General features: G+C 40.8%; 2 protein-coding genes across 5 annotated transcripts in view; both read right to left on the bottom strand.

Annotated features, from left to right (window-relative positions):
• Nucleotides 1-4,935, bottom strand: part of ASMTL (acetylserotonin O-methyltransferase like) — a 31,983-nt gene extending 27,048 nt beyond the window's left edge. For both annotated transcript variants that reach the window (XM_026054971.1, XM_026054970.1), the window contains exons 1-4: nucleotides 4,774-4,935; nucleotides 2,883-3,014; nucleotides 1,020-1,067; nucleotides 372-436 (exon numbers count right to left, since the gene is read on the bottom strand). In XM_026054971.1, coding sequence (XP_025910756.1) covers nucleotides 372-436; nucleotides 1,020-1,067; nucleotides 2,883-3,014; nucleotides 4,774-4,866 — 338 coding nt within the window. In that variant the 5' untranslated portion in view covers nucleotides 4,867-4,935. The remainder of the gene's footprint in view (nucleotides 1-371; nucleotides 437-1,019; nucleotides 1,068-2,882; nucleotides 3,015-4,773) is intronic.
• Nucleotides 4,936-16,351: 11,416 nt separating this feature from the next.
• Nucleotides 16,352-51,719, bottom strand: P2RY8 (P2Y receptor family member 8). 3 transcript variants are annotated; one of them, XM_026054973.1, is made up of 2 exons: nucleotides 51,652-51,719; nucleotides 16,352-21,129 (listed from the first exon to the last, which is right to left on the bottom strand). In XM_026054973.1, the coding sequence occupies exon 2, from the start codon at nucleotides 21,058-21,060 to the stop codon at nucleotides 19,987-19,989; it is 1,074 nt and encodes a 357-aa protein (XP_025910758.1). In that variant the 5' UTR covers nucleotides 21,061-21,129; nucleotides 51,652-51,719; the 3' UTR covers nucleotides 16,352-19,986. The 3 variants fall into 3 exon arrangements, with proteins under 3 accessions (XP_025910758.1, XP_025910759.1, XP_025910760.1); XM_026054974.1 differs by lacking the exon at nucleotides 51,652-51,719 and adding an exon at nucleotides 38,292-38,482; XM_026054975.1 differs by lacking the exon at nucleotides 51,652-51,719 and adding an exon at nucleotides 33,724-33,859.
• Between the last annotated feature and the right edge of the window lie 20,370 nt (nucleotides 51,720-72,089).

Below are 72,089 nucleotides of genomic sequence, written 5' to 3'. Positions count from 1 at the left end.
TCTGCCCCATCTCCCCTCCCYGTCCCTTTCTTATACAACCTGATGCATATAGGTAGTCTTGTGGTAAGATGACTCTGGAAACTAATCTGAGTGAAGATTTTCCCCAGCAAAACCAAAAGATTTGTTTTAACAAAATAAAATAAAAATTTGTTTTAATCAGCTCCCTAAGGTTCAGGAACAAGAACCATCAGCCAGGGGCAAGATAAAAGCAGGTCTAACTTTTTCCARTGGCAGAATTGGCTTGTACTGTTTAGGAAAAAAGAATGAAAAATTTGTGGCCATGGAGTTCTTCATATATTACAAGGAATCCATACAGCTCCTGCTACAACAGCTTAAGTTATACATTCGGAATCTTATTTAAAACTACAGACCTTGACAGCATCCTATATGCATCTTGCTTATCAACTGGTTTCTCCAGGATCTGCTCATCCACAGTCTAAAACAGAAAGACAAAGATATTCTATTATTATTTCTTACTTTTCTGAAACTGAGGTAGGACACAAGACTTTGAAACCATAATTTTAGCCAAGCCTTCCAACATGCGTCTACTGAGTAGAGTAAGAACCACAGGTACTTGAGCAGATAATTTACTGACAAGYGCATAATGAGCGTAACCCTATATGCCACCCTCCCCTGTCAGGAGCTTCCATAAACAAGAGGGTGATTCAACTTCTGTCATTCACTGTTCACTCTCTCTGTGGAGACCGCAGTATAAGCAATGTCTGCTAAGAAACAGTATTAGACAGTTTACATGCTCTAAACTTCTTGATGGTCAACAGCTGCCCAGTAAAAGAATATCACATACTAGTGGATCTAAGGCACTACTTATTTAATACTGGTGTCTCTGGAAGAGACATAACACTCAATTTTTGTGACAAATCTCTATTTTGACATAAAACTGGCAGGTACTGCAGGGATGACTTCAGTGAAAAGTTTTCCAACTTTAGCTTTAGACTCAAAGATACAAGTATTTTATGTACTGGTCATATATTAAAGCTAAAATACATAAGACTTCTTACCACAATAGTGTCTGCTCCTATAACAATATCAGGAGTTCTAAGGTGTTTCTGCAAAGGTAGAGAGAAAGAATATTTCTCAAAAAGCGGTAAAAAAAAACCCAAAAAACAAAACAAACAAGCAAGCAAAGAACATTTTAAAAACCAAGGTAACAAAACAAATTCACTGTTTTACATTTACAGCTCTATGCTGACTTGAAAACAAACACATTCTATTTCTCCTTTTGTCCTGTTTACAAAATGGTAACTATTTATACCACTGTAAAAGTGCTGAAATCAGGAGGTTTGGGCAGACCCTTCTCAGGTCACAATTTTGTCTAAATAAGTTACTGATGAACAAATACATATAGGAAAGAACCAGTTTCCTTCTCAACTTGATCTTCAAAGTGGCAGCTAGAATTCCTTTAAAGCTAGTGTCTTATGTATGGAAATCAGAGATAAAAATATTACCAGAGGGCTTTAACTCTGTTTGCTTAGTCAAGTCTTGCCAAAGAACATTTCTTTAACTACTTTTTCAAGAAACAGAGATATCGAAAGGGAACACACAGTCCATTTGGGGGAAACTGAGAAATAGAGGTATACAAGAGTTCCTTTTAGCCCTTTCTTTCTCGGCTTTAAACTGTAACCTGTCCTTATTGCTCAGTTTTGATCTGTGTGTTATGAGCTGCACAACTATTATTTAACAATGCATGGGAGAAAAGTACTTTTCTCTGTAACTGTGATCATTACATAAAAAAGTTTGTAGAGAGGTGACTCTTATGTTGATGTGCTTAAAACAGTAAGGCTAGTTCCACAATCATTTCTCTAAATCTAGTATAGAGAAGTGCTTTGAAATCATTATCACCAGCATAATGTTTTGCAATTAAAGTCCAGTATATGTTAATTAGCTAGGTTTGGGTTTAAAATCCACTCTGCTAATGTCACACCACTCTCTGAAAAGAAGTTGACATAAACCTGGATAACAACTTAGATCAAAGATTATGCAGTATTTGCTTCAAGGAATGGTGACATCTGACAATACTGGTGGTTTAAAGTGTTCAACATTCCTTTTCTRGCACCAGTATAGGTTTGACAAATATACTCCGCTTTCAGAAATGTATCATTAAGAAATTATTAGCAGCTTATGGCTTATTTTATGGGATCTCATCATGTGGACTTCTGAATAGGTCCTTGTATAGGACAGCCTGATATGCTGATACACAGTGATTAAGGGTAAGGGCAGAAGTCAAACATCACATTGATAGTACGAGTTGCATCACTGGCTTCTGATATTTAGGAAATGCAACAGTTGCTTTGACTACAGTCATATTAGTTTCTCCCTTCTTAAAAAGGATTTCCTAATTTTTTCCAGAGTGCTTTATAATAGACAAATTTTTGTCTCATCTTTCAGCATTCCTCTAGCACCGTTATATTCATGAATCCTCTTTTGTTACAACTACTGGTCAATGACAACTACAGCAAAGCACTGGATTCACATCTGTGTATTTTGTATAGAATCTGCCCTCACAGTCAACAAATACCTGGAAAGGACAACCATCGAGATAAGAACTAGTCACTCTGGATACAAGTCTCATACCTGACTGTTGGAAGGAACTGGCAATTATATGTCTCAAGTCAGAGTAGGTGTGCTGCTGACAAGAGATACAGGCCACTTCCACTTGTGGAAATCCACAGTTCAGGTATCAGATCTCCTTTTGATAAGGCGAGTTAATTTCAGTAGCTATCTTTCACAAATGACAGAAAATTTCCATTTGCTTTTACTGGGAAAACACACTCAGAGACCAACTAAGAAGTACATACAAATTAAATCACAATAACATGCACGGAAAAGACAATATCTAACTGCTGGAATAGCTGGTAACTTACTACATGCATTCTGTTTGCTACTTCAAGAGCTTTCTGTTTTGCTGTTTCTATGGCATACTCRTAAGGAGCTGCAAAAGATGACTTTTCAAGAGTCTCCTTAAACCAGGATGGAACAACCTCAAATCGCAGACCCTGCAACAAAGAAAGGAAAGCCATAGAGTCAACCTAATATCTTGGGAGCAATCTGTAAAGCTAGATATTAAACAAGTGATACAAATTTGATTATAGCTCCTTCTAAAACTTAGTTTCCCCTTCATATAAGGGGGAGGGGGGGGAACAGGGAGAGGGAAATGTCCTTCAATTATACTGTTTTGTGTATACATACCCTGCACAAGCAGCCCAAAACAAAAAGCACCCTAATCAGAAAGAACTTTTATAATGGCATGCTTACATCATTTTACCCTTATTATTTATTAGAACTAATCATGTAATTTCACTGTTCTCCTATAAATAGGAAACAGTATAGTACTTATGCGCTTCACAAGTAGGCTATACCACTACTGGAGGTTTTTATTGAGTTCATCCTTAGCACTTTACTTGTCCTATACTAGTACACATTTTTATAGAAGTTTTACTACCCATAATTTATGTTTTATTATACATATGGTTATAGGGAAACCAAGATGAGCCAGTATCTGCATGTAGTTCTGTCACTAGAAACCTTGTTCTTCCTACTTCCCGCCTGAAGATTATATCYGTAAATTCACTGCACCCAGCAGACAGGGTATGTTTCTAATAACAATTCAGTGCATGTTTCTGCCTCTGTGCTATCCTCCTTCTCTTTGCATTTTGTAAGGAATATAATTTCTCCGATACAACACTGAGCAACCTAAACTACATGCATTATAATACACATACTCGAGTACCATTCAAAATCCACCTGCAACCTTTCCAGTGTGGTCTGCATGTTTCTTCACACAGACTGACTGTTCTGAATCTGGGTTTATGATTCCTCTGCATTCTATACATACTACAAGTGCTTAACAAAAGGCAGGGGGGAAAAGTTACCTTATTCCCCTCCACCACATAATCCCCCGAAATACATTTCAGGAGCCTAAGTCAAGTTTTCAGTAGTCTAAGCATTAAGTTTGTATAATTATATTAATGATAACAAAAGCACATCTTTAATTACTTATGAAGTTTGTGTTAAGACCTCCCAAACTTTTCTGTTATGTGCCAGAAGTAATTATGCTGGCACGGCATTGACCAGTCTGAGCAAGTCCTTCATTTGCTCTATTACATAACCTTCCCTTCAATGAAATACTTTAATCCATTCATACATTAATCCAAGTATAAAGAGAYTGAGGCACATGCATTTGTTTACAGAGAAAACCTGGCTAAGAGGGAAAAAGAGCTGGAATAAGAACAAAGTGTTTCATGTCTTCACATGCAAGCAGACATGCACCTCTGAAAACTGAAACAGTATTGCTCTTGGCCTGCCTTGCAGTTTTTAAGCTTAAAGCTTCTCCAGGTTTCTAAACTGTTGTACAGATTACCAGGTGTGCAGCGGCATACAGTAAAGCTCAGCACGGAAGTTTTCAAGACTAGCAATCCCCCATGTCTCCCCAGAAAGAAAGAAGAAAAATCAGTTGCTGTAACAGCTACGGCTCGCAGTTTTACGCCCCCTTCCTCCCGCACAAAGGGCAGACCAGACGCGAGAGGCTAACACCAGCCCCGCACTGGGGCTACGCAGCCGTTTAACGGCTGCTGCGGCGGCGGCGCGCGCATGGCGCGCGCATGGCGCCTGCGCACGCCGCGCCTCCCGCCGCCGCCGTGGCGCCTCCCGCCCGCAGCGCCTGGCGGGTTCCGGAGCGGCGGTCCCGGGAGGGGGAGAGGGGAGCACGGCGGCGCCTTTCCCCTGCTCCGGGGAGACGGGCCGCGGCGCACTCACCGCGTTGGTGAGGATCTCCTGCCGGCGCGGGGAGGCGCTGGCCAGCACCACCCGCTTGCTAACCAGCTTCCCCAGCACCGGCTTCAACGCCATGGTCGTGGGGACAGGCGGCGGCCGGGGACGGACCCGCGCCTCCCGTCCCGTCCCGTCCCGTCCCGTCCCGTCCCGTCCCGTCCCGTCCCGCTCCGCTCCGCCGTGCCGTGCGGCTCCGCGGTGGGGGCGTCGCCCTTATAGGGCGTTGCGGCGGGGCGGAGCGGGGCGGCCGCGGCGGGCCGGGCCCTCCCCAGCGAGCCGGGAGGAGGCACCCGAGCAGGCGGCGGGGCGCCCTGGCGGGGGCGGGCCGCCAGCGCCAGCCGACCTCGCGGATCAGAAACGCGCCCTTAAAAGCGGCCGCTGTGAGGGGCAGAGCCGCTTCGTGAGATTGCAGCTTCTCCGGTAATCGGTTGGAAGCCACTTAAAGGCAGACCTAGAGCTAAACCTCACAGGCAGGTTTCTCTTCTTACGAGCCGGGTTTGACACCACCATCCTCCCTAARTCTTGAAGGAAGCGGGTATTTGGCAAAGAAGTGATGTCATCCGTTTCTATGATCAGAAGAAACCATTATCACCACCTAATTTGTTGCCAATTTTAGCAGATAGGATATCCCCTATTTAGCCTTTTAAGGCAGTAAAACAGTTATACATAAAAGCTCAGCTTTATCCTCAAAAATTGCAAATAGTGGTGCTAGGGGATTTCTTAACTAGCTATCAAGAAACTGAAATAAGTGCTCTAGTGTTAAAAAGCAAAATAATCTCCAGCTGTTAAAATAACAGTTTGTATTGAATAATCAGGTCTCTATACATACGTCTGATGGACTGTATCTGTTTCACGGGTTGTGTTAGGGGTTGCCAAATTTGACAGCCCAATAGAGGCAACTCTGACAGAGCTCCGAGCCCCCAGCTCCAGCCAGTAGTGAGGCTGAGCATGTATTCCCATGTACACAACATGTATATACACACAGCTACACAGATGAACGCAGACAGAAAGCACAGCACTCACCAAGCACAGACAGCACCAACAGCTTCATCCTGTTCCCTCTCTGGCTGCTCAAGAGAGAGGTCCGTTCGTGGGAAATACATGTACATATGTGCAATGTGGATCCCTCCAGTAGATGGCCTTACACAACCACTCTACCCAGTAGCTACCCTCGCTCCCCAGTCTCCCCATTTGCTAGCATCTGGACACACAAGCCCCTGAGGCCGCAGCGCCGCTGCAGCTGCAGATAGAGACCCCTCACACACACGCACGGAAATGCACAAACACGTCTCAGTGGACCTCAGACTCCATGGTCACTCTGGCACTTGGCTGGGACCCCCCAGTCCCTGCAGTAGCCAACTCCTCCAGGTGCCTCACTCCCAGAGACACACGCACATACTTGGCTCCAGCCTCTTGCCCCGCTCCCCGGCCAGCCCAGCTCAACGTCCGCTGGCGACCACATGCCGATGGTGGCCACGCAGCGCACACACGCTCCGGTCGCTCCTAGCTCCCAACCAGCGAGCACAGTGCCCGCACACAGACGAGAGCCCCTTGCCCAGGAAAATGGTCAGAAATGGGGTTAGTGAGCAGATGGGACAGACGTGCTGATTGGGCACAGGTCATGGCCAAGCCAGCGTACCACCAGGCCATCCCCTTTTCCCTCTATTTTTGCACGCTTGTTCCTCTCAGGCCACCTGACTCCTCCCTTTTCCACCTGTGGTCTCCCCGACACATCCCTTGAGGCGCCTCGCACAGCCCCGATGTCCCCCCGGGGCCGCGCACCCGCCAGCGGCGCCCCCGTCCGTGCGGCGCCCCCGTCCGTGYGGCGCCCGGGGAGCCTCTTCCGTGGCCGGCGCAGGGCAGGGGGTCTCCCCCGGCCCCGGAGCTGGGGGCTCCTGGGACGCGCCGGGGGGCAGGGGCTCCGCTGGCTCCTATGGGGGTTCGGGGGCTCCCCACCTGCCCTCGGCCCCCCTGCCCCATCACCGCCCAAGGAGGGAGTCTCTCCTCACACAGCCTAACAGGTCATACAATCATTCTAAGTACTAGAATTTAGATTTTGAAACAAGATTTTTTTTTATGGGTAGCTGTGACTTGAGAGCAAAATCAAAAATTTGTCTTTAAAGATATTTTTGCTCAAGTAATTTTAAAATACTAAGAAACTAGGGAAATTATACTAAAATGAGAAAGGCAATAAAATGCTTGGATTAAATACAACTGTGAATGTAGACAGCTGTTCTTAAAAGCAAGGAGACCTAAGTAGATATTCATGTCTTTGATAAATCCATAATACTGAAAATAGTTCTGGGATATTGGGCAGCTGGAGAATCAATGAAGAAATGTGAAACAGAAAGGGGAAATAGTTTACACTTGTCATAGAGTTTGTCAGAACAAAATCACTGCTCTTTTTTCAAGACTGTGAAGTATGACACTGCTCCTTGCAAACAAGCAGGTTTAGAAGATACTACAGAAATGAAATCCAAAGTATCTTGTATCATATTATTATAATTTTTGACTGAAAAAAGCACAAGAATCTTCTCAAGTAACAGAAATGCATTTCCTGGCATGCACAGGTCAAGGATGTTGTGGAGTTACTCCTTTTGAAAAAGAATTATATCCCTATCCCTAGTGTCTGAAAGTTTAACATGAGCCTAAATGCTGATATGTGTACGTTTTCACTGTGACTGCAACATTAGCCAAAGAAAATGAAATCACAGTTCTAACAATTGTATGGAAGCTCCTAGGATTTGGGACATGCTTCTCATCCCATGTCATCATTTTATACTACACCTTGCTGTGTGGGGTGTATAAGCAAGCTCTATAAACTAAATTCTGACACTCCAGAGAAGTAAGATGATAACACAAAGTTTTCTGTCTCAGAACAATGGGCCTGATTTACTTCTGCTGTTTTCTCATTTTATTCTGTCTTCTGTCGTGAAGTGTAGTTTCGCTGGCATAAAAGAGAAGTAGAAAAGTGGTGACTCCAACCCCGTATATATAAAGAACAATCTTGGCAGAAAGAAGGTCTTCTGTTCGTTCCAGTTTGTTCTGACAGACAATAATGGAATGGTGCTACAGAACTGTCTAATCCTTTACAGAGCCTATAAAGATGTTTGTCACATAACTCATCTTTCTTACATGTTTAGTCCCATTGATGGAGGAATAAGACATGACTTTCCTGTCTAGATTCTGCTTTTGCATTGTTTCTCTCATTTGCAGAGAGATTTTTCTGAGGTAAAATTAAAAAGCACAAAAGAAATAGGTAGAATTTATATAGAGTCATTTCCATGAAAATTCAGACATCCAAAAATGGAGATTGCTGCAAGAATTTTTATGTGAAAATAATGAGATGTGGCTTTTGATTATTATTTTTAAAGACTGGTGATTTCTAAATATGTTATTCTGATAGACTTGCAGGACAAAGTGAATTAGTTTATTTGGAAGGCAAAACCATGAAGCTGTTAAAATACATGTTTTCATCAACCTTTATGTTATTTATGCAGGTCTGAATGTGCAGTGTTCAAAGGATCCTATGTGCACAAGATAAACAACATCAGATAAGCTAACACCGCTAGCAGAGATTTGACAAGTAATCTTTATTAACTATGCTATAGCAGCTTTGCGAGAGTCAGACAGAACAAGTGTGAGACTGCAGTGAGCTGACCGAGATGAAGATCAATGACACCAGCAGTTATGAGGAAAGTTTCTGTCTTGGCCAACTATGCTAGTCAAAGATTAGCTTGTCCAAGGTTGGTTACGAAACGGTTGACTTTTTCAAATACCTGCTGCATTTAAAAAAAAGCAAAGTAAGTGTTAGAGCTCTGAATTGCAGAGACATTGCCTTGATATTTTTGTTCTGGACCTCTGCTTTTCTGCCTACATATTTACACTATGACCAACACAGTGATATTTGCAAGCATGTAAAGAATACTGCGATGATCAAATTTTTGCATCTACATTTATGTATATTGCAAATAAGTGTATGTATATATATGTTCCTGGATGTGTTATTTGGATGCGTCATCTCTACAAGCAATAAAATTAACTTGTTTGGGGAAAAAATGCATTTCCATTGCAAAGAAGCGAAAGAATGCTAGGGAAGTTGCTATGAAGGAAATGACCATTTCATCTTCCACAAGGCTTGGCTTTTCTAGGATAACCTCATTAATTACAAGAACTCAGGCTTTTGTTTTTCAGGAGCCTCTTCCTGACACTGGAATCCTTGCCATATGTCAATGTGTCTACACAGTTCATGAAATAATATTCCCTGTTTATATCACTATAGGGAAAAGAACATTAGGGATTTAAAGATGGATTCTATTTCATCAAATAATCATCAGCTTTAGGGACTCTCTTCTGTTTAAAAATAACATCATCTCATCATTCAATATTACCTTCATGTTCCTGGTTTTTTTYCCCCCCCTAACATAAACTGGTATTTAGCTAGTATTTCTTCTGAACTGTGTAATTTTAAAGAACTACTACCCAGCTAATATAATAACATTGTATATCCTTGAACTGTTAAGATTAGTTAACATGTTCAGCTAAATCTATGGATTCTGAAGAGGTGTTCTAGATTTTTTAATATTTTCACATTCTTGCAAGATATATAAAACAAAAGTACATGCTGGCTCTCAAATTCTTTTTTCATTGCTTCTTGCAGAGAACTGCTGAAGTTTTTTTTGAAAGTCATAAGACTTTCAGCAGCCATTTTACCAGACTCATGGCGTGCTTTTAGAGTGAGTATCCTAGACTTCTTTCACCAGTCTTATTGTGTAGCTCTGTGTTCATTTTTTAAGAACCCATATCAATTCAGTTTTCTTCAGCTCTGTTTTAAATGCTTTTTCCCCTTCTTTTAGCAAACCTGGAGGTCCTGCAGTAGCTCAGTGTGTCCACATGATCATTTCCCATAATTCCCTTTCTGTTTGAAATAGAGTGGTGGTGGTGTTACGGGCATGTAGACGTATTTTGCAGAAACCATGGGAAGTCATATTACAGAAGATTTTTAAATTAAGCTTTAAGTTAAATATGTGGACTGTATATTATGTGATGCCCCCGTAAAAGTTTTTACATATACTTTATTTTAAGAAGTTTTTATCCCACATAGTTATAAAATGGCATTATACCTTGCCTATGAGGAAACTTCACAATAGCTTTTGTCCTCCACCGCAGAGAAGGTACCTGCAAGCTGGAAAAGCCTAGAGCCTTGAAAAGGTCTCACCGGGAACACAACTAAATCCTAGTAAGAAGAGCACAGAATGATGGCTTTTGTATCTGTGTTGTCCCAGAGGGCAAACAGGTATGCAGGTACGCAGCAGGAAAACAGAAGAAAGGAATACTTCCTTCCTACTAGTTTCCACCTGATACCAACTGTGAGCTATAGCCCCTTCTGGGAAAAAATCTGTGCAGCAATCTCATCCCAATTTACATGATGCAGAAGCAGCATCATAGTTACCCCTGCTTCCAGTGTTGTCTTTCCCAGGTACTACCACAGCCCAGTGTCTGCCACTGAAAGGAATTCCCTGTTAGGCAGCTTGCTTTCTCCTGTTAGTTTGGGGCCAACAATCAGCCTCAGCAGAGAGACAGAGTAGTGCCTAATAATCCTGGGACAGGTGAGTAAGTGTTTGCTGACAACATTGCTAGTTATTTGTGCATCTGTGGGGCAGCAGATTATTTCAAATCCCTCAGTCTCTCTTTCAGAGTCACATGGGTTGCTTGTGCTGCACTGGTAGTTCTGCATCTAAGCGCAGTGTTGCCCCAGTCTGATACCTGTTTCCATCTAAATAATCTCTAGTGAAAAAATACATAGTATATCAGACTATAAAGACCATGGTTCCTAAACTGTTCATATGAAAAAAATACAAAAATAGTTCATAAAATATTTTCAAAAACTGTGTGTGTATACATAATATATATATTTATATATACAAAGTATACACACTATAAATCTATGTGTATATATATAAAACATTCACACATGTATATAAAACACAATATACAAATATATTTATATTTGTGTAAGTATGAAAAACAGGTTGTTTTTCTTAAGTGTTCCTCGTCTTCTACTTGGCACAATATAATGGTTACTGGAAGRACAACAGTGTAAGGTTAGGAAAAATGGGGATAAGATGCAGATGATGGAGGCTTTATTGGCTCAGCTGGAATCCCAGCTCTTCCAGAAAATGACCAAGCACCGATCATAGTCAAAGCCCTAGTTCTAAGCATAAGAACAACTTAATATAACTGTATTTGTGTATGTGTGTACTTATAGGTACAATCAGAGCTAGCATTGAAGTCAAGGCCTAGTAATATCTTAAAAGTTAGTGTGAAAACATCAAGATTGGAGCTATACAGAGAGGCATTTATTAGCAGACTAATAGGTGCTGACATGTTTGTAACAGGGAATAAGGTCCCTTCAACACATTTGCACGATTGTAAGAACAGGAGTAATTCCACCCTGTGACCCAAATACCTTTACCAAATATGAAAATTGAAGTGTATTATACCAAAACTTACAGCAAATACTGTTAGTTATAGGCATTATTTTTGTCTTCTGTCTTCTCAATCATTAAAGAAAGTTTGTCTGCTGTATTGCATTATATTTTTATATTTCTTTGAAGGCTTGGTTTTAGCAGCAATATGTAGGAGTGTTTGCCTCATCACAAAAGCTCAAATATATTGTCATTTTATGTAAAAGTGTACTGAGGGGTTTGCATTATTTATTCATCAGAATGGGGTGAGAATGCAGGGATGCTGATGCATTCTGCATGTACTGTGGAAAGCAGCATGAAATATGGAAAGGAAAAATGTTGATCTGTGGACAATGATGTAGAAACTGGGGGAATAGAATCATCAGCGCCCCATTGCTGAAAATCTTTGAAGAAGAAAAAGCCATTGAATCTCACTGACTGAAGACAGGAAGATTTCTAACTGAGAAGGTGATACAGACTCTCTGTAGAGACAAATGATGGGAAGAAGCTTCTAGTCATTTAAATGAGACATTTGTCCTCATTTACTGAAGCCACATGGGTCAGGGGAGGTGAGAAAGACCTGTAGCCTACTTAAGCATTTGCTGAGGTCACCAGGAATATTAGTTTCCTAGGTTATGAGCTGACATGACTTTTCATCAGGTGAACAAGCTCCTGTTACAAGCATGAAGATAGCAAAATTACAAGACAGATGTCAAAAGGCAGAAGGTGACAGGTCTTGGATATCAACGTTGCTGTTGTGGTATGGATCCATGGTAATTTGGAGGTATATGTAGGTCTATCAGCATCTGTATGTCTGAATGCAACCAACAGCCAAAGCAGCTGTCATGTAGCTTTTGGAAATGGAGGGGACAATCAACACAAATTGCTGCCGAGTATCAAGACATCCAAAGCAACACTTAATACTTACTTTTGATCAGACGAGTGGCACATTTTGTGCCTGGTAAGCCCACATTTCCAGAAATCTGAGCTCCTCTGTTTGCTCTGTATCTAGGTAGTGGTTTGTTTGTCTGTTAATCACATTCCTTTCCTTACAGCAGGAATCTGGAGATTTGCTGCTGCCTCCTCCTTTTGCACTGAAAAGGCTCCATGTTTCTAAAATGAAACTAGCTGTTTATGAAGAAAACTATGTACAGACTTTCTTTAATTTCAGATGGACTCTTGCAGAGAATAATTTTCTGGACATTTTTCCAAACTCTCGCATACTGTATTTCTCCCTGCAGCTGCCACAGAAATTATTCCTTCAGCCCTTCTCCCATCTCTTTCTTGAACCTGTTTATACCTCCCTGAGGTCTGTTGTCCTCTCTCCTTTGACAAGTCTGCTAAGTTATATAGCATAGGAGCCAGGCACTGAGGCTTCCTCAGATCTAAAGCACTTAAAAAAACGTACCCATTTTTCTGGTACCTTACTTGTAATCCAACAACAGCAGTTTAGAGTGTGTGGAGGGTATTGGAAAAAGCTTAAAAGTACAATTAGCCTTGGCAGCTCCCAGCATTACAACATGTGCACTTTCTGCATTTGGATAGTTCTGGCATGCCAGAGGCACTGTCCTGCAGTCAGTCTTCATCAGGAGCCAAGACAGTCAAGCAGGGGGCTGAAGTACTAGGATGATATTCTGGCTGGCAGCTCTGAACTTGTTGTTTTATAATTGAAGAGACCTGAGGGAGTGCCCTCATCCAATAGCGTATCTCTAACTGTTGGGGCTTTAAGGAAAAATCATAAGACTTGCAACAGAATTGTGAAAGATCAGGAGTTCAGCAGGAACCCAGTCTTCAGATAGGTAGGTTTTTTGACAGTTAAGCCATTTTTTTGTTATTGACAAGATATTTCCACTAAGCATTATGTTCTACTGAATATCACCCATATCCTCTATAATTATACTTTATGGGTTTGACAACAGAACAATTATTTGTAAAAATTTAACCCAGAATGCATGGAATCCAGACAAATATATCAAAATGAATAGTATGAGTCAATTTCTGCTCTCAGTAACTCCATTTACGACTATGAACTACAGAATACATGAGGAGAGACAGTACAAAATTTATTCCAATAACAAATTCCTCTTTTGTTCTGGACAGATTTGATTAATGAGTTCAATAACCAAGACTTATATCCTGGTTGACTTGCAGGATTCATTAAGTATTGGAATTTTCATTTGGGGCACTTAAAAGATTGAAGCTTTAGCTACATCTAAAATTTTTGTCTATAAAATTCTCCTAATGGACTTTACACAGACAAGATACTGTCAGAATATCTTAAACCAGCTTCTTTAGGAACTTTTTAGGTCATTGGAAGACTAGTTCACATGCTATTTCAGCAAAGGGACACTAGAGGTCTTGCCAGAATATCTGTAACAATCCAGGCAAGAGAATCACACTCTTTAACTCTGCCAGCTTTTAAGAGGAGACTAGGCTGCTGCCTGACAAGTTGAAAGAGTCAGCAATTGTGAATGTCACTGCCACAAGAGGACAACAAGAGCTGCTGTTAATCAGCTCCAGTGACACCAGCCTTTGAGAGAGGCGGGAGAAGGAAAAAAATGAGAAAAGGTGTTAGAAATGGAATTAATAATGTTATGCTTTGAAGCAAAACCAGCTGTTTGTTGAAGGGAGATTTCAGCGTTCATCTTTGCCTGAACGTGAGGCACTTGTCTACAGTGCTAAGTGAAAGAGGGCCAAGGAGAAAGCTCGTGCCCCAGACTCCCCATTGGGACACTCTTACCTCCCTTCCTGGCTCTGGGGTAGACTCCTCAAAGACAGTAGCAGGCAGCACCCACAGCAGGCAGTGTGGAAGAGGTCGTGCTCACAGCTAGATGGTGCTCCAGGACGTTTCTGGCAGGCCTTGCAAGGGAGCTTAAGAGTGACTGGAGTGGGGCAGGCCAAGGGTCTGCCTATCTTACTCCATTCTCCCTCAAACACTGGCCACAATTGCCTTTCTCAGAAAGGCTAAGAACAGAGCAATCACATAATGTCATTTCCCCTTTACACTCCTCCAACCTCTGACCATTCTAAGTTTAGGAGTTTTCCTGAGCCTGCTGAGGTTTGCCTATTTAGTAACCTGAAACGGATCTCTTTTCCAGGTACTTTTCCAGTCTCTCTGTGAAGTCATCTACTATGTGCATCTACAACACCTTTGGCAAGGCATTCTCCATTTCTACTATGTGTTGTAGGAAGAGATACTTCCTTTTGTTGGTTTTGAGCCCGGATCCCATTAGCTTAATATGTTGTTCCCCAGTTCTTGCATGGAGAAATGCAGTGAAACTCATCCCTGTCTGTCTTCTCCACACGACTCAGGATTTTGTAGACCTCTTTCCTACCTACCTTACGTCAGCTCTTTTCCACGCTGATGAGTCCTAAACTAYTCAACTTAGGAAGCTTCAGTTTCATACCTTAGATCATCCTTGCTGCCTTTCTCTGGACCTTTTCCAGTTCTTACAGATCCTATATGAGATGAAGGGGCCAGAAGTATGCAAAGTAAACAAGGTAGGGGTGAACCATGCATTTTTACAATGACACTGTCAGGGCCCTGAGGCACTAATAGGCTTTAAAAGCCCTGACCAGCCTCACCTGGACCTCYCACCAACACCCACTGCCCAAGGGCCCAGGGACTCCATTTAAGTGCAGATCTGGGCCCTTATTCCTTGTCTGACCTGTGCTGTATGTAGACCTGTCTGCTGCTGTCCTGACTTGCTGAGTTGACCTTACAGCTATGTCATGACCTTGCCTTATCTGATGATCACTGGATAGTCAACTGAGCCTGTAGCTGGCTCTACTAGGGTGCTGTGAGTCTGCTCCCTGTTGGTGAGGACACTGCTGGGGTCATCCTCAGCTCCTGGCTTGTCTTCCCTGTGGAGTGTGCCCACTCTTGCTGCTCCCTGGCAGGCATTATAGTGTGTGTGGTTTTGTTTTGGTTTGTTTTTTTTCCTCCTCCTTATTCCCTGATTCCTAGCAATCCTTAATGTTAGATTTGCTTTCTTCCTATTGCAGCTAATGTTTGAAGCTACATATTATGATACCTAAAGGTAGTGGTCATTGCAGAGCCCATCATTTTATATGTGAAGCTATGACTGGTTTTCCCCATGTGCATTACTTCACACTTATTTCACCCTCAAATGTTCATGCTTTACACATCTTCCACAGGTAGGTGTGCAGGTTACTCTCTTCATTGCAACAGCTCTGTAACTTCCTTGATTGTATGGTAAACTGCTTCATCTCTCTAACCTGGCAGAAAAACTTTTTTTTTTCCCCCCTGGAGAGGGGGGAGTTCATTTTTTTTGCTGGTTTAGCAAGTTGAATCAGCTTGCTCAGCTGATTGAGATCCAGCACTAAGTGAGCTTTCCCCCTCCCTAGCAAAAAAAAGTGAAAATCTGTATGTTCACACAAACCTGTGAGTTAGCGCAAAGGCAGAGATGTGAACATCCGGTAGTAAGCATGAGAAGGAGGAACAAGATCTTCCTTTTTTTTTTAGTGGCAGGGAACTGCTAGATTCTCTGGGCTATACCATGTGATTGCACCCTTCAAAGCACTGGGTTTTGTTCTTAAGCATCTTCTAGGGGTTGAGACTGAATCTGGGTCTGACTGCTTGCTATAAAGCTGTTTTGCATGAGATATAGTAAATAATGTGAATATAATGTGAATTTAATATATGTGGTCAAATGAGATTAAAAAACACCGAAACCCACAGATGCTAAGAATTTATATTTCATTGTGAAATGTATTTTAATTAAGGAAAAAACATCCTGAGTGCACTTATGGGACAAGGAGAGGGATTTCAAGCTGGCTAACATCTCATTCTAGTATTACTGCATTTCAGCCTGCTTTTCAAATTTGGCTGTGTAAAGTGGGTATGCCAATGCCAGCTTCTGCAATATAAAAAAGGAAAAAGTGAACAGATATACCCAAAAGAATCAGTCTCCAAAATGCTTGGAAAAAAGAGACTGAAAAAGACAGAAAAAACTAAAAGTATACTAGCAATGGAAAACAAATTTGTTTTACTTCATAACTTGGATTCCTAGTCCAGTTCTAAGCTTGGAAGTAACTCATGTATGGCAGATAAAAACAAAGGAAACAATCTTAAATCATGCCTTTTTTATGTTTGTTTATTATATACAAAAAAATTCCAAACACATTCATAGAGATTAAATTGTTACACAATAAAAAACAGAAAAAAACAGAAACCCATACAGTCATGTCTCCTCTTCAGTACAGGCAAACAAGGAAAAATGTCACTCAGAACCCACGTTCCCCAAAGTGAAGGAGGTATAGACATGAACTTCTTGATAACTCCTCAAATGGTATGCACATATATCTGTATATACATATATCAACACACACCCACTGAATAAGGAGGGTAGCAGTCCTGTCACCTTAAGGTGTCCCACAAGGACACGTTTCCAGTGTCAACAGTATGGTGGGCTACTTCTGAAAATAATTTCTTCTTCTGTTCTCTTAAAAAAAAATTTTTCACAGTATATACTGTCAGACTCAAAAGATTGCTCTCATTAGGATCATTTCCAAGTTCTTTGCTCAACGAACAGTCCCACTGACTTGCACAGGATTTTTGCTTAATGTGAGCTAACTACAGGCTAGCTAGTGAGATGACATGAAGAGGTACCTGAGTGAGGCATCCTTCCTATTCCCTTTCAGGCAGCGTCAGAAGAGGGATGGAGTGCTATGAAGGGCTGTGTGAGGTTGGAGACAAGAACATTTTCAGTCAGTTGTGACTATCTTTTCTGTCTTGCAAACGGAGCAATTCAATGTTTTTGAAAATATGGAGTTTCTGCCCTTGCAGCTCCATTTGATGTCAGTTATAACTGAGGCATGTTTCAGCACCTTTCAGGAGGCACTAAGCACTTCAGGATTAGGGTCAAAATATATGAGAGTGAAAATCAGCATTAGAGCCAGGGCAAATGACTGTTTTCATTCTAAAAGTATTTGTACATTAAAAAAAAAAAGGATTTTATTATATCCTCCAAAGCAAAGTTACTGCCACAGTAAAATGCTGAAAACAGTTTTGCTAGTGAGAAATATGGAATTCTGTGAAAGTGGATGGTTAAAGGGACTTGAACAGCGGGGTGAGCTATGCACTGCTAAATTCATAAGAAGGTTTGCAAAACGTGAGTAAACTGAGTTTCTGCCCTATAGATGTGGAACAGGTTAGAAAGAACATAGTTTGTGAATGTTTTTAGACAGTGTAGGTAAACAGAGGCACATATCCAAACTCCTCAGATTTATATAATGTTTTTGAGAGTACTGTGCTATAGCAGATAACTATAAATGACATGTTCAAAGAGAATGTAATCAGATGAGCTGGCCTTAGACAATACAGTCCCCAGCAAGCAAGCATCATTTTAAAGTTTCTCTTTAAAAAGGCAGAATTGTCTGCTCTGTTTTTACCTCTTCCTCCATTCCTGGGCTTAGCTAATAAGTAAACGTCACTCTTTCATCTCACAGCTTCACCTTCAAGCTTATGGTCTCTTCCTCCTCAAACCCTCTGCTTATGTTTCCTGCACAGAAGCATAGATTTGGGCACAAGCAGACATTTTGGAGCATGTGCTAGAGCTGATACAGGAACTTGGACCTGAGCCCCAACTCATACAGGAACAACTTCAGGGGGCTCTTCTCTTTCAGAATACAGAAGGTGATTTAGAGTTGCAAACCCATCTCACCATACATATACACTTGGCACACAGGCAGCTAGTGAGGGTAGCTTTCACACAGTAACTTGATGGGAAGGTGTGGATTGACTGTTTGTTGCTAAGGTTGGCCTTGCAGACAGAAAATACACAGATCACTTGCAATTAACACTGTGAAATGACACAAAACACTTCACATGACTTTTGAAAGGTATCACTAGGTCTACTGACTTTTATCCTGCTCTAATAACTAATGATACTTTGACACAGGTAGAACATACAAATATCTCTCAGTCTATTTTGTAGTTATTCAACCACTATAGCAAAGACCATGGTAAAATTTGGGGTGGCAACAAAGTTAAAGTACAGAGCAAATTGCACCTTGATCAGAGGTGGAAAATTGGATTTTAATCATGTTGTATAAAAAGAAAAGACATAAATTGTAGCAGCCTTGGCCTGATGCCTTTTACTCAGACGCATAACCTACTATACTCAGAAATTGGTATAACTGGCAGCCACTGCTCTGTGCAGACCTGGCATTTGGTGTCTGAACCATCTATGTGTGATGTTAAAGAGAGCCTCCTACTCAGTTAGATGAAGTCACAGCATAGCAAAGGGATATGGGGTAGCTTTGTCCCACTTGTGAGGGAAAACTTGTCTGGCTCTGTCAGGCAGTTTTGGCCCTTCACTGTCATGAGAGCCAAAAGTAGATGTACAACTGTAAATACTGCAGGAAAAATATAGTTCTGAGTCATCCTGCCTTCATCTGTCCCCCAGGACATATCCTGTAGCTGTTGTCTTTCTAAGCACACAGGCAATTGCTGAGGTGTGAGAAGAACATGACACAATATATGCAGCAGGCTGGAGCGGGTTATTTCAGAGAGAAGTCCCAGACACAGGACTGCACAATCAACCTGCTTATATTCACAACCTACTTCTAGGCTATTTGGTAGCTCTCCCATTCTCAAGACTTGCTTTCTTTTTTTTTTTTCCTTCTTTCTGTTTACCTGCTTGAAATAAGTACATTCTGACATCTGGTCACACAGGCAGGTTTTCAGCTGGTTTCTGATGGGAGAGAATCACTCCAATTTGCTGTTGAATTCTTATATATTTAGCTGAAAATATGGTTAACAACCTACACCACCTCCATAAGGAAGATAAACTCATCATCCTCATGCAATATAAAGCAAAATTCTGTGCTGAGAGTGATGATTCTTCAACATGGCCTATAGAGAATTGGTGAAAATGACTTGTTGATACCAGTCGTAAACCAGCAGCAGCATTATTACTGTAGTAGGTCACTGTGAGAAAACTGTTTTCTTAAACCAACTGCTCTCCACTTTCCTGAGAAATTAATAACTTCAAGAAATGATATCAGCTCAGCAGCTGAGGTGGTCTCAGACACTGTTAGTTTTAGCTTTTCTTTCATTTATAAGATATTTTGCTATACAAATTTGAAATAAATAATGTGAGTCAACCTAACCTTTTCAAAGGTTAGTGTGGTTTGGTACAGATACTGGGTGAGTGTTGTGGTGAATTCACAGTGGCTATACATAATGCATCAATGGTAAAATGACAAACTATTTTTGTTCATTCTTTTATAGAAATACAACATGAGAGGAAGCGATACATCAAAAAAATACCACATTGTTTAGAAAAATAACTCCCCTCCCCTAAACCCCACTTCAGTGTATGCTTTAATTCATATACAGTAATATTTCACATTCTCTGAGAATCAAAAGCCTTTGGCTAATCACTGAGATTAGAGAACCTGAAAGTAATTTTGGTTCTAAACTTATCCTTTGATTTCATGCAGTAGAACTCATTCCAGGCTGACCCTTAATGATCAATGTTGTTTTGGCTTCACTGGCTCCTTGAATAAGCTTAATACCTTTTATTCTTCCATTCTTCCCAGGAAACAGTGGCTTACTAAAGTATCATGTGAGATATTCTCTCGTGAGTATAGTTGAACTTCTGTCACTGCAGCGAGTTATTTTGAAGGTAGCCATTCTAAAAAAAATGCCTTCTTTCTCTACTCCTGGAACTCACAGGTGCCTTTCTGCTTGGGAAGTCTAAGGCTAAAAAACACTTTCCTGCCTTTGCAAATAGACTTTTACTCCCTCTAACCCATCCATAGGTCCACTTGACATAGATCTGGCTGACATGGTCCTGCCAGAGAATAAGCTTTCCCTTCTGTTTTCCAAGCTGTCACTGAGCAGTGCCTTAGGATGAAATACTTGCATGAATTTCTGGTAAAATTCTTTGGATGCAAAGTAGTAAATGAAGGGATCAATACAATTGTTGAGGCAACTGAGGCACAAGGTGAGCTTGTAGGCAGGGTACAAACTTTTGTCATAAAATAGGCGGCTGATCATATGCACAAGTAGGATAAAGTTATTGGGGGCGAAGCAGGTGATGAATACCAAAAGGACTATCATTGCCAGGTATATGGATCTAGTCTTCTGCTTGTTACCATATCTGTTAGATGTCTGAATAAGCTTCCGAATGGTGCCAATATAGCATCCCACTGTTACAATGAAAGGGATCAGAAAGAGCACCATAAATAACGTAAGGAGAAAGGCTACCCAGGCTGCAAAGTTGGGCAGCATATCCCATTTGAGGACATCAAAACAGGTTACAATCCCTAGTTCTTTCACTTCATAGGTCAGATCTGTGCTTTCTAGTGGGTAGAGAGCTAATAGCAAGAGAATCCACATTCCCAGGCAGGCAGCTAGGGCATACCTTTTTCTTCTCCACTTTATTAACTTCATGGGATATACCACCCCCATGTACCGCTCGATGCTGATACAAGTCATGGTCAATATTGAAGAATACATGTTGGAATAGAACATCACGGTTACGAGGCTGCAGAGAGTCTTGCCAAAGGTCCAATGATTGCTTTGGATGTGATAGGTAATCTGGAAGGGAAAGCAGCAGGCCAGCATGAGATCCGTGATGCTCAGGTTGATCATGAAGATAACAGAAGGTGTTTTGGGTTTGATATGCCAGCAGAGGACCCAAAGGGAGAACAGGTTGCCAGGGATACTGATGAAAGCCACCAGTGTATACACCACCGGGAGGGTGATGGAGATAGCTTTATTCTGGAGCATTGCCAGTGTTTCATTGTCCAGGTGGGATCCGTTTTTAACCATTATTCACAAGGAGGTTGTTGATACCCTATAAGCTAGCTGGATCATATCACGAGCACTYGGCTTAGCAACCTAGAAGACAAATGACAAGAGAGAACGAAGCAATATGTCATAACAGAAATTAAGATCACATTTCTTCTATTAATTAACTTTTTAAAAAGCCATAAATATGTAAAAAGCCACAATTCATTTCTGAATAAACTGGATCCATCAAAAGTATCTCCTGAAAACTGGCTTCTCCTTCTAAATTGTGTTAGTGTTTTGCCAGTCTCACTTTTTCTTCCTAGTTTTGAACAGCTAAATGCAAGGGTGAAAAACCTTTTCCTTGTTGAATGGCTTTCTGATACTATTTGCAGACCATATATTATCACACCTTTTATTGTTATGTTATTGCAATACAAATAAAATCACATAGGCTCAAACTGTGAAATGAATTCAATGCCTGCATGTGAACACTATGCTGTAGGATCCCCATGAGTTAAATCCATCCTATCTGCTCTGGATGTCATGAGATTGCTCTCTTCAGATACACAATATTTTCTGGTTTGGGTTTTGTTTTTTTGTTTTTGCTTTTTTTTGTCCGGTAAACAGTGGTCTGTTTCAAGTAAGTGCTGAAGATCTTTTTATATGGGAAAAGAGAACATGCAAGCAATTATTTTTAGTATATCCATGCTATAAACAGAGGACAAGAAATAAAAAAAACATGTATAATCAAAAGTCAAAGGTAGATTGTAGTTGCTCAGACAGATTTACAGGCTGAAGGGACCAGGCTAAAGAAGTAACAAGTCATCTTCTAACAAAAAGAAAAGCTATAGAGTTTCCATTCTCCAAGATGTAAGTTCTTGGAAAATGTTCTGTTTTCAACTGTCTCACTGGTGTCACCTCTAATTCTGCAAAATGAGTTTCAGTTTTGCAGTCTGCGAAGCAAAACCATGTTTCACTGTTTGGCCTATACAGAAGATCTTCCTTGGCAGACACAATAGCTTATGGTTTTAGCTTATTTATTTCATACAGTGTGGTAACGTCTAAGAGCTGCAAATAGGAACCTATACCTCAGCATGCTACATGCTTGCATACTTATTTTCATTAAATTGTAAGTACAGGGATGCAATTTTAAAAAAAGTAGAGAGTCAAAAAAGTGAAGAAATGGCAATAGTGTTGAGAAATGCAGATGATAGATCAACAGTAAGTTCTATGAATACTAGGAATAAAGGCCTGAATAGGTGTCCAGGCCAAGCCAGCTATAACCCTGGGTACATCTATGTTGTTAAATAGAAGAGGACCAGAGAGTGAGTACAAACACTGGATCCTGATCATCTGCACTGTTTAATCCAAGTATTTCTTTCCAAAACAAACCTGCCATAAGAGAGACAAGTTCTAGAAAATGTAGGTACAAGTCATTTGGTGTCAGTTAACCTCAGACCTAGTTAAATTACACCCTCTTATTTAACTGCATAGACATGATCAGTGAACAGTGCAACAGGTCACTCTCTCAGAGAGGTGGCCAGCCTTGGGGGTCACCTAAATATAGCTGGCAATAACTGTTCTGACAAAATCTGTTATTTCTCACAGAAGCTATTACCAAATAACTTGCTAGCCTTTTCACACACACACACACTCAAAAAAAAAAAAAAAAAAGATTCCCAACAAGGTCTCTACCGCAGACCTTGGTGCAGTGTAGATATTCAACTCTAACTTTAAAAATAAACTGGCTGCATATCCAGAAAAAACACAGCTACAGCAGCAAAATGCTTAGTGTGGGCTTACTGCTGTCATTTCTTGGCCAGATCAATTTAACGTAGTGCTTCAAATGTCAGCTAAAAAGATTCAGAGCTAATGAGAGTCATATCAAACAAGCGGTGTTAACTAATGTTTCTGATCTTTTAGGAGTTTTTAGCTGAGCTGTTGGAAGCCCAGAAAAAAAGCCACAAGAAAATAGAAATTGCAAAAAACCCAACCAGATGTGTTTCTAATATATTATGCATAAGACAGAACAAACATGTTCCAAGAAATAAGTACATCATGTGATCACAACTGCAAAAAGCTCTTTGAGCCAAATCCATTTCACATGAAATTCTGCTCTTATTTGTAGAGTTATATCAAGCAGGAAACTTCCTCTTGAATTTTCGGGGGAACTTGAAAAGGCACTTACTGACACAAGACTTGAAAAAAAATTAATATCATCTATTTCATCCCTTCTCTCTATGACTTACCATAGTAAACATCTATTTATGGACTCTTTACTGCCTCAGATACCCTTCTCAAGTGACACCTTTTTGTGCCTAAAATCCCTAAACTCCTCAAAACCAACAGGAAAGTTTTATTCATATCAAAGTGTTTACTGAGCTCTGATAATAAGCCTTTGCAAGTGAAGGATCTTTATTCCCRGAGACTGAGGGGTCTCACCCCTAGATAATATTCCTCTAAAAAATATATGTATTTGGAAGGTGGGAGAATAGGTAAAAATTCCCATTAAATCCATCACACCAATGTTCCTATCATAAAGCTATTGAATACTTTGTATACTGCGTTTTGTGTTAGTGCCTATCATGAAGGTGTTTTCTGAGAGCAGCTTCTAGACTTGGGTTTTCTGAGGGCATGTGTTGATGAGAAGGAGATAAAAAAATCACATAAATGCTGAAACTCATAAACGATGAAATATGTGAAGTAGCACCAGGATTAGCAGCTTAGCTAAAGGCAGATTTTATGCACTTATGGAACACTACTGTTAGTAAAACACAAGTGCCTCTTGAATATGGGTTATAAGGCTCCAGACTTTGTGGTTAGATGCCCTCAGGARTCCTCCAGAGACAGTAGGTGCCACTGGCATGGTTTTCTGTAAAGGAAGATGTCCATCACAAAGAGGGAAAAAGAAATGGTGTTTCACTAGTGTCATTTGCAAGGGCGAGGAGGGGAGTGAAGCACGCAAGACTCTCCCTTTGCCAAATCCTTCTGGGGCTCTGATCCTGAATTCCTTGGTCAGGAAAGCCTGGGCCAGCAGAAACTTCTGCTCTGAATCACCGTTACTTCTGATGCTTTACTTTTTAAATGCCTGGATTAAGATGTTGGACTCATGAAAAAGTATTTCCACATATTTTTGCTCTCCTGTTACTGTGTCTACTTGGGTTTAGTTAATGCTGTATTTATATTTCCATCTTATTCAGGGTAATTTTATGTCCTTCCCCCCACTGCAACTACAGTCTCTTTCTGTCATTTGTGGTTTAACTTGAAAATGTCATAAATTAAGCGAGAAAGTAATGGTTGTAAGGATTAGAATTAGATTCCTCATACATTTTATATGTCTCTTTCTTGCAAATGCAGCCTTCAACACAGTGCAAATCAGTGGAGCTTGCATGGATTCACTGCAGGAGGCAGTTTGACCCAGGAGAATTTAAAAGCATCAACCCTGAGCTATGGTTTCATAGACATAATCTGTAAAAACACAGGTTCTGTTACATAAATATCCCTGTTAGAAAGGTATGATTTTGCTTTTATTTTGGAGACAAACAGATACAGAAATAGGCTGAAAGAACAACTCAGTAAGGATTCTTCAAATAAGAAATAAGAATGAGTCCTACTGCCAGCTACATCAATCAAGCTTCTGACATAGAAAGAGAAATGTTAAGCATTTTTCCTTGCCTCAATCTGAAACATTGAGTGAATGGATGTAGTTTGCTATTAGATACTAAGAGCACCTGAATCCTCTGGAATAACCTGCACTAAACTTAAGGAGGATTTTCTTGTTCCTCCTCATATTCACTCATGGTGCTATATGCAGAAAGCTCACTTGGAATTTCAGTAACCCTAGGTTTTCTTCTGCACTGTGGCCACAAATAAAGGTGACAGATGTCTATTACCTCTGGGGACAGGAATAGTGATTCCTCTTTCTTCAATTGATAAAAGATGGCAAATAACACAGTAAAAGGTTCACTCAAAAGCAAATGGTTAAAAATCAGAAGAGGATAGGACTGTGGTATTTGTCATGGAAGAATAACAAGAGAGATGTGTCTACTTTCTTTTTATGAGAGTACTAAATAAAACTGATGTTTTTCCTCTCTCATATCTATTCTCTTCCTGTTGTCAATGTCAAGTGCACCTGTGAAAATGAAAAGCCTGTGAACTGACTGAAAACCAGAATTAGCATTTTATAAAAAATTTTGTGATTTGTTTTGTGATTTGGGATAGAAAAATAAAATTTTGAAACATACCATGCAGCAGAAATACTGTGCAAGCCCATTCTGTTTCATCATTTTTGATTCACTCACTGTCAAGGCAGTACTGTGTTCAATACAAAGATGTTATTTTTATAAATTCCGTGTTATTTTTACACTTTTAGTGAGACACCCTTCCAGTTGAAGAATGTGGGATAGCATGTTTCAAATTACAGGAAAAGGAAACTGAAAATCTGAACGCAATTGCAAACTCAAAATGAAATAGATTTAGGATGAAGTAAAATGAAAACACAAATTTTACTGTAAGCACTATGAAATCATACTAACAGTTTAATCAAAGCAAACAAAATTGAAAAACATAGTTTGCTTTTTATCAAGAGAGTGCATTTTTGGCAAATATTTGCTGAAACTTGTTTGACCTGCTCTATTTATGACTGTTACAAGGTGGTAATGAGAGCTAAAGGGTTACATTTATGTGTAATTAAATAAGATGGTTTATTTTTATCTAAATTTAGCTAAAACTCAGTAAAACTTAAAAGAGAACGATTACTGTTCGCGATTCAATGCCTCCTGGACTCTTTGAATCACTAGCGAGAAGACAGGATACTAGATGAGTGTAGAAAACACAAGCATTTAATTTTCTTCATAGACGGTGAGGAGGAGGATTTAGGAGGACAAAGAGATGGCATCTTGAGTTGCAAGAAGAGTGACAAACACTTTGATATTTAGATAAAGCAAGGGGTTTTCACATGAGGAACAGTAAGAAAAAGTGTCCTTTTGTAACACATCACAGTTACACATCACTGTTCCTGAAACATCATTGATCTGATTCAGAGAAGCCCTTCTGGAAAAGTTCAAGTCACAGAACTAAAGAATGTGGATGCGTTCTTCTCTGATTGTATGTTCCTTAAACTGATCGTGGACTTTACTGAAAGAAGCCATAGATTTGGCTGGACGAGTCTTTCGCACCCTCATAATAAACCTTTTTTGCAAATTTTAACTTGTAGGCTTACATCTCTCCAAGCCAAATTTTTGCTTCACTCAGTCAAGATCTGAACCTAAGTCTTCTAAGAAACTTCTTTGTATTGGGCTTTCCCTGTTCTTTTTTTTTTTTTTTTGATTGTGTTTTTGTTTCTGTTGTTTTGCTCTGAATACCATTGTTGCAAAGATTGAAAAATGCTGCTCTCCAAGTCTGTAGTGAGCTTATCATAAAGACATTACTTCACACAAGTCTTTGGCTTATCATCTTTTAAAAATAAATACATTTGGGCAAATGAGAGTTTTACCCTCTCTGCACATGTGTGTAGGTACTGATTTGTACTTCTGAACAAACAAATCTGAAAACAAATAATTAGCTGCATATTCCTGACCTATTCATTTAGCTTTAGAAAAATAAGATGAAGAAAAATAAGACAAAACTGTCCTTTTTTTTCTTACTTTTCATTAAAGATTATTCCAATAAAGTACATAAGAAAACCATGCATGCCTTCACTGCAAAGATAGCATATTTTTACAATGAAAGGACTACTATAGTTAGCAAAACTAAGGCAACACCTTTTAAGAATTCAACACAGCAGCCCAGGAATTCATTCCTACAGGGTAAGCTAATATATGAATTTACATTCCTCTGTGGTCACCGTCCATGTGCATGCTCTTATTTCCCAACAACAGAAGATAACTTGTCCCTTGGTGAAATGACACGATCTTGCACTTATCCTGGAGGAACAGCATGCGTGCRTGCAGTTACTGAAAAATTGCTGACATCTGGCAGAGAACCTTGATTGCATTAGACCATACTATGTATGTGCCTGCTATCCTGTGTCTGAGGGCCCTACTGCAGAGAGCTTGTCCCTAAACTACTATTAATCGATATTGAGTTATGGCAAGATGGTGAAGATTTATATTTTTACAGAACTTTGACCACAAAGAGTGCTAGATCAAGTCTAAATTTAAATACATAAACTGATTTCCTTTATAATTCTAAATCTTATCTATGCCCACGATTAACAGACTTCCGGTCTGCAATTACTTCCTAATACAAGTAATTGCCTCACATAGCTCTTGTGAAAGTCAGAGGAAAAGGCATAGTCAATCATTTCCCTTCTGACCCCAAAGGCCAGGAAAAGAAGTATTAGTTTGTTGTCACAGGGTGTCTGTGGCAGATAATATGACAGATTCCCAAAAACGAATCCTTCAGCCTTCAGAAAACTTTATGGTCTTATATTAAATCTGTATGGTATGACTGGCATTTTACAGCAAATATATATATATTTTTTCTATTTGAAATCTGTACTTTGTATCTTTTCATCTCTCTCTTCTGTGAAACTCTTTTTAAATGTTTCCTCTTCTATTCAGTCCACAAAGGAATTGAGGTAGAACTGCATGCATGTTTTTGAAGATTATCTTTTGAGATAAACARCAAAAAAAAACAACTCTCACACATTGCTTTCTCTTGCATTTACACTAAGTATATGACAGTCTGTAGCTGTTGATCAATTTAACATATTATGGGGTCCATAAGCAGGAGAGTCAATCAAATTTTGCAGGTGTAGTTGAAAGGATATTTGGCATGATATTTGGGAAATGTTTTGAGGACAGAATATAGTATAATTCTAACTTTAATGTAATTGTACTGTGGCCAGAAATTGGAAACAGTGTTGTTAGTGATGAATCAAAGAACTCAGCTGAGCTTCCAGTAGTTGGTTTCAATACATATAAAATCTCCTACTATCTCATAGATAAAAGGGGAACCTTTTTCGTCAAATAGTACAGAGGCATATCCCAAAAAGCACACGCGGGATAACTGGTGATTTTAAATGTAGGCTGTACTATTGTTTGTTAAGATCTATGTGATTATGCAACTATTTTTTCAGAGCAGTAGCATCAAGTAGCAGGATTTGGGTATAGCTGGCACTTTTATTCGCCTGATTTTAGCTTCAGTGGGATTAACATCTGGACAAATATAAGTGCCCATTTAAGGGTGAGCTGGAAAGTCTAGATTCCACTGACGGTACTGGGCAGATCTTCAGTGACTGTAATAGGCAGGTGTTTGAAGTTGAATCCAGTCCATTTTAAACATCCCATTGATTCAGATCCTGGTCTCCTGGAAGCCCTTAATTAGCTGGATTCTATCACAGTCTGAATTAGTTCACTAAACATCATTTTCTCCTTTCACATTTCAACCACTCGGCTGCCATTTTAAAATGACCAGACCAGCTTCTATGTGAAAATGAGTTGGTACAGAATAGGACCTAATATTTTACCTGATGAACACTTACTGGGGCTTTAATTCTACCAGTGCATCAAAAACTACAATCAGTTTTACGTAAGTGTGCTTGTACTGTTTGTGTGGCAAAGATGCCACAGCTGGGACTCAGGAGAAAAATTATTTTGCCTTCTGTTGGACTCGCTGCTCTAATTGTTTAGCACATATCATTTAGCCTTTCCTGACAGCTCACCTACAAGGCTGCCTGCTCTACTTTCTCCCCAGATGTCTTCTGTAATATTCTGATGGTGAACTCCGGACGCACCGGGCATTCTTCTTGCATTCTAGCATCTGGACTAGCAAAAACATAGTCTGGGCTGAAAAATGCACAGGACCATGTGCTCTGTAGGAGATTAATTGGCATGTACTTGGCAAATTTCTCTCATATCTGATTCTCTGACCCTGAAAACATTTTCCTCCAAGAAGAGGTAGATGTACAGAATAAATAAGCCTTGCTTCCCAACAAACTGTGCCTCTTTCTGAATGGCTTTGATGCAAAAAATGGGCTGTGGGAAGCTCTGTCACCTGGTTGGAACTGAGATTAATTGTGTCTGTTCATTCCTCTGGAACTGCTGTCAATACCTACGGAAAACAGGTGATCACACTGTGGTACCCAGATGGCATGATCAGTATTCATTTATCTCAGGACCAGTCCTGCAGGTTTTATATTGATGTAACTCCCACCAAAGTCCAAGGCAGCTTTGTGTGCACTGCAACTCAGCATTCTTTGCTACTCAGGTTTTTRGTAGGTAAAAGCCAGATCACCCGGCCTTAGTTCATGCAAACTCGTTCTGTTCACACACCAAAAAAGCTGAAAGCTGACTTCTCTGCAAAGCTTATGGCTTGCATTAAGCAGCAATAACTGCAGCTGCATGGCTTGTGGTTGGCACAAACCAGAATTTGCTTGCTGTAATTTCACACATGTAATTTCACACATGCCTGAAAAATGCTGAGCAGATGTACCCAACGGCACAGTACACAGGTAACACAAATCTTAGAAATAGCTAACTACATGAGCAGATAGACAGTATGGTCTAGTTTTAAAAGCAGTTACATGTGCACACAAAGRAAAAAGAGAGAGATAGTAGGATGATTTTTCAACTTATTTGCCATTTAGCACTTTTCCCCTGAGTTTTCTTCAGTTTGGCAATTTGATATGAGTTGGAGTTGTGACTGGTATCATATGAGAAGCAGAGGCTTGAAATGGGAACAAATAAAAAGGTTTCTAACAAAAACTCCTCCTCTTGCTCAATTTCTTTGTAACTGCTTATGCTATCTTTCTAATACAAAGAGATACAACAGGAATAGTGCTCTGAAACTACATCTGCTTTGGTTTCATTCTTCTGAAAGTCCTTGAATGCAGGTGAGAGAGCCGGTCAAAGTTCAGGTTTCCTCAGCGGAATTAAACTGCAAGTGGCCTTGTATTCAGGCTTCATCTTAAACCCTCACTGCACTTAAATGCATGAATAAAATAAAAATTTGATTCCATCCTTGTCTAACATATTCTTTCTGCATTGAGAAGTATGTAAGTACCCTAATTATAGTTATTATTAGATATGTGCTGATATATTATTAATATTATTTATGAAATAATCACAAGCAGAACTCAAACATTGTGCTCTGTAGCTGGTTTTGTTGGGGGAGCTATTCTCTGCTCTTATCAGCAGRCAATACATCGCAACAGCTTGTTATCGACTTTACTGACTTTCTCTTTATTCCTAGTACTGTGAGAATAAAAACACTAAAATGCCCTGAGATTTCTGGATCATAGTTGTCATATAAATCACTATTGGAGTTTTGCAATTTTGAGAAAAAATAACAAAGATGAAGGTGCTGTGCTTTAAAGGGTGTTATTTATTGATTTTTGTACCAAAAATTTGTGTCTTAACAATAATTTTTATGACCTCGGCATTTGGCTCTAACTTGACAGAAGTTAAAACTAAATAATTCTGGGAATTCCAGTAGTAAACAGACACAATCCGTATCTCACAGTCTCGCCTATCACACTCCTATGTGGTCTGCTATTTTTGTTTCAGGGTATGGGCAAGCAAAAACGTTCTTGCAATATAAGCAAAGGTGTGAATTCATAGTACCTCAGCTGCCCTGTGAAATTAGTCTGTGTATTTGATTTCACTTTTACAGAGACATGAGCATGCTTGTCCCTCTGGGATGAAGTTTAGTGAAACAGCTCAAGGTTATCACGCAGGAAGATGCATGCGTTGCTGGAGTATATACTATACCATAGCTGATATACTACCACCTTATGCCCTGCTTTGTCGTAACTTGTTTGGTTGCCCACACGCTTGTGGTCGATAAACGCAACAGACATTTCTAAACTGTGACCACGTGCAAGCAGCGCAGGCCAGTATGAGGTGAGAGCAGCCTTAGTGTGACCTGACGCAGGCAGGGCCTCTGGGGGGAGTACAGCAGCAAAGTAAAGGAGAGTTGTGCAGCCATCATGAGGACAGGTAAGTATTCCTATTTATCCAGCTTATAAAATAATATCATGATTGTTTTTGTTTCATAGTAAAGCTACAATTTAAAGCATTCTTTTGGTTTTAAACTTTTTTCAGGACTGCAAGTGAAATTTTAGCTATTTGGTTATTAAGGTTTAGTAGGCAAAATCTTTAAATGAAAGGATAGAAATCCTATAGTACAGCAGTTCCAAGACCTAACGTAAAAGTACTCAGACTTAAAGTTTGAGTTTCAGTAGGCCCAAAACACTATAGGAAAAAAATGTGGGCTCCAGAGTTCAGCCAGTCTTAAAGAGCATTTGCTTTTAAGGTGAGGCCAAAAATTCAGTCACATAGAAAAGTGTGCTAAGACTGTGGAATGCAGACAGTGACAAGGACAAATATACAGAACCACATTAGTTCTGAAATGTGCTTAGTGTAACCCCAAGACTAGAGAACTTAGCACTTTTACATTTTTATGATAAAATAAAACCACAGATTTTAAATGCAAGGTTTAGATGATTCCAAGCCTAACCATATACATAAGGTCTGAGGTGACTCAGTCTTCAGTGAGATGCCACCCACTGTGGAAGCTAATTAATTGCCCTCAATTAAACACCTCCTTCCACGGACCAAACCATTGAGGTTTAGCTGAGATCTAGTTGAGCCTGGTGTCTAACCTCAAGTAAAATACATGATGTCTTTCTATATGTTTTTGCCTAAGTGAGAAAGGGGCCCTTAGATATCATGTACTCTGGAACTAGGTCTACAGGACAAAGAGGAATGTGACTGTAGTGAGAACTCAGGTGTGGGAAGAGAAAATAYAATATTCTTACTCGCTGGCATTTGAAAATAACAAAATAAACACTCTTCCCTTCACCTGAACTACTAAATAGTTTAAAAGGAAGAAGGAAAATAAACTCCTCTTGCCCCACTAAAACCCACTGATACACTAAAATGAATGTAGAAATCCAGCAGGAGAGAAGTATGCTGAAGAAACCTGCAAGGACACCATAAACTAGCAGTCCCATCATAGACAAGCAGATTCTGTATTTCTGAGAAGAACGGACATCTACTGACAGAAGAAGGGCAAACTGGAGAAACGCCCCCTGCAGGTGGGAGTTCCAGCAGATGACGACCATACGTGTGGTCCTTCAGTGACACAGAATAACGTATTACCTGGTAAAAAAGATAGAAATTGTAGTGCTTGGGGTTTGATTATGGGGTTTATAGGTATTGAGTTTGTAGGACCTGTGGAAACTGCCTGCTGGAGACGAAAACTCTGAAGCTCATGGGATACCTAAAGACAAACTCTAAGGTAGTTTTGAAGACTGATCTGACTGATTCAGGAAGATAATAATAACAATAGAGCAGTAGGAGATAGCTCTTCAGAGGCAAAATTTAAGTTGTTAGGACCCCTAGAGACCCCTAAATGACATGTTCTGACATACTACTTTGTTCCTGGAGTTTCAATGTATGACTGAAAATAGATGCATAGGAAGAGGATATATATTTATTTACTAAGAATAAGGGAAATATTTAGAAGAGACAGAACCTATACAGGAAAATATGGTTCTACCTAAACCAAAACAGGGCAAGGTTTCTGTCACTAAAAGTTAAGGTTATCGTTTTTAAACTAAAAACTAAAGAAAGTCAAAAGGCACTGAAAAGTATAGAGTTCAGGACAACACATTCTTGGGGATGGTAGTGTTACTAAATCTTCTGTATTCTTGGAAAAAAGGACAGGAAAAGATATTAATAAAATTCGGGAAGGAACAGGACAAACGTTTCTATGTATAAAGTGTATGAAGCAGATCATGTAAAACAGTCAGCCAGAAAAAATCCAAGATATTTGTCTCTCTACAAATATGTAAAAAGTGTGCAAATGGGGAGGCTGATTGCCCTGGTTTTCAGCCGGGAAACTGACACAATTTAGACATCTGAGAAGTTTGATGAAAGAAGTTAGCCAGTTGGAAAACGTAGTGTCAGGGCAAACACTGACATAGCAATGACAAAATAAGCCATATCACTGAAGGATGGGTACTGTTCTATTACAGGAAGCTTTGATTCATGTCTGATAAACAATTCAGTTGCATCAACAAATAATACAGAATTTCCATGGACTGAAATACCTAAATAGGAAGAATATAACTTCAGGGCTGTATTATCCCTCATGTAATGAGGATGGTAATAGTGGCAGTGATGCACCAGGAAATGGACAGGAAAATGGCTGTGAGGGCAAAAAAAAAATGGAAATAGCAAAAAGAATCACCCCTTAATAAACTGGACAAATGTGATGGGGTGCGATGCAGAATCTGAGTGTTCAGGCACCACGGATGACTACTTATGGGCATAACTTGTTAAAGTACCAGAGGAGAGCCCCTCACAGGAGGAAAAGCAGCTCTTGGTTCAGGCCCCTGCTTTCTGAAAAGCAAGAGGGACCCAGCCTGGGCACTGTGCTGCCTGGCCGAGGCATCCCACTGCTCCATTGGCTCAGCCGCAGCAGGAGAGCCAGAGAGTGCCTCTGTCTGCTCAGCTCAGGGGGCTGCTGGTGGGGCACCTCTAAGGAGGTGGCAGAGCCACGTCTGAGCCATCCCCGGGGCAGGAGCATCCATCAGGATACCCAAGTGCTTTGGCCTGTAGGCTGCTGCATATAAAGTTCCTCAGCTGTTTAATAATAAATAATAATTTATGTCTATTTGTGGGGTGGGACCCTATCAGCGTTTTGTGGATATGCTAAGATGAGGCTTGTTAGGAGACTTAGTTTCTGCCTTGCCTTTTTTCTGGATGCCTGAAAGGGCTCCGCTGGAAGATAGACACCACCAGGCTGTCCCAAATGTTGGTTTGGGCCATTGACGCAGGCAGAGCTGGGAAATGGCAATGTCCAGTGCGGGGGGGAGTCTGCCGGTGAGCCTGGGCCTTTGCTACGCTGCCACAGAGTTAGGTCCTGAAGCAATCCCAAAAGAAATTATAATATCATTGAAGAATCCTTTTCCTTCTTCAAATGCCATCTCTGTCCCCCAGAGAGCTGCTGCTCTGCCTGAAGTTAAAGAGGACCCTTAATTAGTATTCTAAGTGTTGACTGGTATTAATAAATCATGTGTACTTGGAGCCATTCCCTGGTGTGGAGGTCAACTGGCCAGGAACAGCCGGTGCCCACGCTACTGGTCCCCTGCACAGCAGGCAACAGTCGCACCTGCCCTGCTGGGAACAGTCCCTGGCCTCAGCCCACCCTGGACCTGCCCGGGAACTGGAGGGAAATTAATTAGCCCAAACCAAAACTGCCCTGAGAGTGCTCTAATCATTTAACAGTGCAGAGAATCATGTTCCAGTGACCAAAAACTTCCCCTTGGAGCTGATTAATTTATTAGCATAGATGTAACCCAAGCACATAGGACTGTTGGCCCCAAAGGCATGCAGAACACATGGAAATATCTGATGAGAAATGACGCTTTGCAGAAAACTGTAACTTTGAAACTTGGACTCTCGTGAGGGCTTCCCTAATGAAAAGTTTTGGTTCCTTTTTTCATTTTCCTGTAGTGCAGTAGGTCATGAAGGAGAATTGGCTCTGGGAGTGTCTTTGCTGTCAGGCACCTGAGGCTTTGGCAGTGGCTGAGATGCAGTCGCAACCCTCAGAGCAGCCATCTAGTCTCCCCAAACCCCAAGGGTGCCTCAGCTTTGTGGGAGCAGAGGCAGGATGGTGTCTTTGAAAATACAACCCACCCTCCTATCTGCTGTGAGTGTGTTCAGGAAGATCAGCACAAACTATATTCTTGCTTCTATTTCTGAGAATAATGGAAGTAGCTTAATTTTTGCTACTCCTTAGTTCCTAASTCCGTTTTGGGACCCATGGCGGATACTACCTTGTGGGCAGTTCAGGGGGTCCAGGGCTGTTTTGGGGTTGTCCTTCAGGGTAGCCAAGCCTGCAGCCATCCCACGCCTGCTTGAACAACCCGGTCGGGGCACGGTTTCTGCATGCACATGTTTCTGCATGTGGTGCCAAGCATGAGTCTCCACATGGCATCGGCCCTGTGGTAGGAGAGGCCCGTCAGGGACCTGGTCTACTGCCACAGTACTAGCAATACCGAGTCCCTGAGGATGCATAGCCTGCAGGATTTTTAACGTGGTTTGGCAAACAAACTGTAGGAAACAAGTCCAAATCCTTTTTTACTTCGACAGTCTCAGCAAGAGTCTCTTATAAAAGCATAAGGATAATATAAATTTCAGGAGAACAGCTTTAGTATCCTTTTCTTTTTCTGTATGTGTCTCTGTCTGTCTCTTGCTCTGCCTGTCCCCCACTCTCATACACAATAATATACAAGGAGGGAGAAAGAAAGAAAAAGAAAGCAGAGTTGGCAATGAGGGTTAATGCATTAAATATTCATAAAAGAGCCTGGAAAGGGAAAACAAATTTTTACAGCCTTTTCTAGCACCATCCATCCAGCCATGCAGGTGAGCAAAGCCATAGTGCTCTAACATCTCAGATACCAAAGATAAGAGTGCAGTGATAAAAGGCTTTTTATCACATGGTGTGGGGAAAGTTTTGTACAAATGAGGACTGCTGTTCAGTGCAGGTTCCTCTTTCAATTCTCTGAAACTTTTTAAAGAAATAAAAATAAAAAAAAAAATTCAAAAGTGGTTTCCTCAGCTCAAAACTCCAGCCACTCCCACACCACCTCTACAGATGCTACCTCTAAGACATCTTATAAGCTACACATGCATGTTACTTGCTTTTGCAGCATACAGACTTTTTAGAGCACTGTTACATCGTAACTGACGACCCTACACAAAAAAAACATGATTTTTTATTTAGTTTTGTTTACCTGTTCATTTAACATACAAAAAAATCTATCCTTTTTGCCATGACTAATTGAAAGATATGACACCTAGAAATTCACCAGCTAAAATCTATCCTTTTTATTTTTAAAGTTATACAATCACAACAGGAAATATTTTGAAATGGTCTCACTAATCACAAGACAGACTACTTTTTAGGCTGAACATGTGTTTATACTAGTCTCCTATTTTTAGGTCACATCACATGCCAACTTCTTGCCATTGCTGTTTGAATTTTAATCGTAAATGAACTAATAACTTCTGCAGTCTTCAAGAACAATGGGATCATACTTAATTTTTGTTTCATTCCTATTTACTATATTCAAGTTCATAATTTTACAGAAGCAAAGGGTAAAAACTAGTTAGTTAACATATGTACAGAGGTGGGTTTTTTGTTTGCTTGTCTTTTTGTTATTGCTTCTTTTGCTTTTTTCTTTAAGCACCTGTAGCAATCTTATTTATTCAAAACAATATTTGAGAAGGACACTAATTTTGGCCAAAGCCCTCAATAACTAGGCATCCAAACATCTCTGAGGAAACAGTTCTTGTCAGTAGCACTCCTGACTGGTTTCCATGTGCCTTTCCATAAAAGCAAAAGAAGAAAGCTTGCCTTCTGTTGTAAAAACTGCCAATGAAAGAGTAGCAATGATGCTTTGATTAGGCAAGTGGTATGTCAGTGACCTTGCTGTAGTGGCACAATAACCAAAGTACTATGAGCAGGGTAACAAGTAAAGTAACAATCCACCTTATTGAGCACATCCGTGTGAAAGGACGATTCTGACATGCCAAGAGCACTTCCAAAGTTCAGTTCTAGGATGCAATGGGCTGAAGACAACACTCAGGATGAGTTTCCTTATTATCACTCATGCAGAATGCTAAGTCAGCAAGGAGGTGAAAATGTGATGCACATCTTCAAACCTTTTTGTGAAAATGTCTCCTAGGAATTACACAGAGATAGTGGATTAAGAACGAGGACTCTCCTGTGTATTGACAAGACTGAAGATGTGTCCCTGAGGATGACAATCAGATTGTCTTGAATTCCAGTGCAGTGCTAGCTCTCTCACTTACGTGCTTGATGACTTTGAACAAGTCATTTTCCCAATCTGACTTCATTTTCCTTTTCATAATACTAATATATTTGCATTGCTTAGTTACCTCACTGACGACGGACTGAGAAACATTAGTGTCTTGCTTTGCAAAGGCTCTAAGTATTATAAGGATAACAGTTGGCTTTTGAAATTGCCTGGGAGAACAGCCTCTGCTTTTATTTGACTAAAAAACCAATCTGTATAAAACATGCTTGCTTATCCTAAGATGAAAACTGTTGCAGTAATGCACTATCTATTTACTTAGAAGATTTTCCACTCTTTTCTAAATTCTCAACAGCTGAATAGCCTCAAGAAGTAGGATACATTCTGTATCCAGCTTTACAGAAAGTATTCATCCAAATATAACACTAATTTGCTATAATCAATGGACTTGCTCTCATGGCTTGTACCTCTGCTTTTCTGGACAAGGAATCAAAGCCTCCTATGCAAAACTTCTGCAAACCTCTCAGTTACATTTTTGAACAATGAATTAAGCTCAGTGAAATCTTTTAGAAATTATTACAGCAAGGTTTCCAAATGACTACTTAGCTTTCATGCCATCTTTTTGAATGCCCAGCTCAAGACATGTTCAAGGGATCACATTTGTCAAAATAAGGTGTTCTGATTTTTTTTTTTTAATGGAGCACTTGCTTGTAACTTGTAACCAAATAAAATTTTGATACCCAAATAATGAGACATCCCAAATCACTTGTCAAAACAGAAAATTCTTGCTTTTCAATAAGTGTTTTTCTTCTTTCTGAATTGTAATAATATAATAATATACTAAGGGGAAAAAATCTCAACAAACTGCAAGGTATGATAAAATTTTGTGGTTCGCAGAGTACTGAGTACCTCGTATTACAAATGACATTGTATGACTCTGAACACTGGACAGGGATTTCTGATGTCTTATTCTCATCACAAATCAAGTTCAAGAAAACCACACTACCCCAGACTTTAGCTGAAAACAGGTTAAAAGACATTCTTTAGAAACTGGGTGTAAAAAGAGATTGTGGTTAGTTTTGCTCAGTCACAAAGAAAGACAGAGACAGGAAAGCAAGAAGTATCTAGAGGCATTTAATACAGAATGCAAATCTATAGAGAGGGCCTAAGACCATCCACACCTCTTGCACCCTGTGTCTTAGAAACACAAAAAGACAGAGGTACCTGGCTGCCTAGGAGGCTCCACAGCCCCAGTTGAGGCGTCCCATACAATACCTACTTAAAATTAAGCATCTTAGAATGAGATCCAGAAAACCAGGACACCAAGCAGCAAGTAAGCTAGACAACAGGAAATGCCTTGGCCCCTGAGAAAGCTGCACCTTTTGACACTTTTCTGAGAGTTTCAAGGAGACGTCTAGCTACAACCATGTATTGTGACAGAATATCTCCTGGAGATAGATGCTTGCATCTGTCTTACCTCACAAAAAAGGCTCCAAAGCAGCAACASCAGTACTGTCCGTATTTCTCAGATATCGCTCAACAGGGATGTGGGAGGTATGAATTTGTTTCTCTCTTCAAAGTGAGAGATTTGAATCCGCGCAATAAGTTTTTCTATTAGTCACTTAATATAAAATACATAAATTGCATTGAAGAGGGTATTGCAGCTTAAATGTCCTCTCCTTTTAGGCACTGAACAAAACACTGCAGTTATTCTTTCTCACCCCTGTACTTTTTGTCCCTTTTGCACCATGCAAACAGGAACAAATTCAACCGCAGGAGTAAAGATAAGTTGTAGAAAAATACCTTTAGCATGGTGGTTAATGCATTTGGGAGATAATGGCTGGTTCTGATCAGATTAGGAAGAAAACGTGCTTAGTTTGCATCAGTGATTCTATGATCTCCCATGTGCAGAGAGAGTTCTCTAAGTACCCACTGGCTTTACCACCTTTCTCCTGGCTGTATTCCATGCAGGGTCTGCTCCAGTAAGTCTCCAATAAGTGCTTTGACTATTTATGGCATATTGGGTCCTCAAAATGATACAGTTCAAGGAACAGTCTTTCCCCACTCCACAGCTGTGGATCATTGCAAGCCTTCAACATGAACTAGGTATTAGGAAATAAGTTATTCTGAATGCCTAGTGACTGAGATTTATATTTTTGATATTGGGCACCCTTAGTGAAAGCTGAGCAGTGGAAGATCTCAATTTTGAGTTTTAACACTTACAGTGACAACAAGGTAGTATTTAAACTCCTAATGCCTTTTTTTTTCAATATTAGCAGTAAGGCCAAATGTTGGGAATTAAACCTGTGAGGAAACGTTTTCTCCTTTAGTGATGTTGGGGTGAATGCCAACAAGCAGGTCAGGCAGAGGAACCTGTAGAGACCTGTCTCTTGGGCACCTAATGTGAACCATAAATATACATTTTCCTTGCTCTGCCTTCTGAGATTGTGCCCCTTTCGAAGAAGAATCTTCTTGGCTTGTGCAGCTAAATCATCTCTTGGTGAGCACTTAATTACAAACCAGTCCCACACAGGTTTGCCTACAGCATCTATTGTAAGCTTGAATAGCAGTCAATTAAATGTGCTTGCCTGTCCTAGTTTTGGTGTAGTCCCAATATCTTTCCTCTCCAGGTCAAAAATCACGGACAGGTATTCCATACTGTAATGCCACTCAAGCAGCTAGCCAGTCCTCCCAGATTATGGTACATCCACAGATATTTTAATTTATCCCTTGCCAAATACCCTGCCTGGCACAACTGGCATGCTAGGAAAGGTATTCACCAGAGGAAAGTTACCTGGATTCTCCAACTCTTCATCTTTGTAGCGTTCTCCCAGCAAGAGCAGTTTGGAAGTGGAAGAGGGTGAGTCTGGCAGGTGGGTACAGTGCCTTCACTCTGGGTCACCAGGCCTAGCGCTCCTGTTTCTTTCCCTCCTGAGAGGCATGAGTGAAGTACAGTTGTTTCCTGTTGCCTGGACATGCCTGTTTTCCTGGGTCATTTAGAGCAGGCTGATGAGCCTCAGCTCACAGGGGTGCAGGTAAGCATGGTTGTGGACCTAGTTGCTCTGTCTCTCTTGCTGAGGTCCTTTACCTATCCCTCCCTGCTTCCCAGGATGGGGTGGGAGAAGGACAATATATGGATCCTATGCAGTGCTTACTACAGTTAAGAGGTGCACTTATACAGGGAGATTCCTAAGAAGCTGTTTTCCCTCTTCTAAGGCCAGAGCAAAGGACTTCAGTAAAAATGAAAACTGGGCACACTGAGTTACAGTGCAGGGCAGGTTGGCCTGTAAGACCAGCCTAATATTTTTTAGCAGAACCAGGTTCACAACACATACACAGAGCAGTTTACACACACCTCCTCGCCCCAACACGAGACCTCAGCTATCTCTTGTGACATCCTGTCATTGCCAGTATGACTAATTCATCAGTGGGTATATGGGTGCATTACTATAAAGGACAGGGTTAGAGGAAAGTAGCAGATGACCAGGTCATTTTTAGTGTTGCGTGATGATAGATAGCAAGCAATCCTGATACTTCCAATGCAATGAGTGATGCAAGCTAGTCAAAATAAAACACTATCAGAAGGATGAATGAGAAGAACATAAGGTTCTCTGTGCTAAAAACCTAACAAAACTCCACTCCTACCCAGCTGTTATGATCTTCTCAGCCCCTTCTTGCTTTTCTAATGAGAAGCTAGCTGAAAAGTTGCATAGTTTGCATGCTCCCAGTTAGTTGGGACGATGTATAGATTAACTTATTTGTAGATTTCAGACAAAGGAGAAAAGCAAAAGTACCTAAGAGGCTGTATGTTAAAGAGTTAAGAGGAAGGGAGGAGAAATAAGGAAGTAGCGGTTGAAAAAAATCTGCTTTTAAGCATTCAAAAGGACTTGACAACATTTTAAACAGAGTGTATAAACAACACAGAAGAACCTAAAAGTAGGGTTTTTTGGTTTTTTTTTTTTTCTGAGGAGTGGGTTTGGGTGTTAATAACTAGTAGAAACCATAATGGAAACTTTGGAAATGGAAACTCTGTAGGTAGCCAAAGAACAAGCACAGGTTTCTCAGCAACTCAGACTGAAACATGGCCACTGGGACCATTTCTTATTGTGAGAAGACAGCTTGGTTTCCATAGCCTTTCAGTACTGGGTGGCATCAATTTTTCTAGCCTGTTATTTAATTTGAGATTGATTAGATGAAAAGCATATAAAAAAGAGCAAATAGTATAAACTACCTTACTTCAGGATTAGCCACTAAGGACAGCTGGGCTGTCAGTGTCAGAAAGACAAATGCAAACTGCTTTGCAAAGAATATTTGCAAACTATATAATTCTGATCTAACGATGTTATGCCGCCTTTTTGAAAATGATGCCATATATGGCTGTGTCTCCACTGGGGAAATGTTTTTGTAATTTCTCATCACTGACAGCAGTGATTCAGCAGCAGTACAATCTTTGTAGCCCTAACATACAAAAACCTAGCTTTTACACAAGAATATGTGTCTTGCAGATGACTGTTCAAAAAAGGACAGTCATTTGCAACTGTCTGTACCTATGTGACTGCCAAAAGCTGCAGCACTGTTTTGCACCAGTGTGAGTGGTGGTAGAAAAAGACTGAGGTTAGGGAGGGCTTGGGAGGAATTTATCTCACAACTGACATAAATGGGAATAAAATTAAGGATCTGATATTGCATATATTTAGTCTCAGATCTTCAGAAGTATTTAATAGTTGAACTGCCACAGGCTTAACTTTATGCTTCTGTATAATCCCATTGTAACCCTCACGTATGAAGCAATAAGTCAGTACCTAACGGATTGTAGGCAACCAGAAGTTATTTTTATTTATCAGCATCACTGCTAGTTGTCCATCTTCATTGCCTTTGATGGATACACATCAAAAGAATTAAGCTTAGACTCAGATCTCAAAAAGGACATAAACACCCACAAGGTAGTCTCTGCAGTGCATCTCTCCTCCAGAGAAGGAAAGCATTTAGGCATTAACGGTGACACAAAAAGCACAGACTGAATGTATTTCAGAGAAGGCTTTGATGATTGTCTTCTTCCCAGGAAAAGGTAAAAGGCATAATGACACTGGGCTGCAGAGATAAAAGGAGAGGACCAGGACTCTGTGTGGACCACAATGGCAGGAAAGGATAATGTGCACTGAGATGCCAGGTTATGCAACGCTTCGCATGAGCTAGTCAATTCCGTTCACAGTGACAGCGTAGACTGCTTGGGACTTAAAGATTCTGGTTTTTTGGTACACCTTCCTACCTGAGGAATGAGGTTTGTGGGCAGGCATGTAGTCTCACCTGTAGGCGAAGGGTATGATGTAGGAGAAACCACAAGGGAAAACTTCCTTCTTCAGAGCTCTATGTGGGGGTCCTAGGTGATTGTCAGCCAGAGCAGAAATCAAACAGCTTGACTTCTTCACTTTATCATTAATTTAGAAGCAAGAAAATATGCAGCAAACAAAAAACTACTGAGCCTAGCTGCTGTTTTAGCCTTGTTTGAAAAGGATCTTTGGTCGGTGTTCACAGGTGTGTTTCCCCCTCTCCCTCAATAAATGTCAACCTGTTGGCTAATTCTAGTCAAATTTGATAAAGGGTATAGGCCCTGAGATTATAGGCCCTGAGTATTCCATAAAAATATTTGGCCAGTTAGATAAAAGCCTGGGATTCAGACATTTACAATTTCGCCTAAAATATTTTAGTTCCTTTGGCTGATTTCTGCAACGGCATATGGCTTCCTGTGCGTCGTGGCCATAATAATGCTGGAGGAGAAGGTTATAGACATGTGTAATGACAATGATGACAATCTTCATTATATAGTAAGCCACCATATAACACAGAATTTTAGGAAGAAAATAGCCTAGCGTTTTCTACTGCTCACAGAACCACTGGAGGGTTTGTTGGGGTTGTCTTCCCTTTCGTGAGAGTGTCACTGCGAGTCACATGCTGACTGCTTGAAATGCCTCTCACTCATTCCTTTTGTAGCCTGGGATCAAAGCGATAAAAGCATAGTTCAGAATAAATGGCAGAATATTTCATGTGGTTACAAAACCAAGTCTGTAAATCCTACACCAAATCCTGCTTGACTCAATATAAGACAGACCCAATTTATGAATGGGCCAGGACCCAGTGAATACATTTAGCTGCCATTGAAGGAAACAGGAGGTGACAGAATTTAGCATTCAGCTCTCTTGGGCCCACAGCTGGACACAGAAATATCTTTGATATAGAACTGTGACTAACGTTTGGCACCCTTTGAATTTCCATGCAGTTCTTTGTGAGCAAACACCCTACTTATTCTTTCAGATTTACTAGAAAAGTTTAAGCTGATGATATATGGAAGGTAATTACTTTTTTCTGTGCTGAGGCAGGTGAGACTACAGGAGTGTTTACAGCTCGTGTAATATTAAAGTGTTAGTCTGAACTGTAAAATTGTTGGCAATGGCAAGAAGGTGTGGCATTGCCTTTTTTATTCCAAACATGAGGAAGTTGAATTCCCAGGTGCCCCCATGCTGTCCAAGAAAAGAGGACAAAGATGTTTCTGAACACCTCTTTTTTCCTCCTACACTCATGACCATATTAGCTCCAAGCACAAGTTAGAGCAGCCAGAAGGCTAGTCACAACCACAGGAACCAATATTCCTGTAGTACAGTTTGTCTCTCTGTGCTCTCTTCCTGCTAACTGGCATTGGAATAACCTTTCCACATGCTGATGTTCCCCCTTATAACAAAGAAATCTCCATGCACTTCTGTAAGAGACTTTTAAGTTCTTTTCGTGGTAATGCAGCAGCAAAAGTTGGGAGGTGCTGAGAATCCAACCGACTCATTACTCGGTGCAATTATTTTCAAGCTGAGAGTAGATCAAGCATCTATGTTATTGACCTCCAGATCTGTTATGATCTCTGCCTTCCCTCATATGGGGGTACAAGTAATTACACAAGAGAGCCCACAGACTTTAGTAGGGATAGATATGTGAGTAGAGCAAACAAATCAGCCTACTATAACATGCAGAACTGCACCGTGTCCAGTTAGTTCCTCTGAGAAATAGTGTTGACGGAAAATGTTTGATTTAAAGAGCTGAAAAAAGCTTTTAAAAGTACATATTCATTAAGATCTCAAATATTTAATGTACTCTGAACCTGAAATATCTCAGTGATGAGTTTTTGGGGCTATTTTATCCACAAAGACCAGATTTTGAGGTTATGTATTTACACAGCAGAAAATTGCTGAAATTACTAAAGCCAGAGATCTAGAAGGAAACTTCACTCTTTGCCCTCTTAGAGGTGTTAATGATATTTTTATGCCCTAAAGGAGAAGTATGTGACTGAGAAGACAGATCTTCATGTGAAAGAGAGGGGTTCCAGACATTCTGTTCAGCAAGTGCACACAAATTTAGGTCATGATTTACAGTCAGAAAGAAGTTTTCTGTACAACGTGTAAAGCACAGTTCAGCTTAAGAGCTTGATCTTTCTCCTGTTTAACTCAACTACTTAACCAGAGTTGTTAAACCAACTTGTATCAGCTGCAATCATAGATAAGTTGCAGTTTTTTGGACTATGTATTTCTAATGAATAAAACAGCACTGACCATTGTCCTGATTATTTGAATACTGCATAACTGAGGTCATCAGCTTTGCAGCGACCTGGGATTAAGGGGAAGGGAAGGTGTCCCTTATGAAAATGTCTTTTATTTTTTTTCCTTGTCAAGATACTCATAATGCTCATACCTCAGAGAGGTTAGTGCTTTAACAGCCCAAACAAAAATACTGCTGAAGACCCTGGGAGGCAGAATTTAAGGTTCAGCAGGTTCCACTGATTCCTTTGGAGTTTAATGGTGCTGTTGCTGAAAAGCTGGAAGTCAGCAAGTTGAAGACAGCCAATCAGCCCAGTTGCCAAAAAACTTTACAAGTCAGCTGGCTGGAAAACAGACAAGTTTAAGCCATTTCCGTTAGGTCTGTGTTGGAACCAATGCCCTCCCAACAATTTTCCTATGGGAAAAAACCCTATCAGAAAGCTTTAGACTTTTTTCTCCTCATCGTTCAATGAGTGATACTATGCCTTTTGTATAGTGCACTGTTCAAACCCTTGTCCTGAATATCAAATAAATAATTTCTTTGAGGGTGGTTTTGTGACGTGCAATGCTGTAGCACTGGAGTGCTTCAAAAAGACAGCAAACTTATCTTCACTACCTCCCTCTAATATGAAAATCATTTTACCCCATATTACAGACAAGAAAGTAAGGTGCAGAGAACATGAGCTGCCTAGGACCTGATTTCTCAGAGCATATGGCATTACATAAAATGTTTTTGTTTCAAAGCCACATTTGTATTGACTACGTCTGGATCTGTGAGTAGTCAATACTTCTGCAAGTCAGACCCAGGTGTCTTTGAACAGGCACTCGAAAATGAGGAACTCAGAGCTGGTGGCTTTCTGAAAGCTTAACCCCTTGAAACCAGATCCAAGAAAACAATTTCAAGTCCTACAGGATGAGCATCATATGCGTGGAATGTGTAGGGCACCAATGAAGACTCGGATATCTCAGAATGGGATCTGAAATAGTCAGCAAAATGATGATAAACAGCCTGAAGTCAGCATTCTACACATGCAGCAGGTGCAGCTCATCCAGAGGAGACTATGGATGAATCTTGGAAACATGGAAACTTGGAAGAAAAATCTTGGCGAGTCTCACAGAGTATCTTCTCTCTTGCAGGAAAACTACCAGGGACAAGAGTCTTGATACTGTTTGTGATGGCTCCTTTTACAAAGATTCCCTGTTGACTTTTCTTTCAGAGGACTGAATACAACTTGCTGTAATCTGGTAATATGATGGATAATAGAGAAACACTTCCCTTCCCTATCTAAATGATAGCTCAGTGGTTAAGGTCAGGAAATACGGAAATACATGCCTCAGGTTTCCTTCCTACTCTGACCATGGCATTGATATCTGAGCAGGAGATTGTTTTAACCACAAATCTGCTGGGTACCACCCATATTTCACATCAAAATGAGCAATAAAAAAAATATATATGACAACTCAGGGGAAGACAAAACAATATGCAGGAGGGCAAGAGATTCTCTAGCCTAGACACATTGGCAGTCATCTGTAAGGAGGAGGACATGGTCTGGTCTCTGCTCTTTAGATTGGGCGTTTGTGGTTATCCGATGACTACTTAATATGAAACAGTGCCTTTGAAGATGAAACCAGAGATCAGGTCTGCGCCCTCTAGCTGAATGACCTAGCCACTATATTTTAGATATTTGCTCCACTTTTGTCAAATGACTATTGCTTCATCTTCCATAAAGGTGCAACTGCGACTGATAGGGTGTAAATCAGCCTTGAGTGTGGTAACTAGTATACTTTCAAGGAAGGAAGTAGATAAAGCTTTGAATACCTTCCAAAAAGAGTGTTGAACATGCATGGTCTTTCTTCTAGGAGAGTGCTCTAGAAGAGGAGTGGCATTATTTCCTCCTCCTCGACTATGCTTGAAAAGAAAGCATGTATTTTTTAAGGAAACCCAATCTTAATGATGTGCTTTAAGMGTGCTTCTTATTGGCATTAGGACAGCTCATTCAGTCCTGTCAAAATCCAATTGCTCTATAAATACCTGGCATTAAGTACTGTTATATTATGTCACAAGAAGCAGCTATTAGGGGATTACAGTCAGTGGCTGTATGAGAATTGTCCCCACTTGGGGATGAAGCTCTGAAGTTTTAATCCAGCTCCACTTCAGGCACCAAAAACTCCTTTTGGAGATGCTCTTTTCTCAGCATCACCCAAGACTTTCAGGCAGAAACACAAACTAAATCTAATTACCCAGGACATTACTCAATCATCAAAACCACAAGGCCATTTTGTCTTTTCCTGCAGTCCTGTCGACATGTGGCCTCCAGAAGCAAGTGGATCAGGGCATCTACAGGCAACAGTCTCCTTCTGAATGGGCTTTTGATTGATTTTATGCWCTTAAGTATTCCTCTGCCCTGGATAAAATCTAAGGTTTCCTTCCGTAATATCTACACTTAGGTGATTGAAGGCTATACCATAGTTCACATGCACAAGGCAGCTTTTACCACACTAAGTCTATGTCAATATTAGTAAATTAAACACTGTGAGGACATGGGCTCAGGCCTCAAAATTTATTCTCTTGTGTGACTACAGTTGTGGCACAGTTCTGGATCACACCAGCTAGTACTCTCTCAAACAACTCTTGACTCCAAACAATCATTTTGTGCAAGTTAAGAGTTACCACAGAGCAAAAACCATTCCCAAAAGGCAGCTTGGATGCAGCTGTCCTGTTTTGCAGTCTGAGAACAGTAATTATTACAGATGTGTCAGACAGCACAAAAGGCCAGGGAATGAATGGTCCCAACAAGTGGATGTAGTGCAAAATATGTTGTTGCCTGACACTGATGGTGTTGGGCAACACCATATTTTCTGTCTAGACCACTAGAGGGTGCAGACAAACCTACTCCGCCTTAAAGATTAGTTATTTTTAAGATTATTGAGATTTGGATGTTTCAGGTTTTACTCCAGGGTCTTTAAGGAAATGAGCTGAAAGGATCACATGTCTTGCTATCCCTTACAAGTCACCTACTTCAGCTGCAGTGTGTAACCCAAAGTCTATCTTTGTCCCCCGACAGACTGGTGTCCAGACATCTCCCTCTGTCCTCATCTACCTCCGTTTCCTACTACTAGATTTTCTCCTATCTTTTTTTTTTGTCCTTTCCCTCAGCATTTCTGTTCCTGTTTGTCCACAGTTTTGCTATTCCTATCCTATCTCTCATCATGCCTCTGCATTCCAGAAGGAATCACTGTAGCCCAGAAATGGGACTTACTCAGTTTACCCAGGATACTGGGATAACAGAATTTCCATTTGGTGGGATTCACAGAGCCTCAAAAACTGGTCATATCTTTGAAAACTTGTGTATGTGTGGGGGGAAGTCTTAAGAAGATGATTCCTTTCTTTGTGCTTACTCATCTACTCAAAGCAAAGACTTGTGTTCCTGAATATTCCCTAATTGCCTCAGCAATTGCCTCATACAGCTAATCTCTGCGTGTAACATCCTGTCAAAGAAATGTAACACTTTTCATCTTAAATGCTGATCAGACTTACAGGCAGCTCCCTAAGGAATTTGTCTTTGTGGTCACTGTTTCCGCGCTGCAACAGATTATATTTCCTCCATGACTAAGAGCTGCAGAAAGGACCAAAGAAAATTCTTTTAAGAACCAGCTGTTACTAAAAAATATTTTTAAAAGGAACACTGAATTGCTGAATAGTGACCAGCACTGATAACCTTGACTTTCATTGTTGCAAAATACAGTTCACTAGCTGTAACATGTACCTGCACTGGATTACTAAGGATGCATAATATCCACATCTGAAGATGAAGATAAGATAAAAGAGCACATACTTTGGGTTGACTTGACATTTTCCTTTTTTACTTTTGCAGGTGTGAATCAGGTGCAGTGTGCCTGGTAGTAAGTTACCCTAGTTGCTTCACCACGAGCATATCAAGTACATATTTTATTCTTGTAATTTCAAGGCTAAATCAGCAGTTGGGAGAGAGAGGATGTGAGGGTAAAATTATTTTGAATTCATCAGCAGCTGAGCTTGAATGCAGTAGTATAAAAATCTGACAAAATGTGCAGCTCTTGAAGAACAAGCTTATAGATGCCTTGCACTCATTAACTAGCCTGGAGAACTATTGGTTCCTCATTAGTCTGTGCATAAAAAGACAGAATCTCCCTGTCATGATATGAATAATGGCTAAAATCTAACATTTAAAAAAATTGAACCATTGCATGAAATGTATACAGAATCTCTCTCTCTCTCTTTCCTTCTCCCTCTGAGTTTTTAAGTGGACATAGCTTTCGTTAATGCTGAACACCACTGAAAAATAAGACTACCAAAGGAAAATTTCAGTAAGGACTGAAGGCTTCCTATCAAATATGTATTATAAGAGACCAGATCAAACTGACATAACCAGATTCAAGAATACAAAAGATTAAACCTGTGGGATATTTTTTATTGATTAGCACCTATATTTAGACAAAAATGGAGTATATTACCAATTTTAAACCCATTTCAAAAACAATAATCCTAACTAAAGAATCACTCTGAGGTTTCCTGTGTATAAACAGTAAGCCCAGAAGGATCACCAACTTGACCTTCCAATTCCAGTCAGAATATCCAAAGCTGGCAGTAAGAGAAAACAATCCCAAACAACAATCCCAAAGCCTTTTACTTGTAAAATGAGCTTATTTTATCCAGAAATTATTGAGGCACAAATCAAGGACCAAACACTCCCATTTCTATAAAGCCATTTTTGAGAGGAGAGCTCCATTTTAGAGCTCTTTTTGCGCACTGTGAAAAACGTAAGAAGGGAGTCAGCAAATATGCCTGATACAAAAAATATCCTTCTGTCCATTGGGGGGCTTTGCAGACATTAGTTAACAGTGAAGCCCCCTGGACTTCTGCTTCAAAACAACCTTTTATCTGGAAACAATGCAAATAAGAAGGAGAATTATTAGGAGGCAATACATGTGCAAGACACCACTAGATTAACATATTGAGAAAAAAATCCTGACATTCAAGTAGGAGGACAGACCCCAATACAATTTCTTGAGGCTGGGTTGTAGGAGGCTAGGTTTCTCCCTGTCTAGTCACTCAACCAGAACACAACAGTTTCTCGGGGAGACCATACTTGCCATACAAGGAATGGCTTTTCTAGATTTTGTTTCTTTTCCATGCTATTATGCCACTACACAGAAGATATGCCTTTCTCCTACAGAAAACTGAGGCATACACCCTTTTCCCACGCCAAACAAAGATACTGATTCTGAAGGACAATACTGAGAGCAAACATTTTAAATCACTTAAGCTGGCCTCCTATTTGCTGAACTTGCAGAGAGCAAAGTTGTCTGCACAGGTAGATGCATCTGAACAGAATCAAGACCTACCCCAAAAGACAGAAGGCAAATAAACATTTTCAATAAACATGACTGAAGGAATGTTATAAAATGAAGGCAGAAGCAGTGGATGAACTGCTGGTTGGCGACAGGGAAGGCCTGGGCTCAGTTCGCTTTCCCCCCACAAAGCTGTTGTGTACTTTCATGTGAGCTATGCCTATGCAATAACTGGGAAATGTGACTGCAGGATGGGTAGGCATACCTCAGTCAGCTTTTATCTAGCAAGCCATAGTATTAATAGCAATGTGTTTCAGCATAGACTGCAACTATTTAGCAACTAAGGCCGTACAGAGCTGTAAGGAACACCAAATCTATTAACATCAATACCCACACTGATAAGACTGAGATGTAAGTGCTTCTATCGGTATTATAATCTCATCTCTAGCTGTATGATAGCATGCTTTTGGCATTGTCTAAATTAATTTATAGCTCTTTGTAATGGTAGACCTGTGATTCTTGATTGGATCATCTGCACTGGGGAGTTGTGAAAAACAGGGCACAACTCTGGTGTCCACTGGGATTCACCTTCTGATAAAACTGGGAGATGAATGGGACACCACCAGACTCAGGACCTTGGAAGGGTTCCCACACCCACAATTTAAATATGATATGCATATCTGAGTTCTCCATCTGTACATGACAGTGACAAAATTTCTTTGGCTAACAGGGTGTTTTAAGGGAGAAATTAATTAGAGATGTTCAAATACTACCATAGTAGGGATGTCACAGGTAGGGTGGAAGTGATTTAGGARTGACTTCCAAAAATCAATGGGACTTATGCTTCTGAATCAAACAAATGYTATTGAAAACCCTAGCTGGGTTTCCCCACGTGCTATGTATAAAATCCAGACAGTGTTTACACCAAGCACTAAGCACAGTCAAACAGCCAATGTCCAAACTGATTATAAGCAAAGAAACAATTAAAAAAAGCAAATGCCAAAAAAACTGAATCTCCAACATGTGATTTCACCTGGGGATCCTCACAGCATGTACGATTCCACTTTCTGTTGGGTAATCTGATGAAAGCACATTATTACAATAATCTGCTCTACAGATGGCTATTTTATGTTTGTTTTTGAACTATTAAAAAAAAAAACCTTCACAGAAATAGTCTCTCTCCCTGTCTATTAAGAGACAACAAATGCAGCATGCAAGAGTGCACAGTGTTACAAGACTTCCTTCTGGTGCCAGTCTGTCTGAGTTCAGTTTTTATGCATCAAAAACCCTGATGAAATTTTATCTTTTATGAGGTGGTTCCACAGACACTTGTGTATGTATGTTTCTTTGCTGTAAACCTCAGGAGCAGTCTCAGGATGACTATAGTACATGACTCTGCAACAGATAGCCATCAGATCCAGATTTACAAACAAAACCAGTGCTTTTTTTCCCCCAATGTATAGACGCTCATTCTTCCTCCTTTTTAAAATACAGTTGAAGTCACACTACAATTTTTACTATTCTCCTTACGAAAAGCAAACTGTACACCTGAGAACCCTTTATTTTGATAGTGGTTTGTGCAGACTGAACTTCTTAAAGCTAGCAGTAAGAGTTTCCTTTTTTACTGCAGTATCTGCTGTAGTAATTTTGACTTCTGACTAGTAGTAATATAAATTCTTCATTATTATTATTATTATTCATTATTATTATTCATTATTATTGCTCTATTATTAACCCATGCAGGTCTTACTTTATTTCTAAAGTTCAAAGACATCAGGGACAAAGACACACATGTACATCTCATATTGCAATGAACTGTGTTCTCCCTTCAGATGTAAATAATAGGAGGGAGAAAGAATCAGTCCTTCTGAGTCCACCGAAAAGCAATTTTGAAAAAACAATCAAGAAGTCAAAAGCTGTACTCCTTACCTGATCTGGGATGTACAGTGCACCTTGAAAACGTCTTAAATGACAGAGAAGAATTAGAAATAGTTGAAAGTTTGTACTCATCCAACCACAGGGCTCAGGAAATGACCGTGTATTTTGCAACGATTAACTCCTTCCTCACTTCTAATGTCTTCACTTTTCAAGTACAGTAAAAGATCCATCTCATCCTTCCACTGCAGTTTGATAACTAATGCCACACCCTACACATATTTGTGTTTCACACAGAATATGCAGGTAGCCAGAGGAGATGACTTTGATCACCTCCATGGAAGAGAGAATTTGCAGTGTCTTCTGCATAACTGTGACAAAGTACATTTTACTGTTGAATGAAGCTTATATGATGAAGTGTAGAAATGACTAAGTAATGGCTTGAGTACGTAACTCTCATTTTTAGAAGAGGCTTAGAGCAATATGCACAACATGACTTCTGTGCTGTCGTGCTCAACAGAGCAAGGTAAAAGCCAGTTATTTAAAGGAGCAGCATCCATTACAGTCTGGATAGGCAGCTGTAGTACACAGTGTAGAAGATACTTTAATGCCCAGGGGGTCTTTAGGTGAAAGTCTGACATGCTGGATTATCAGGGTCCTCTGTGCATGAAAATCCTTCAGTCCCTAAAAGCCTATTTCCCTTGGCTGGAYATAACAGTTCAACTGAAAGTCTTTTCTGAGCCCAAGCATTATAAGAAATCATTAGCATGAAAGCTAGTAAAGGCTAGTTCTGGACAGCAGCACAGGTGAGACAAAGATTCAGGCTGCCTTGAAGTACAGGCCACCTCCCATACTGAGCCCAAGGCAGGCACCCAGGCTCTCTGTGTAGGCATAGGGGAGAATAAGTAGTTCAAAGCAGATCTCACCTCACCAAAATGGCAGGCTGAGAAAGAAAACACTTAAACAATGCAAACTGAAACACTGAAGACAGATGTGTTTTGCATCCTTCTTTTTTATGATTTAGAAGATGAGTCCTGAACATCAATATGCCCCTTTCCATAGCTCTGAAATCTTTTTGCCTAGGCACCTGTGTGTTTTATTTTAAAATGTGGCAAGCGTCACTCCCTCCATTTGGGATGTTGGTAGAGGAAGAGAGAATAGAAATGTCACCAGTGTGCACTTTTATAAGACAGTTTCATAGCTCAAGTACCCAGCAAGACAGTTGTTCTCAGTTTTGTCTTCTCCTTCAGAAGAGCTAAATTCATATTTTGTGCTGCCCACAAGCGCAATGCCTTAAACTCCAAGCTGCAGGATTTCTCGGAGTGGGAAGGGTCGGGGGAAGGACCAGGATCTCTCCCCTCTCTTGTCTGAGATACTCACAGCTTCTTGCAGACACAGAGAGGGAGGGAAGGCAGATGGCTGGGGACAAGGTTCAGGTTTGAGTGCAGTTCCAAGGACTGACAGTGTCCTAATTAAAACATGCCAAAAATACACAGAAATCACCCAGACAGGGATCTATTCCATCCCTCTTAGTAAAGCTCAACCAGCAAAGCAAGACTTGACGGGTCAGAGAGCCTGTGCTCCAGACACTTTTTCCATGGGAGAGTCATTGTAGGAACTACATAAATGACGCTAGCAACAAGGACCAGAGCTTGGTGTTGTTCAGTCCTTGGTGGATGGCTTCAGTGGTGGGTATCAGAAGTTTCTTTTTAGCAGGTTTCTTGTTAGATTCTTCTTACTTACAGGATATGGTCACTCAGATCTTGGATTCCTCTATGCAGAGTGGTCCAGCTTCAGCAACAGGCCTGGAAAAGGTACATATCCCAACTGTATGCTTAGGGAATTTTCCTGGCAAGTGGAAGTAGTGAGTCTGAACCTATTCAGGGTGAAGTGTTTTTCAGTGTCTGGGCCAGTATTCTAGATTATTGTGCAGAAGGTGGCCACTACCTCTTCTCCCAGCATTGCTCACAGCCACCATGCCTTGTGCTGAGATCAATGCTGTGTCCCTGTTGGACAAGGGATATTTCACAGAATTGCAGAATGGTTGAAGTTGGAAGGGATCTTTGGAGATCATCTAGTCCAAGCCCCCTGCTCAAGCAGGATCACCTACAGCAGGTTGTCCAGGGCCATGTCCAGACAGCTTTTGAATAACTCCAAGGATGGAGACTCCACATCCCCTCTCAGCAACCTGTTCTGGTGCTCAGTCACCCTTACAGTAAAAAAGTTTTTCCTTATATTCAGATGAAACTTCCTGTGTTTCAGTCTGTGCCCATTGCCTGGGCACTTTGCAATTCTTTTTATTGAACTTCATGAGGTTCCTCTCTGTCCATTTCTCCTGTCACTGGGCACCACTGAGAAGAGTCTGACCTCATCCTCTTTACACCCTCCCTTCAGATATTTAAATGCATTGATAAGATCTCCCGGAGCTTTCTCTTCTCCAGGCTGAACAGTACCAGCTCTCTCAGCCTTTCTTAATATGAGAGATGCTCTAGTCCCCTAATATCTTAGTAGCCATTCGCTGGATTCGCTCTCTTGTACTGGGGAGTCCAGATGTGGACCCAGCACTTCAGGTGTGACCTCACCAGGGCTGAGTAGAGGAGAAGGGTCACCTCCTTTGACCTGTTGGCAACGCTCTTCCTCATGCAGCCCAGGATGCCATTGGCCTTTCTTTGCCACGAGGGTGCATTGCTGGCTTATGACCAACTTGTCCACCAGGACCTCCAGGTCCTCTGCAAAGCTGCTTTCCGGAAGGTCAGCCCTGAGCCTGTGCTGGTGCATGGGGTTATTCCTCCCCAGGGGCAGGACTTTGCAATTCTTTTTATTGAGCTTCATGAGGTTCCCCTCTGCCCATTTCTCCAGCTTGTCAAGGTCCCTCTGAAGGATATTTCATGCAGCAGTTTAGATTCCTCCAGACAGACAGACATCTAAAGGTGCTTCCTCCCTTCCCTCCGGACTGATACCTCAGGCCACAGCATGCAAAGCTTCTGAGTGTGTGCAGAGACCTGTGTTTGGGTTATCTGAGACAGGGTTGGCATCATCTCTAGGCATTTACACTGTAGATGTATATACCTGAGCTAATCTTTAAAGGCTCCCTTGAATATAGGTAAAGGAGGGAAACAAACACTTATGAGGTTCTTTACCTGAGAGTCTTCACAGACAGTAAGAGTTCCTTTTGCTATATATAATTTGTTTAATTTTTAACGTAATCAAGATTTTATAAAAACAACAGATAAAATCCTCATCCTCTTGAAGTTAAGAGTTTTTCATTGACTTATGTAGACACTGGAATTTCATCCCAGGGATGTATTTTCAGTAATAATAAATCTCAATGGGTACTCAATCCATGCGACATGGAGGAGCCTGATCTGCGGCTATATGTTTAACCTCATGTTAATTCTTTCACAGTTTACCACAAAAATTATGGGGATACTCATGGTCCTCAGTGTAAACTGATGCTTAGTCACTTTTTTTTGGATGGAGACAAAAACATTCAGGATAGGATTATTTATTTTATTGCCTCATATGCAGAAGTATTGGGGAGTTTTATAGAAAACGTGGTTGCAGGATAGAGATTCAAGTTCTTCTTGCCTTGACTCCTCTCACTTTCACATACAAAAACTGAATCAACTGTCAGTCTTTGTCAGCTGCCAGACTTGCTTCTTGCCATGAGCCTACAGGTAAACAGGAAGGAGTTTCAGTCTCACAACCTCAAAGCATGCAAAAATACTGAATCAGACCTCCTAAAAAATAATGGTTTGCTTCCTAGTTTGTTATTTTTTAATAACAATCTTTTTTCAGCTAAAACATAGCAGGTTAGAAATAGAGTTCTTTGTTTCCAGATTTTGATCTTTAAGGTTACACACATTTCAAGTTTTAAAACTTTCATTCGCTGCTGTTCTTAAAAAATTCCCCAGCCTCCCCTAGATCTGGGGAAAGAAACTTTCAGAAAAGAATAGTCACCATTTACTTTTGGTAAAAATATGAAACTTTGACAATCCTTGAATTTTTGACAATTTCTGACAATCCTTGAATCCTGTGAATTTTTATAGATGTGTTCTTTGGGCAAAGCTCTGACGCTCTGGAAGTCTATAGTCAGCTTCTTACTGACCTCAGGGGGTCAAGAGTTCATCTTACAAGTCCTCCTTTAGAGCAATGTGAAGCAGTTGATTAGTATTTAGGTTCCTTCTTCCGTTGGTATGAATCTGAACTTTGACTATTTTCTCTTGGGAGATAAGGCTGTGATTTTTGTTAGTGTAAATCTGCACCAACCCTGTGGGTGACCTGAATGTGCTTCTGTTTGTCTCTTGATGCCCAGAGGAAGGAGACTGTGGAAGAGGATCTGACTTACACAAAGCACTGAGAGTTTCCTTGGCTCCACATCAAGACATACCAATCTCTTGGACAAAAATAGAGAAAAAGGAAATGGTCTTGTGGAGCTGCAGTAAAGCAAAATTTGGTTACTTATTAATAGCAATGTTATTCCCAGAGGAGCAAATACAATCTTCTCTTCTTCAACTGAGGAGGGTCCTGGGGTAATGAGCAACTACAGACTAATTCTCTACCCACTTTGGGTCCCTCTGAGGGACTAAGCCTGGCAGTAGGTGTGGCTTGGCAGTGATGGCCTGSCTGTTGGAGGATATGGCACAATGTTAGCTGTGATATGAAAACAAGGTGAGAAAGGCAATCTGTCACTGCGCTCTTCCTAAAGGGTTTGTGATATCAGCTCTAGTAGCAGGGGATTAGGAGGCAAAGAGAAATTGCACAGGAGGTGTGTGTGTGGAGGGGGGGGAATGTCTGTGAGTGCATAGATATGGGATTGCAGGGATATGGACAACTTTCATGAAAAAGTCCTGTGTTTTGTGAAGAAGGAGATGGGAGGGTAAATCTGTTCTGAAAGAAGAGGTAGCAGGGTGGCATGGAGAAGTGGGAAAAGGTGGTAGGAGGAAGGGAGGCTGAGAGAACAAGTCCTCAAGCTGTGGAAGTAGTGCAAGCAGAAAGGAGAGGAGGAAACAGAGTCTGGTGACATTTGTCACATATCATAGCAGAAGGGAAAGAAAGGAGATGAGTATTCTGGGATACTTCTGCTTCTTTGTCATCTAGCACTTGGAGGTCTTGGGCAGATCTCCAAGACTCAGGCACTTGGTCCATTCTAGGGATGGAGGGAAGTCAGGAAATTAATCAGGAGAAGGAGAAGGAGATCCTCTCCTTCAGCCATCCTGATGTCTCCAAGCTCCTCAACACCTACCTCCAGAACTCAGAACTGAGTTGTGATACCAGCAGTGATTAGGATAAAATATGTTACTTTGACCCTCATCTTCCAGATGCAAAGCACATTTTTGTCCATGCCATTGAGCTGGCTGAGCTCTGATGCCATTACACATCTGATAAAACTCCAGAACTCAGCTATGACTGACCATTCATTTCAAGCGTACCTTGTTCTTTAGGTGATATAAAGAACTGTAGAGCTCTCCAGAAAGAAGATACTCATCTTGACTCTGCAAGTAATAAGCAGAAGATCTTGGCAACTTAATTCTAAAACTAAGTTCAGCATCTTGATATCCTAGGCACATGAAGGTGTGGTATGGTGAATTTAAGGTGGGGGATAAAACCTGCTCAGCACTTCTGCCTTACGTGGGGAGCTATGACATGCTTCCATGAGCAGATCCAACTGCAAGGACTTCATAGAGTCAAGATATTTCAACTGGTAGTTATTCATCTTCAAAGCAGGTTCATGTAATTCTGCCTAAGAGAGAATGAAGGGAAAAAACTCAAAGCCAAAATGATTCATTTCTATGTTTTCAGACTGACACATTTTGATTTCAGTATAGGAAATTTCTGCTGCCTATTTCAGTGGCAAGGGTAATAACATATGATATGAGCCCCCTCTTTGCTTTGTTTGAAACAGGCTTTCCCTTTCTTGGAGAGCATTTCAGTCACTGGACTGCAAAGTGGTTAAGGTCAGGATCTCTCAAACGATATCTGCTCTACCACATCCAGGAAAACTTCCTACTTTTTACATCAAGGTGAATGTCCTGGCTGCATCCCAGGACCAAAATGGCTCAAGACCATGAGGCCCACAAGCTCTCCTTCCCTCCAAGCACACTCACACTTGTCTCTTGATTTCTATGGAGAAGTAATTTGTAAACATTCTCCAAATGAGACTCAAGGCATGCTCTGAAGAGGTGTTCATCTGAGCAATTTACTGTCTGAGCATGAGTTCCTGAGCTGCGTGGAGAGAGAGTGGGAGTGGGTAAGTGAGACTATTGCAAGCAAGAGATGGGAAAATGGCTGAAAAAAGAGAGAGTGGTGATAGATGGCAGAGAGGACTGAGTCTTCTATGAAGTACAAGGAGGAGAGGAAAGCAGGAGATCAGGGAAAAGTGGAAAGAGCTCTATATAGGAGTAGGCAGGGAGAGATAGGTTACAAATCAGGAGTGACAKAAAACCAGGGCTAAGGACGCAGGTCCAAAAGATGCACTGTGGCATGCATCAAAGTGTAAGTCCAGATGCAGAGTTTGTCTCTCCTGATGAGGCTAATCTATGGTGTATAAAATATTAAAATATTCTCCATGTATAATGAACCTGCAGTCTGGTGACTGGTCACTGCCCCTAGGAGGGAAGCAATGCTTGGACTTAGTACTAAGAGGTACCTTAGTTTCTTGCAGGCAAAAGTAAAGCCCAACTTGTGAAGCAGCTGATGCTAAAGCCCAACTTGTGAAGTAGCAAGTTTGACTTCCAGTTGTGTGGCTGATGTTTCACAGTGCCCTTGTCAATTTAGTACTGAATTTTTAGAAAAAAAATCTCCAAATGAAAATATGTATTTGGGCTGAAAATTACATTTTTATTAGCTCAAAATAAAATACACATTTCTTGATTAACTGAAAATTCTAGAAATACCTACCCTTGACCCTCAGTGTGTGTGTATAAATAAATACATATATGTTTTGACTGCTGAGACAACAAATCAATTTTTTGCAGTTTTACGGATGATGCCTTTTTGCTCTGCTTATGAGTGTGCATCCAACGCACCTTGAATATGTGGCCCTGATATGCCAAATTATCATAATATCACAACTGGCTATGTCAGAGACAGCGGATGAAATCTTGCACAAGGTCCTCTCTGACTTCAAGGAGAACACAGTTTTGGCCCATATTTCCTCTTCCTTTTCCCACCAGTGAGGAGGGAAAGAAGACTGTTTCTTGCTCACAAGGGTGTCTGGTAAAACCAAATGCCAGTGCAGCGCTGGAGACAACAGTCTGTACTGCGAGACTCTAACATGAGCTCCTGGAGAAATTYACTCTGGTTAACGGTTCTCCTAGCATCAGCATGACCAGCACAGTCACTCAGGGAATGCCCCCCTCACAGACTGCAATGAAGTAGAGCAATACACAAGCTGGCTGTGAATAAAACCACCTGCACGGCACTAATTGGCTAGAGTCTTAGCTTGAATTGACTCAGCTTCAAGTAAACTAATAACTGCTTTTGAAATCATTTAGAAAATGAGCTGATTGCTGACTGATTGCTGGCCTGAGTAACCCCTACTGGGCAGATTTCAGTTTGATAATCCTGACAGTCACATTTTAGAAGTGACTTCCCTTGCTATCATTGCTGTTTCAGGGTACGATTCTCATATAAGCTGATCTTGTTTACTTTTCCCTGGCAGTGTAAAGCGGCCATTGAATAAGCAAAAAAGGAATAAAACAGAGATCAGAATTTCTTCCTTTGTAGTTAATTATTTGAAGTATTTTTCCACCAATCATATAAAGTCCAATTCTGTTTGTCATTTGTCTTTGTTAAAGGCATATTTAAATTCCAGCCTAAGGACTGGACTCAGGAGAAGCTGAGCATCTCAGATGATATTTCTGTGAGAGGACTGTTGGGAGGAGGCAGGACTGAAACCTTGGTCTATAGAGGTTACTGCAATTTGCAGAGGGAACTCCCCCTCAGAAAGAGACAAGCAGTGTCATCAGGGAGCTCAGCTGACTTGGACTGGGGGAGATATATTCGCTTATTGCAGTTTTCCAGGCACCTGATTGAGTTGGGCCCTCAAGATTGGATGGATGCGATACTCCTTAATGACGTGGCCACATACCCATTTCTCTGAAGCCCTCCCAAAGAGTGGATCTGCCCAAGACACAAATGCTTACAGTTATGCAGTGCAGAAGGCCGTGGGCTGGTCTGGTGGACCCCCTCTACAATCTTATGGTTGAGACAGTTCAGTGTTGCCCCAGAACCGGACTCTGTATTGGTCTTCTGCCACACTGTTCCCGGGAAATGATAGTAAGGCCTCTTCAGCCAAAGGTTTCCCAGGGATGTAATTGTGGGTCTCAATTTCCGGGAGCCTGCCTTGACACCCAGGGACTTACCAACTGAAGTGACCAAAGCCTTGAAGCAAGGCTTTAGTCAAAAGCTGTATTACTAGGGACACATTGGCTCAAGAAAAGCTTCTGATGATGGTCATAAAAAGAGTTTGGTTACCCTAGCCACGGGTTAGGGTAACAACAAGACTTGTTTCCTGCCAGACCTCCACCAGCCCAAACAGTGGAGTGACTGGTAGGCAGACTAGCAGGAAACCAAGGCTTCCTGGCTCCCTGTTCCCAGATTAACCAAGCCCTCGGGTGTATGAAAGGTGATCAAGTGGCTCAGTCTGCCCAGCTTCCTACCTCCCCTGTAGCCAATTGCTCTACCTCTTGGACAAAAGAGGCAAGTAAAATGGCCAGCTCTTGCAAAGGTTGACACACTCGTGGAACCAAAATATTTTGCTGTGGTAAAAACTAAAAGGATTTTAATGTTTGGGGGTTTGTGCTTTGTTTTTTTTTGTTTGTTTGCTTGTTTGTTTTACAACTAAAGTGTTTGAACCGAATATGTTTCGCACATATTTTGAAGTTCTTTTTTTGGTTTTGGTGCTAGCACCTAGAACACGACAAAYTGGAATTTGCAGAGTGGGCGTTTTGGAGTATTGCTTTGCATCAGCTCTGCAGTAGCGAGTGCTGAAAAAAGGGACTGTGGTTGTCTCATACAGAACAATGGGATCCATTTATTTATTTAGTTAKTTATTTATTTATTCTGTCCACTTCTCATTTGTAAAGACCCCGTTATATCATACAGTTATTAAAAAAATATATTCACCCATGTTTGGGAGGAGAGCGGATACTGTAAGTCTTGACTGCCACCAAAAGATCCCTTGAAGTAATGTTTAATTCTGTCCTCAGTAACAGCTGTGCAAGAAATAAGCCTGCCTACTGAACAAGRAGGGAAACAGAAGATGGAATAATTATTGACTGGCAAGTGCCAGCAATTTCATGCACTGAGGCAGGGTGTCTGTCATCCAAGCTTTAAGAGGACTCAGGATTAGGCCCAGAGTTAAACCTGGAAGGTGGGTCAGCCTCTTTTTTACGGTTGTTTTTCAGACATTATGTAACATATCCTATTTGTCAGCTTCTCACTGATTACAAACGGATTACAGGAAGGAAGCACTCCACCCAGTTTCTTAATCTATCATGCACCGTTGCTTATAAGGTGTCACCACTGTCTCAACAGCAAACCATTTTTTTCTTCTTTTTAAGAATAAGAAAAGAGAAAAAAAAAGAGCAGATGATCTTACTGCTTATTAATTATTAACTGTATGGCACACCCAGAAAAGTTTTTGATTTTTCCAGTTGCACAGTTACTAAGAAGTCCGTTCAGCAAGATACAAAAATATTTAGTGTTCATTTTCACAGAAAGGAAACTGAGATAGAAAGAGAGAGGTTAGATGGTGTATATTTCCAAAAGGCACTGTGTTACAGCAGAAATCAGAAATCTAGATCTTGGTTCTATGATACAAACATCAGTCAGTACTTTTAATTTTGTGACTATTCCTGCAGACCATCAGGTAAAAAAGTAAGGTCAAATTCTGTTCCCAGTTCTGCTGATGTAAGAGTAATGCCACTGCAGCTCTTACAGTTATCTCATACTTATAGCCATCTACATGTGACTGCAGCTTTGTTCCTTAACTCTATATTGCTTTTGCTTGCAAAGTTGTGCATGCAAAACTCTCATACTCATGGCAACAGAAGTCCTTAGAGATGCCTCAGGGAAGAACCCCATTCATATGCAGCTCCTGGGAGTGCAGGGAGCCAGCTAAGAAGGACTGCAAGAAGTGCTGTCCGGAAAGGACAGGATGCTGAAGATAACAGGTCAGGGAAAGGACATGGCCGTGATACTGAAATAGGCTTCAACTCTGGAGGGCAGGGACTGAGCAGGCTTCTTTGGGAAACAAGTTCCTGAGCTAACCCTCCACTGGCTTGAGCTGATGGTTGACTTTTTTTGCAGCACATCTGGACTTGCAAGGAGCATCATAGGTAGCGGGGAGGGGACAGAAAGCAAGGAAGGAAGCAGAACCGCTCGGGAAGCCCTTATAGGAGTGCCCGGACAGCTGGGCAAGAAGAGCAGCGCCAGGGGAGCTTGCCATGGCAGGTGTCCTCTTCAGCTGCAGCTTTCCAGAGGAGCAGCAGCCTCACATGCAAACCTGCTGGCTTGGACCCCCAGCAGCTCTCCAGCTGCAGCCCAGCTCGGGCTCCCATGGGGCACAGCCAAGGCCTGCACAGCTGCTTTCACTGTCAGAACACCTTGGCGGTGGAGGGAAACCTAGAACCGAGCTCTGGGCAACAAATGAGGCTTTTTAGGCTGGTGTCTGAAGAGAGGAGAGATGCAAAGCAGAAAATTGACCTTCTGTTGTGCTAAGCTTTGCCATAAATTCAGCCATTCATAAACGGCTGATAAAAGCACTGACACTGTTGAAAACCWTACATACAAGATTTTAACACTGAATGTATCAACAATGCAAATGTTAATTGCAAAGAGGAAACCAAATTTACATAGACAGATTGAACCTAGTCCATGTGTCTTTTTACCATTCTTTTTTTAACTGAAGGCTGTTAACTCTCCTTATTCACTTTTGATCCAGGCAGCAATGAATATTGCTTTCAGTCCAGTTATTTCTCTGCTGCAGGACTGAATGTTTACTGCTTTGTCTTCAGTCATTTCCTGAATAATGCAATAGGAAAGAAGCTTTAGAAGTTCTTTAAACGCAAGAAATGCAGTCCACCAGGGTGTAGGTCCTCTGCACTAATGTATATTTCGCATTTCTAGTTCAGGGTTATTTATATCCTATAATATTTTGATTCCAAGTAACATCAGTTTCTTTCTATTCATGCTGAGCTGCATTTAGTACCAATAATTGTTCCCCAAAGAAGTGCAGTCATGTTCTGGCAGACACTTTTCTGTGGTTTTTGCAATCTGAGCTCTAAAATAGTGGTCTTTTCAGCTCCTAGATAAAACTGTAATGTGCACTTATTCCAGATTAAATATATTTTCAGTTCTGCAGTATGCTTTCTCAGGAAGTTCTTTGCATATTTTGATTTTCATTGTTTGTCTCAGGAATGCATCTGCAGATCTTAATTTGTATCTTTTGTTGAAACTCTTTGCAACAAAATAATAAACAAAGGGATCAAAGAAACAACGGAGACTGTTTAATATCAGTGAAAGCTTATATAACCCTCCAAAAAACTCTTCAACTTGGCAATATAGGCTAATTGGACTACTGTTATCATTATTTTGAGCATATAGCAGGTCACAAAAATCTTATACAAAAAAGTGTGTTTTTTTGTTTTCCCCAAGTTGTGTATGAGGGGAAGTAAGAAGTTTTCAGTACAAAGTTTTTGAATAATTAAGATTCCAATGTTAGTAGAAGGGAAAGAAAGCACAAAAAGACCTGTGAGCCAAAGTAAGCAATGTCTCTTAAGGTAAGTAATATTTCTTAAGGAAAACATAGGTCAGAGGAACACACCAGAGCAAATTGCTATCTGTAGTTCCTGCACTGAAAAATGAGGTATATTTGCATAAGTGGAAGCAAATACTCRAAGTAGCAGCACATCAGTGGAGCAATCCTAAAGGATCTCACATGTTTGCGAGACAGTGACTGAACAGTTCCCAGGTAGTGCTTGAGGCTGCTGCTTGTTGCTTAAAATGGAGCACTGCCGGTTTCTGCAGAACAGGAGAGTCGCAAGGTGACAGAGAACCGGGCCAAAAAGCCAGGTATTTCCTGGAGATGGCAGACAACTTGAAAAGGGAGCCTTGTGCTATATAGCAAATCTCCGACTGTCAGATTGATGGAGAATTTGATGGAGGGCATCCAAGGCAGTGAGCAGCTACAAAGGAATCCTAGGAGACCAAACTGAGAGGAAATTGAACAAGTAGGAGACAGGCAAGCTAGTCTGTAGCATTTGTTCTTGAGTGTCCCCACTGTTTTGTTAGTTAACCTGCCATGGTGGTAGGGTGGATTTGGTGATCTTGTCTGAAATTACTCTTCTAGATAAGAGTAGAAGCTTCTATCACTTTTTTTAAGAAAGAAAGAATTTTGAATGTGTCAAGAGTAAACTGTTTTAATTTTTTTTTATGTATATATATTTGGGTTATTTTAAAGAGCAAGTTACTCTACATATCAGAAACCTTTTGATGTGTTTATTTTTATCTCAGAAAATATAAAGCATTTTGATCCAAAACCCAAAATTGTAGCTATTTTCTGCAGTGTTTAGTATGGATATTTTCCAGTTGCAATAGCAATTCAGGCATTTGTACATACTACACTAAGAATGGATGCTCCATCTTAGGTACTCTTAGCAGCTTTTTCACCAAACAAACGTTTACATTAATGAATGCTTTTACCCCCATTCAATTATTATTCCTTTCTCTTCTCCCAGTTCCATCTTCTCTTGTCTCCCCTGGATTCAAGCCAGTGCTTGCTAAAGGGACTCCAGTTAGAAAGTGCTTTATATGTTTGGATTACTTACATTTAGTAGGATTTAAAGTTATACTTTTTCAGAAAATGGCATATTTTTCTGATTGGGGGTAAAACCTTGTTGCTTAGGCAGAAAGGGGAGTTGTGTATGGTCTTCAGCAGGCCTGGTTTGCATTACCAGATACCCATGCTGCAAGCAGTGCTGCCGAGTGCCTCTTCCAACCCATCACACCTGTGACCAAAGCGTGAGCAGCTTTGCAGCTTGTGAGAGGGGAACCGTGGAGGGGGGAAATAGGTACCCCCAGGAAGAGTGTATTCTGGGGTTAATGTCCTGGTGGGGAAAAAATTGGTGATAAAGCTGCTAGGTATATTTTTGCAGCACCTGCCTTGTTTTATACTGTAGGTGTCATCCTCAAGACCAGAGGTGGACAACCAGCATAAAGACAATCTTTTCTTTCCAGCCTCCCAGCCTAACACCAGTGYCTTGTTTACAGAGTGCAGCTCTGCCTCACCGATCCCTGTTACCAGCACAAGGTTGGGGGCAGCAACTACTTGCTGCCACTCCACAGATTGCCACCAGTGACAACAGCGGAGGAGGGGTGGAAGGAACCGGGCGGCTGAAATGCACCTTCCCTGAGTAAAAGCAGTTAATGTCCTACTCTTCCTCCCTGGATTTTGCCCCTAAGACTAACGTGGCATTTCCCTTCTTTTCTCCATCCCCACCCAAAATGACCCATTCACCACCTCAGAAAATCTAATTTTGCATCTGCCACTCCTCCCACTATTGCAAAATTAATACGGCATGAAGTGTGACTAAGCCCGATGAAAGGAATTGAGACACTATACCTAACAGTGCCTCCTGGTGACTTTTGCAATAACATGAAGCTCCTGAAGTGAAAAACAGTTTTTCTCAATTTGTTGAAGAGTACTGGAATTTTTCTACAGGCCATATGCTGTTACACACAAATATTATAGCCCTGATGACAGCAAGGAAATGCCAGCTTGAACCCATTTCTCCTTCTACTGAAGTGAATGGAGACGGTTCTTGAGGAGGGCTCATAGCTCTCATAGCTCTCACTATACTGCATTAAAATACATCCATGAGTGAGCAAATGAATGTGAAGATGTTTGGGGGAAGGCCCTGGTAAAATTTGGTATCTCTAATGGAAACAGTGAAAATAAAAATAATTATCCCAGCTGAGGTAGCCCACCTGCTGGATATTTATGAGCTGCTTCTTTTCGCACATGACTTGGACTCCTTTAGAAAAACTGGACCCAGTGGTAGAGAAAAAACAAGGCTCAGTAGGATAAGCCTGTTCTGCTGACAGTGAGTAAAAATTCTGTCACAAGCATTTGCAACAGTGTTTTCCTTTGTCCTCACTGACCAATTCAGCATTGAACAAGTTCCTAGGAAACATCTGGTAGCTAAATAAGAAGGATTTTTTTTTTCAAGATTCATCTGGAGGAATTCTGTTTCCTATTTATCCTGGCAGTGTGACTTTCTGAAAAGATACCACTAGGGCCTGAAGCCAACTATTCTCTGTGTTCGATTTCTTCTTTCCCTCTAGTGTTGAAATGTCTTTAACCCTGGCTTTAAAACCTTGATGAGAAGTTTAAGGACTTTGATTTTGAACTCACAGTGGCAGCTAGATAGCAGGTAGATTTTCAAGTCTCTGAGCATATCTAAGCCTCCAGAAGATCAAAATGTTTTTGTTTCCCCTATTCCCACGGTATGAACAAATTTGTACTGGATTTCTTATCCTACATATTTTTCCTGCTCCACCTCAGATATGGAAGATATTATTCACTTTCCTTGTTGACTTCCCCACACACAGGCGAAGGGTAACCTCACCTTTTATTAAAATACAGTGATCTGTTTGTAATTTTTAGTTCTAGATACATAGCTGCAAATGTGAGAGGCTCAGTCTTTAATGACTCTGTGGCTGGAAATTATAAGAGATACTTCCTGTAGGTTTTAGCTGCACATATTGTTTTTCATAACAATGGGGAAAAATGAAATGTGCTTTCTATATCAACAATTTTATGACACACTCAGTTTGCATTCCCTAATGGGGAACCATTAGGGAATACCAAAATGTATAAATGAGAAAGGATTTAAGCAAACATAAGGCTAGTATGTCAGTAATTGGAGTTCATTCAGCTACACTGAGTGCATTTAATTTTATTTCCTTATTAGGCTGATTTCCTTCACACACACATAGAAACCTGGATTTACACCACATATGAAGGCGTGCACTCTCATGAGCAAGAGACCCCACAAACCTTTCTCTCCCATGCAGCCAGATTCTCCTTCCCTGCAGAGGTCCCAGCCTCCTCCCTGCTTCCCAGAAGAGCTGTGCTGTCCCTTCGCTGACAGCAACAGCTGGCACTAAAAGCAACCTCCTGCTCCTGCCAAAACTGGACAACTGCTTTCCCAAGGGAGAGAAGCAGCAGGAGGGACAGCCAATGCGGCTGCTATTAAAGCGCCAGTAAAGCCCCTCTGTAGTTGTAATTTATGCCAGGTCGGCTTCAGGATAATGAAGTTTGCTGATTTCAAGACCTTTATTCCTTATCCCCCATCTCCCCAACTGCTTTCCCTGCAACAGTCTCTGGATAGATGCAGTGGAGAATTCAGTTCTATGAAATGTATTTTCAAAATGCTGCAGTTCAAGTACTGTCCCATTGAACCAATGCAAAACCAAAGCATGCAGCTTCAAGTTAGATGAGATTGTGACTTGAGGAGCGTGAGAGGTCTTTAAGGACCTATCTGGTCGATACTTTGACTGGCAGACATGTCAAAAACCAGGGAGCTTTGATCACCAGCAGGGACTTCCATATTTACTGGACAAAGCTCAAATATAGGCTAACACTGAACTGCTGTGCTGGAGGAACTGTAATCAGAAACATTTCCTTCAGCTTCATCTTCACTACAGCAGTCACTTGACTCAGATTTGGCTACAAAACAGTCAGATTAGCAACTGAGAATCTCTCTTAGTCTCAGCTATAGCTTGTAGCTACTTCATCGTTGTAYTGTTAGCTAAAATGTCATTTCCTTTTGACCTTTGTATTCCCTGCTGGGCCAGATAAGGTTGAGTTTAAAGCTCAAGCACTAATCAGCTGCCATTGGACAGCTTTAAGGACAAGGGTCACAACAGCTGTATAAAAGTTGTCTAACCTAGTTGGCGAGATTTCTGCATAGTAATTGAAGAGAGAGGCATCATCAGGAGGGCAGCTTATCCCATCTGTCTGAGATAACTGTGCTGGGATAAAATGCCCATCTCTCCCCAGCTACCAAAATTAGCTTGGGCACCTACAATTCAGATGGTTTAAATAACATGAGGTGAATCCTATCCTATGTGACTTACTCCAAAATGGCAAGTCTTAACTCACCGGTATTTTAACGAGTTAAACTCATTACCTACTCAGTTAAACTCATTACTGCCATTGCTGAGCATATATTTGGCATGTAGCTTCCCAAAACTGTCCTTGTCTTCTTATCTAGAGGCATACYCAATGTAGGAAAACAAACTACTTTACAGTGAAGCTTAGATGATATCTGGTAAGAGATGAAGTATAAAGTGATTAAGTTTTCTCCTCCCCCCCCCCCCCCCATATCTCAGAAAGAGATATAACTATTTCTTTTCTGCAGGTGTACAGGTTAGAACTGAGAACACGATTCTGAGTTAGTACTACTTGCTGCAACTGATACTCTAGCAGATTAAGGGTAGGATATTGTTAGCTATACATACAAATCTTTCAAATTAAACATAGCAGAATTAGACCATCAATAGAATAACATGGTACCAGAAAGTAACACTGTATTTTATTCCTTAACACTTTTATGTGAAGGTACYACTGCCAGTCTCAAGCATCTAGAAATCCTAAATGTGGCAAATACTAACAGATTTTGAAAATCATGAGACTATTGTTTCTTACACACTTGTTTTCTGGGTTGTCAGTCACTAAGATTCATATCTTCAAACTTTTTTATGCAACTATGGGGATGAGAAATATTCTTTTAGAGCAAAAAAAGGGGAAGAAGAAAATTGAAATTGTAATTAAAAATTTAATTTAATTTAAAAAAAGGATCTGAGGTGGTCTGAAGTTGAACTTAAATCAGTTCCTTTTATTCATGAAAAATTTCTCTGTAGGGAAAAGACTCATCCAGAATCATTAGCTATTTAAATATGAGCAGGCGCAAGAATACCAGGCAGCTACACTGATACAGAAGTCATACTGTTGGTGCAGGATGTATATGAATCCTTCTCTGAAACATATTGTTGCAGCTGCAGCATGGAGATATAGGCCACTAGCTAAATGCTTCCATATCAACAGGAAAAGCCCAAAGGAAGGTGAGCATTTATTAAACATAAAATGACATTTTAAAAAATAGGTTGGAAGGTCAAACTTATAGAAACTGGGAAATAACAGCATTAAAACCACCATCCCTCTGCACAAACACAGTGAGAAAGTTTGCTTTTAAACTACATAACGATATTCTGCTTTTTCCCTCATGCATCTACCTCAGTCAGTGGCTAATGCTAAGCTCCCTTAGCTTCACTTGACTATAAGGTGCAAAGAACCACTAATGCCAATCATCTATGCAAGAACACAAGTTTTATTTACACTGCTTACTGATGTAGGAACCTCAAAATGTGTTCATGCACTCTCAGTCCCACAATCTTGTTGTTGTTGTTGTTGTTGTTGTATCTGCATGTTAGCCTGGCTGCAGTTCTGGCTCAGTATCTACGGAAAACCAGACTCAAACATTTGCAAAGGGATGAGCCTGGAGTATGTTTGACCTCACATGTGTCCTGTCCTTCTGAAACCCAGGGAAGAGAGAGGTTCTGGGCTAAAAGCTTGGGACTCTCAGGGACTCAGCTACGCCCATGCCTGACCAAGGGCTGGTGTGTAAATAACCTCTGTGGGGAGTAGATCTGGGCTTGAGCACAAGTCCCAGTACAGGCAAAATGCGAAAACTTGTGCAGGAATTTATCAACATCCTTGTAGGATTTGGAAGCTGGAGTGATCTGTAGCTACCCACCAGATGGTGCCATGCAAGCACAGCATTATCATCAATGGTTTATAGTAATACCTTGAGCAAATACCTTGTGACCGTCCAGCCTCTGTAGAAACCTGAGCAACTCCAGATATAAGCACTCTTTTTTGTAATAGCAGAAATTAACCCTGGGAGATAATTCTTGCAATTGTTTTGCTACATTGCTCTTTAGAGCTGTATTCTAATTTTCAAGAAACAACATGAAGAAGATGAACAAGAAGGAAAGAACAAAAAGGAGAGTATTAATATAATTCATACATTTTTGATGTTCTCTCTCTCTCTCGACTTTTCTCTTCTTCAGTGCTGAAGAGCATGTATTCAGTCTTGAGATAAAAGTTTCAGTTGATATTTCACTGTTGAAAAGATTATACTCATCAGCAATGAGCAGGAAAACTGGTGTTACAGCAGTGAAAAAGTTTCGGGTTTTGGTCATCAGACACAAGGACTGACAGCACATACCCTGAGACGGAGTTACATATAACTCCTATCCTAGAGTGGGACATGCGCTCTGATATCCAGTAATATTCTCTTTCTTCCATTTGTTCTCACAACTACTTTTACTAGCATACTTTTCCTCCCACAATATCTTGAACAATCTTTTTTTAAACAATAAGAAACTGAAAAGAAGGTTATTGCCATTCCTTGGCCTTCTGTCTCCTTCCTGTACTGCCTGAGAAGGTCAGTTTACTCATCTATACCGAGCATTTGACTTCCTTTTGCTCCTTTTCCATTTGACTCATCCCTGCCAAGATATCTAATTTGTCTAACTTTTCTCTTCTGCATGGAGCTCATCTGCAGGGTTGAGAAGCTACGAGCAGCCAGAAAACACAGCACTTTGGGAAGCAGGAGATAAATAGTGCAGTATAGGGAGAAAGTGGGGAAGGATTCTCCATACATCTTGCTTTTTTTGTTTTGGGGTTTTCTTTTTTTTGGTTGTTTGGCAGTTTTTCTTAATGTAAGTGAGAGGGAGAGAGCTGGGAAACCATTGTTGAATCCTGATGGTTTTGCTCAGACAGCCTTAAAAAAAACATTCAAAAAGCTTTAAAAAAAAAATGAAAAACGTTAAAGCCCGACCATTGCTGGCCCACAACATAATTATCAAAGTTCGGTACTGTCCAATGAATAACTTAAAAATGAGCTACAAAATACTGCGTAGAAATACTACTAGGAACCAGTTCTCATGCAAGGTAATGGGGATGACACTAATATAGCCATTTCAAAGTAGGATCCTAAAATGCCCAGTTAAGCAAGATATTAAAGAACCAAAGCCCCATGAGAGTCCTGTCCTCTGTATTAGCAATAAATTTCTTTCAACAAGAGGAATCTGAGGGAGAGAGAGGAGGACTGGATTTTTGGAGGACTGGAAGGAGGGACTATGGAGCAGGAGGGAGTCTGTGGTTAAGGATATGTTCCTTGCCTCCAAAAAGATGGTGAAGGGTTACAGAGCTTCCAGATGTTGGAAGCAAAACAGCTGTGCCTGCCTCAGAGCTTGACAAGCTATCAGGCCTGGGGCTCAGCACAGGCAGCTTGGCTTCATGTCAGAGGAGAGCCTGTAAAGGAGGTGTCTGAATCTTGAGGGCAGAGAGAGAAATGCACTTGTCTGAAATAAAAAGAGAGCTGCGCAGGGCTGAGTCAAGTCATAGCAAGAGAAACTGTGCTGAGTCAGTTCTGGATTCATGAGACTGAAGTAGTGGCCCCTGCTGAAAACCCCAGTCATCCATTTCCAGGGAATTGCTGCAGACACAGGACAGGAAGAATGAGTTTAATGCCCTGTCTTTGCTGTGCGACTGGAACAGCAAGCGTCAGGGCCAGCTGCTCCGCATGGGAAGGTGGGCCAGGAGCAGAGGGTGAGGGTGGCAGGCGGGAGCAKTAACCTCACCAGCAAAGAGCTGGGATGCGGAGCAGCAAGTGCAGGTCAGGAGCAGGGCCGGAGACAGTAGTCAGGGTCAGACTCAGCTAGCCGTTGCCCAGCTAGTCTGTAGTGAGAAGGGAGGTCCGAGGCCAAGACAATCTTTTTGTTTTAAGAAACAAAACAGTGATACATTAATAGATAGATACAGTGATACAGTGATAGACTGATAGATACAATTCCTTCTAGAGCTGATCAAAAATAATTTTGAATTTTCTAGGAAATTTGGGCACTTTTGAAATTTGGTTTTGGTCTGAGTCAGAACCAAATATATATATATATGTATGTATGTATCTATGTATCTATGTATGTATCTATGTATGTATCTATGTATATATGTGTATATATATATATTTTACAGAATTTCTTGCTAATCAACGATTCTGAGAAACTATGATGTTTCCTCAAATGAAATATACTTCAGATCCTGCGGCTGTTCCGTGAGGTTGACACTCTTTACAATTTCATGTTTCTTTGCTGCAGCAAACCTGCAAGGATTTTACTGAGAAACTGARTGCACCCATTGCCCGACCTCAGCCCACTGAGGTTGCCTTGGAGAGCCTGCACAGATTTCTTGTGCCAGCACCTTGAAGCCTCACCTCCCCATCACGGGTGCTTCAGGCTCAGCCATGCCAGCCCCTACCATTCCCTTTCACATTGCTGGCCCCATACACCAAGATCCTAAGAGCCCCAGATGGGATACAGCCACTTTATTCCCGGCCTGGCCCTGCTCACCTCACTGG

This window comes from Apteryx rowi, unplaced genomic scaffold, assembly GCF_003343035.1.
Source record: "Apteryx rowi isolate R43461 unplaced genomic scaffold, aptRow1 scaffold_979, whole genome shotgun sequence".
NCBI lineage: Eukaryota > Metazoa > Chordata > Aves > Apterygiformes > Apterygidae > Apteryx > Apteryx rowi.
Note: the sequence above shows the minus strand (reverse complement) of the source record. Positions and strands in the feature narration are given on the sequence as shown.

Excerpts from the sequence above, each read along its gene's own strand:
- P2RY8 (XM_026054973.1), bottom strand. The coding sequence starts at position 21,060 with ATGGTTAAAAACGGATCCCACCTGGACAATGAAACACTGGCAATGCTC.